Raw genomic sequence first — 51,953 nt, 5'->3', positions numbered from 1 at the left:
AAGATTAGAGCGAAATACTTACCGGTTTGAGAGAAATCTGGGATTTAGTGAGAAGAAGAGGCTGGTCGGTCAGAGCTTTTCCAAAAGTGGAAAGTTTGACAAGGACAGCCCTATTTATAGGCTTCCAAAAGAGGAAAGGGCCAGCTGATCGAACAGCATCCCTGATCGAGCAGCTGTCCGATCGAACAGCCTGTTCGATCGGCTAGCCTGTTCGATCAGGTTGCCCTGTTCGATCGGCTTGCCTGGTTTTGAGTGTTTCGCGACGATTTTTGATATTTCGACTTAGAACGATGATTTGAGAATGATAGAATTCCTAATCAAATTACTTTTAGTCTCAACTACTATATCTAACATACGAGCATCCTTACAACCATTTCGGGTTCGATTTCCATTGAGTTTGATTCACCTTTGAGTCTTGATTGATTTTGATTGATTCACCACACACTTTAACATAACATAAAAGTAAACATGCACAAGTAACACATAAGGCACACACACACGTATAAAAAGTACTAAAATCCCCACACTTGAGTTTGATGATGGATTTGACTAGCTTGATTATTGATTGACTAGCTTTATTGCATTGTTACTTCCTATCATTCACAGTCGGTCGTTGATTCACAGTTCGATTATCGGCCGATTAGTTTGATTGTACAACACTTACTCCAAATAATATGAAAATCAAAATGAAACTAAAATGAAATTAATCTTTATTAATCTTTAATTCCAATAACAGTCAACTCTTGACTTTGACTTTTGGAAAACACGGGGTGTTACATTAGTATAGCCCTTTCAGCAAAATAATTTTTATCTTTATATAGTTAAAGAAGTGAAAGGTATACAAAGTCGATCAAATCTAACATAGGATCCACAGAGCACTTAATCAAAAGATCTTCGGGAATATCTATAACCACCTCACAATCATCACTGTCACCAATCTTTCCCTCGCCCAACTAAAGTAGCCAGTTTGCAAAAGCTTTAGTCTGTTCGGTTTCAGATGTGTTGTTTCTTACAGTTAACCTCATGTTTTTCGTTAACGTAAGCACCTTGCATGTACTCCAAATATAGGACGAAGTGATTGAAGCATTAACAATTTCTCGTCTACTGTCACATCCTGACTTTTGTTGAAGCGTGTACGTGTGACTTGATCAATATCATTGCATTCAATTATAATAAACAGCTATATGACTAAAATATGATGTTCATTCATTCGTAAGTTTTGAAAATATTACAAACACAAGTTGCTAAGTTTCGACCAACAAACTTCATGTTAAGCTTACAAACCATTCAAAAAGGATTAAGTTCCACACATGGACTTTTTAACAAAAGACTAATAACCCAAGGTTTTGCTTCATATATCTTATCTAGGATAAGATATACAAATCAAACCCTTCCAAAATAGGATGACATCAAATCTTGAATTTTACAACTTGAAAACAACATCAGCGCCAAAGATCCATCTTGTTTCCTGAAATACATCTTGTGACTTCCCCCGGATGATCGATTGCTACATTTTGCACAATTACTTTGTTTCTGATTCTTATGAACTACTAGCTTTAACCACTTATGTTGATCTTTGTGAAACGTTTATTATATTTGAATTGTTTGTCATTTATCAAGCGTATTGGTGATTTTCTTGCATCATTAGCGGGTTGGTAAATTGGTGGGTAATTAGTATAATCAAACGGATTGTTAGGATGTTATAGTTTATTTAACAACTGTCTCTAATAATTAATCAAAGTCAATAATTCCAAGGCCATGTCTATGTGGTGTTTTGAATCACTAAACGGGGTTACATGGGTTACATTATGTTTCCTGTTTACAACAAATTTTGGGAGTCTTGTTACAAATTTGTTATAGTGGTTAACAGGAGATAAGTTACGTGTGATGTAAACAGAAATCTTCTTACTTTCCAATAGATAAACGATAAAGACGAACTGATGAAATTATCTACATGTAATGGATTGCATCAAACAGCTGACATATTCAAAGGGTCAAAGTCAACATAACTCACATATGTTATTTCTCTTCAAAAAGACAAGATGCATGTCTAAAATTACTTATACGCATGGAACAATTGTATATCAAGTGTTTCTAGTATCTGAAGAAAGAAGCCCCATTTGTTTAGTGAGCTGCTGCATTTGAGACCTCGAACACTCGGTTTCTGACGACTTCATTTCACTTCCCATTATGACGTCATCATCCACCGGCCCAGAGTCCATTTCATCGTTTGTGTTAGCCTCCGGACTCTGCTCAAGAAACTGCTCCCACGACGGGTCGTATGCGGTCAGATACTTCTCCATTTCCGTCAGCAAATTACTATCCCATTCTACATCCGCATCAGGAGAAAAACTCCCGATTTCCAACGCTAGCTTTTCATCAACCATATTCGGGTCAAGGGGGGGCGGATTCTGTACTTCGGGGTGTATGTAACTGTCAACGCTAGCATCCGACACCAATTCTTGCAACTGTGAGAGCTCAGGCACATCGGGAAAATCCTGACCGTCAACTATATCTGTTACTGCTGATGCAGTCACTTCAGAATTTGCTTCTAGAGGTGCAGAAAGTACACCTGTCACTGCCGGTAAATAAGATTGACCAGAAGCTGGTGGTGCGACCTCTTGAAGAGTAACTCCCGAGCTAAAACTATTCAAACGGGATGAAGAATTATCTAATTTCATGAGTTGTTTAAGCATTGCTTGAGCCGCATCATTCATCGCGGGTTGGTACCTAACAATCCGCCCATTAGACGAATGTTCGTTTGAATTTGAAACGACTCCGTCTTCTTTATACCTTCGTTTTTTATTCCCTTCGGTTATTAAACGGGTGCTCTCGTTTTGCTGTTGTACAAACTGAGCCAAAAACCCGGGGCTGTTGACCGCTTTTGCTAAAAACGACATCATTTGTTGTTGTCGTTGTTCCATCCCCTGAAGACGTTGCACCATAGACTGCATTTGATTATCGGTGCTTTGTTGTTGCTGTCGTAGCCTGACGAGCTCTTGCATTAGAATGTTTTTGTCTCTTTTTAGTCTCTCTACTTCTTCCTCTAGACCGAATTTTCCGACTTCGACACATGCACCCACTGAGGACGTCTGTTGATGAGGTTGTTGAGCTGGTTGGGTGTGTCCCGAAGTTGATTTTCGGCGAACGATATTTTTAAGCAAGTGTTTTTGACCTCTTAAAAATCCCTCGTTTGCGAATTCCCAACGATCTGGGTCAACTTTTCTAAATCCCTGTTTATCAACAACTCAACAAAAAAAAATGGAGGACCAAATTAGCACCTGTATTTATCCTGACGTCAGAAATAAAAGGGAAAAAAGTTATATAATATCATAGCTACTCAGAAAGACAAAAAAAAACAGAAGCGTGATCTGAACTCAATGCAACTAAGCCTAAGGCTATACTCTCAATCAGATTGCTTCCTTAACATGTCCAAAAAATATATTATGAAAAGGAATTAACTTATATGCTAATGATACGAGTATACTTAGGTCAGGTCGCCTCGTTTAAGTACCCCCTTTTCATAGTTGTCACCTGTGTTGCAAACAAAAAATATATTATGAAAAGGAATTAACTTATATTTCATACCAGCCTACGCAATGACTCAAATAATCACCATAAGTTGTCACTATATCCACCTCGTGTTTGAAATCAGGGTCTGCTGATTTTTTCCCAAATATGATTAACTACTACTTATCTCATAATCTTCTCTGCCAAACTTGTTCACGTTCTCCTGTTACAAACACAGGTCTGCAGCAAGTGACTGGTGTACTTCTTCTATACATAAAAATCCCATTTAAGGAAGAGTGTGAGAGCCTAACAAAATTATCTGTAAGATCTGGTTGTAGTGTTATAGAGGATCATCATCTCCTCCATCCCAAGAGCAATAAATGAAAAAAAGAGATAAAATCACATCTCGACATCTGTAGTGCTACAGAGCTGCTAAATGAATTACTCGATTGCTTCTTAACGATGTGATTCCAACTATAGATAAGGTTATGTAAAAGGATGGAATATAATGCAGAAATTGCAAACTATGGTGTGACGAGAAAAGACAGGGAAAGCCCTGTTCTACCGCAGATTAACAATCTCGGTTATTTTGCAATCCACATGTAAAGCAGCCGATAAGATCTACCAAAAAGCCACCATGGATACCAGATAAGCAGCAGTAAGACTCAAAAACATAATCTGCCAACAAGAAACACCAATTTGAATAAAGAACTGCGCTATCTTTCCTAGAACCTCATCGTTAAGAAGAGACAGTTCTCAGGCCATTCGCCAGGGGGATTCTGAAATTGCGGAGGCTTGGTTCGACCAAGCCGCTGAGTATTGGAAACAGGCTATAGCACTTACTCCTGGTTAGACTAAGTGTAATGGGCGTGAGCCCCTTGGCGCCCCACTCCACCTCATCGATTAACGCCCGTGAAACCATTTCCCATTTACACGTGAAGGGCGCGCGCCCCCTAACGCCTAAAGCCACTTTCTCATTTCCCATTTAACTGTCTTATCCAATCAAAAAATTACACCTCACTGCCAAAATGGGCAACTTTTTCACTTTTTATTTAAACCGCTACACGACGTCATAGTATAACATGTGTTTGCCTAACTATAGTGAAAATAAACTCCTTGACCTAAAACTCAAACTCTAAACTTAGTGATCATCAAAATACTTAACATATCACAAACTAAAAAACATTAGAAACACATAAAATCAATCACATACAAAACAATCAATCAACACAAGCTAAACATTCAAACAGGAAAGAGCAACATACATAGGTGTTGAGCTGGCGAACAAAGCTGGAGAAATTATTATGCTTAAAGTATTTCGGCAACAGATCTCTAGCAAACTCCGGTGGATCCCAAACAACGAAGCTGTTATTGGAAGAGGTCCAGGAAACAACTTTATCGGTAGCAGGATCATCCACCATATCGTAAGTTTTCACCAAGAACGGTGGCGGAGCATTGACGGTTGAAATCGGAAGCGGCGCAGGCGGTGGAACGGCGGCACCACCGCCACCGTCTGCGGTGGCATTAGTTTGACTGCGAGCTTCCATGGCGATGGCGATGGCGATGGAGGTTGTGGTGGATTTAGGGTGTCATGAATGGAGTTTATAAACCCTAGAAATGGAATGATGAAATGAAAGTTAAGTGGAAGTATGGAGAAAACTTTGGAAGAAGAAAATGGTGAATAGATGATGAAAGAGGGAGGCAGAGAGTTGGATTTTTTATTAATATCTTTTTGGTATAAATAGTAAATAAATGATGTTCATGCTTGAAATTGTGGCACCTAAGGAAATTAGCTGAATTTCATGAATGATAACATGTAAATAAATATAGAATAAACTGTCATTTTGGTCACTGTGGTTTGGTCAATTTTGGCATTTTAGTCCAAAACTCAAACTTTTTGCATCCGGGTCTTTGTGGTTTCAGTTTTATTGCCATTTTGGTCCAAAAATGAAATCAGGTCATATTTGTCTTATAAAATCTTGTTATTTTGTCATTTTCCGCAGGGGCAAAATGATCATTTCTTTTTTATAAATAAATACCATATTTTATAAGGCAAATATGACCTGATTTGCCTCTGAGAAAAATGACAAAATTGCAGGATTTTATAAGACAAGTATGACCTGATTTCATTTTTTGACCAAAATGGCAATAAAACTAAAACCACAGGGACCCAGATGCAAAAGGTTTGAGTTTTGAACTAAATTGGCAAAAGTAACCAAACTTCAGGGACCAAAATGACGGTTTACTCATAAATATATTAAAATCTTTCATCAATAAATGTGTGTAAGTTGTTGGTAAATGGTAAATCATATAACAATAAATTTGATTTTTCAAGCAAATTTAATGATAAGTAAAGCAAAGTAGATAAGTTGCAATATATCAAGACTTTCTATTTGGGCCGGACCTATAGCACAAGTAACCTAAGCTTCGGGTTAAGGCCTTCACTTAAAAGAAAATTAATATGCTAACTATAAAAATAGTGCAAACTTATGGTTTCAACTTATACAAGCAAACCACTTTATGTTATAGACTTATAGTTATGTTAGATTTTTACTTAGTTCCAAACACAGATGAGAGAGTATCATTTATAATAATCAAAGAAGGAAAAAAAAAGCTTTAAAATTTCATTTCGCCTTGGGCCTACAAAAAGATTGGAACGGCCTAGATGTCTATCATGTTAGAGACGTCTTAAGACGCCTTTAGCTGCCATGTTATCTACCACATTATATTCTTACAAATCCTTAGAAACTCTTTAGTTCATCGTCAACCTTACAATTATCTTTAGCATGCTTAATTTTCATCTCCTCACCTATTCACTACACACAAAATTTAAATAAAACTTTTCTTTTACTTTGAGTCCACCCCATCTAGAAAAACAACGCCCTTGTGATTGCTAGATGCATCTAACGACAAAATTTCACAATAGTAAGGACTAGCAAGGGGCTCCAAAGACATACCTCAAGAGACACATTGGAGGTGAGTGGTTGAGATAATAAAAACCTACTTCTCATATAACTATTGAAATGAAACATATGTATTTTATATAAAATTGGAAATTGAAAGAAAATGAAGTTAATTTTTTTAAAAATTTATATGATGTTTGGTTTGTAAATTTATTAGTGGTGTTTGGCTAGATGAATATATGAATATCCACTTACTAAATGGTCATAAAAAAATAAAACTAAACAAAAATAAATGATATAACTCTGTCGCGTTATGATACAACTTACAACTACTGGTGGCAGATCTAGAAGACAAATTGAGAGGTATCCTAAAAAGTTTTTATGGACCTAGAGGTATCTTAGTGTAACACCCGTAAATTTCCGTCCAATTGTGAGGCAACACGTGTCCCGAATTTCCAACTAAGGGAAAGGGAATTTATCGTTCCACTATGTGACGATACATATTTAATCCTTCGATTATTCCCAACTATGTGGAAGGAGGAAGAATTTATATATACGTTCATTGAAACGTGTTTTATATATCCCGACTGATCCCGATTCTAGGAAGAAGAGAAACTTTTATTGTGCGTTAACTAAAATGCGTCCCGGATCTCCGACTAATGTCAACTACGAGAAAGGAGGGGGACTAAAAGTGCAAAAGGGCCAAAGATGTAAAGTCCAAGGGCTTAAAGTGTAAAAATCTCAAAATTTGTTTTTGGAGGTCCCTTATGGACCATAAGGCTTAGCCCTTACGATCCACAAGGGGTTTAAGTCAAATTTGTGCGTTGAAGGTCCTTACGGATCGTAAGCGGTCAACCCTTACAGTCCGTAAGGGGTGGCTCTGGAAGCCCCCCAACTGAGTTCATACTCGTCTTGGATCACTAGTAATTGTTCCATTTCAGTCAATTTTATTTTATAGGCTAGTTATTATCCGAAAGTCAAACAATTTGACTTTCGGTTATGGCCATTATGGTCAAGCCAAAGTTCGATCCGAACGTGGCTACGTGATCATAATAATGAAGGTTATAATCCCATGGGATCATACCTTCTAAAGATCACGTTAAGTAGGCGAAATGGCGAGTCAATTTTTTATTAAATAAACGGTCAAAAACGTAAACTTTGCAAATTACGCTAATCAAGTTTTTACTATTAAAACTTGAAGTTTTGGCATTATATCAGTTTATAAAACATGTTAGGACATGTCTATGCATGTCCAACTCGTCATTTCTTGTTTAGAGCTTAATTCTATATCGAAAGTCAAGTAGTTTGACTTTTGCTTTGACTTTCGATTCTGACCCGTTTGGTCAATGTTTAGGCCTGTTTTAAATTAGTTATAGGACCATAATATTATTGAGTATAACTCAATGAAGTTATACTACATGGTCAGTCCGTTTGATGAGTTTTATGACAATTCGCAAATATATTATTAAATGACCACAATGCCCCTATGTGGTCACTAAATGAATGATTATAAATTAAAACGGGCTTATGATCTGACTTTAAGTCAGTAGATATTTCATCTAAAAATGTGTTTTGATACTAAGACTTGTCATAAGCCCATCCGACCTTAAAAACTCGTCTTTATGCGCATAACTAGTTATGCGAACCTAGTTTGCATAAACTAGGCGTAACGGGTCTAGGTATTTCAAAACCTCTCCAAATCAGAATGTTTGGTTAAATAACCTTTATCCAATGAGTCATTGCACTCGGATAGGTATGAACCACATTCTATTCGATATACACTTAATCTAGCGAACCTATTCTTAAGTAACGGGTCATATCCAAAGGGACTAACCTTTGACCCGTATACACTCTAACAGATAATAAATTTGTCCATTCCAGACTATAGTACCTCCCAGATAATCGGACTTGGGTCATTAATACTTAGATTTGCGGCTTTTTGCTAAATTATAATCATATTGATTGGAAGCTAGCAAAAGGTAAATACTCTTAACTTATTTTAGTTTTTAAACTTGGGATGTCGATTACGCCACTTGGAGCGGGTATTACATAAAGGGGTCGTCTATGTTGCGCATAAATGTAAGAATCCGGTTTATTCCGTTTTACTTGATAACTGAAACGATTGGGGGTTAATGGTATCGTGTCCGGACGTCCCAACTCATATACTGATATGTCCATACGGAATAACGTGCAAGGGTAGGTATACCGACTATAAGACACGTTTTATTCAACTTTTGTGAGTACCTTAATCATATTAAATAACTGCCTCTGATCTCTGGTTCCTGATTGTAAGGTAAGTATGTAAATCTGGTAACAAGAATAAATCTCAGTAAATATTTAAAATATCACCTACGGGTTTTCTCTATGTATAAAACTCTTTTTGGAAAACTGTTTTCAAAACGAGTCGGTTAATTGTATTTACCAGCTTAAGCTGACGTATTTTCAAAAGATTGAACCGCAGGCACCGAACCTTATTATAGGCTGGGAATCCGGGTCGACTAGAATGAAGTCTAAGGAATTTGCAACTCCTGAAGCTTAAGGCCTATGATGTCTAAAGCTCTGTTTATTAGATCCCGCCTGTGGGCTTGTACTGAACGCTTGTAATACGTTTGTATATATTCAAGCTTTATTGAATTTAATAATTTTACTCCAATACTTCTGTTGCATATTATTATATTGTGATAACTGTTATCCTACCGTCACGATTATACCCATCCAGGCCCACCGGGAATCGGGGTGTGACAGGTTGGTATCAGAGCTACAATTTGAGTGAGTTAGACACTAGCTTTTTGTGTCTAATCCCAAATATCACAAATGCAGATTCCTTAAGAAACTCCGAGTCTAGGCCCGAACATAAGACTACTCTTAATTATATATAGTAGTTATTGATTTTATGCTGCCAAGATGTCGCGGACAAGATGAAGAATCTATGATGGGTCACGGACTCGATAACCTCTACCACTGAGTAGCTTGAAGTTCCATATGGCAAACTACACTGTTTTGGAGATGATAACTCCATTATGAGGATGCTAAACCTCGTCACCAGATGTTATATCTTCTGATATTCCTGTGATAACCTAATATCATTTATCTGAAGTCTATCATATTCGATAGACGTTCCGGTGATATCTCACCCGCTGATTAAAGCGGGAACAACTATGGAAAGTTGCATCATGGCGAGGATATTTGTGCACTTTTGCACAAAATTCTATTCTTTAATTCAATATTCTCTCATTCTGGAGAATAAGCAAAAAAAGAAATCACTTTTTCTGGTTCTTGCTTAAAAGCATATAATCTCGAGTCTTGGAACTTGATTATTCAAACCCATCTTGGTATATTATATTATATAAATCCGGCAAATCTTGCCAGTAAGTTCTCCATCTGGAGTACGACACTGATTTTATTTCATTGATCTTTAACAACTATGAATGCTAAAATTAGTATAATAGAGGGGCCATATGATGATTGGCAGTATCTTAGTGTGTCCCATAGATTGCTTTCATGCCTGACCAGTATGAAGGTTTAATGCATGGAACCACTAAGATCTCCCAATGGTCATATTGTACTGATATCAGCTAATAGTAAGCATCTAATATATTTTGGCGATATTACTGCCATAAGAAAAATCATTGATTTTATGGAGCCCATTTTATTATTTTCCTTCAAATGATATGAAGGTCACATTTATTGCTCCTACCTTATCAAACAGATCTTTTAATTGCTCAATAGACGAAGGCTAAAAGCACATATTCGCACCAATGAGTGGTTGAGAAAGTGTAAACTTTCGTCCAACTATGAGACGTCATGTCCCAAATATCCAACTGAGGAGACGGACCTATATTTAAACGTCAACCGAGACATATCCCAAATCTCCAATTAAGGAGAGGGGCCTATATTTAAACGTCGACTGAGACGTATCCCAAATTTCCAACTGAGGAGAGGGATCTATATTTAAACGTCGAATGAGACGTATCCCAAATCTCCAACTGAGGTGAGGGACCTATATTTAAACGTCGACTGAGACGTATCCAAATCTCCAACTGAGGAGAGTGACTATTATTTAAACGTCGACTGAGACGTATCCCAAATCTCCAACTAAGAAGAGGGACTATTATTTAAACGTCGACTGAGACGTATCCCAAATCTCCAACTGAGGAGAGGGACTTATATTTAAACGTCGACTGAGACGTGTCCTGAAATCTCCAACTAATCCCAACTGTGTGGAAGGAGAAGGATTAAAAATGCCAAGTCTATAGGGTAAGACAAATTGGTCAGAAGCCCGTGATCAATCAAGCAAATATTTTCCTTTTAAATTTATTCGGTCTACTAGTTCTTACGTAATTAAGACTAGTAAATAGACCATGATAAAGGACTCTGTCCTAAGCGTATATTCCCACCAATGTTAGTGGTTGAAAAGGTGATAGTAGTGGAAAACTAATTTCCTCCCACCAACGTAATCTTAATAATCTATAAGTGATTCTCGTCCAACTATGTGATGGAACTTATATCAAATTTCCAACTAATTCCCGACTATGAGGAAATGAGATAAAATTTTCATTCAACTATGTGATGTTAATTATCCCAAATCTCCGACTGAAGAGAGTGATCAATATTTAAACGTCAACTAAGACGTATCCCAAATCTCCAACCGAGGAGAGGGAACTATATTTAAACGTCAACGGCGACGTATCCCAAATCTCCAACTGAGGAGAGGGATCTATATTTAAATGTCAACTGAGACGTGTCCCAAATCTCCAACTGAAGAGAGGGACTTATATTTAAACGTCAACTGAGATGTATCCCAAATCTCCAACTGAGGAGAGGGATCTATATTTAAACGCCAACTGAGACGTATCCCAAATCTTCAACTGAGGAGAGGGATCTGTATTTAAACGTCAACTGAGACGTATCCCAAATCTCCAACTGAGGAGAAGGATCTTGAAGAAACACGGAACTAATTATGGGACTAATCAGTTGGGTTTATGTCTCTGCCATAGAGGTTAATCTTCTAATGACTTTCTGAGCTTCGTCCTGATCGTCTAATCCTGTAAAACAGAACACCGTTACTCGTTAAGAGGGGAATATGGGGGTTTCCCTCTTAACCGGGCTCCGGCGTGAGAATAAGCGACTGCTTTGGGGAAGATAATTAAGTATTAAGAGTGAGAGTAGAGGGAGTGGAATCCTTTTACCTATGAAGGAAGTGCTCTATTTATAGCCGGAGTGGTGTAGAGGATGTGGGCTGATTGCCCTTGGGCCGTAAGACGACAACAGGGTGGATATGCCTTTTGTCTCACTGGTGTCGACCGTTAGTGTCTTCTAGACGTTTCTCGGTGTTGGTGCACCATGAGTGGAGCCATGTGTCGCTGTTGTCGGTCTCTGTCATCAGCCAGTTAGTGGAGATCGTGGGGCAGGTGTCTCTGCCCCATGATTGGTGCCATGTAGGCGTCCTTGAGTACTTTGTGTCTCCTGCATCTCAGGTGATCGTGGAGCACGATTGAGCAGAGCCCAGAGGATATGGATTGGCTCTTTTCATCTGGCACTTGTACCCTTTGTACTCTAAGATGTCTTTGCGCCGCATCTCTGCGCGACCCTTGTTGCACATGGGGTTAGCCTGCGCGAGGTATAGGTGATTGTAGGCTTGACTTCAAGATGCTAAGTGTTGAAGTCGGTTTCTTTCCCTTGCTTGGATCTCACGAGAAGTAATTGATTAAGGAGTATGGCCCTGCGCGCAACCCGGAGGGAGATTTGCGCAGCTTTTTGGGACCATACCCCTTCAAGTCCCCCCAGTCCAGTGCTGCACCATGCGCAAAGTAAATGGTTGGAGCTCTGGACTTAGGAAAAAGAAGTGCTCTGATGTCGCTTGCTTGATCTTGGTTAATGGCGCGACAACCGGGTTTGTTCCTTTGATGCACTGCCCTTGGTTTTTGAAGCGCGCAAGGTGTTTGACAAATTGTTGATGATGCGCGGCCTCGGTATCTTCTGCATGAAGTTTGTAATAATTGTAGGCGGGAAAATCCTCGAAATTTGAATTCTGACGAGTTGGTGCAAATGTCGTTGATGGTGACGTTTGAGTTGATCGCTGACACGGTTGTCATCAAGTTGTCTCTGACGGTTCGGCTTTCCGTCAGGCGAGTGAGGACGACGCGCGCGTGGTAACCGTCACTCCGATGATCCCGCCTTACGTGGCGTTTTGTGATTGGTCACGCGCGCAGCGATCTCGGCACGTTTACCTATCGCATTAAATGCGATTGGTATATATAGTTGAAGAGATTCAAGAGGGGAGCACTCTTTCCTTCAACTGCTTCCCTTTTTCTCTCATTTTTCTTTTTGGATCTTCAAATCTTCAAGTTACCATCAGCAGATCCTTGAAGAACTCTTCATCTCTTCAAAACTTTCTGAAGTTCCAAAGTTTGAAATCGTTATCCATGGCTGAAGAACATCATGAAGACCATCCTGGTGAAAAAGGCCCTGTTCCCGTTCTCCGGTGGGACCTAGGGTTGTTTGAGCAGATCGTACGGAGTTTCCGGTTTCCACCGGAATGGGATGCTAGATACCCTAGTTAGAACCAGACGGCTGCCGATGCGCCGCCGGGTTACATTACTTTGTTTGAAGATTTCTTCCACCAGGGCAATTTCCGGTTGCCGGCGACAAACTTTATGGCTCATATTTTGCAGTTTTATGGATTTCACATTTCCCGGATGAGCCCTCCTGGGATGGTTAGGGTTCGACACTTCGAGTTCCTGTGTCGAGCCCATGGTGTTGAACCTACTGTGGAGAGGTTCCGTGCTTTTTATCAGCTCATCAGGAATATGGGCTTCTTCTCCTTTGCTAGTCGGGGAGCTGCGAAGAAGATACTGCTGAATCATCCTAAGAGTTTCCATGATTGGAAACCAAAATTTTTCTATATTCGCGAGGAGGTGATCCCGATCGCCATGACCTTCTGCGCCTGGTCTGAGCCGATACTGAAAGAAGATCTGCCGATTTCGAAGCATGAGAATCGGTATCAACAGCTTACTCCCACTCCAAACCGAGTGTTTGGGGAAAATGTTCTGGTAGCGGCGGGCATGAGTGATCAATGGGCGCCGGATAGCAAGGATGTTCCGATTTTGAAGCTTGATGACCAAGGTTAGTCACTTTATCCCTTTGATTTTAGCTTCTTCGTGGCCTGTTTTTAATCCTGTACCTGCGCGTGCAGAAGTGCAATTGTACCAGGCTGCCTTCGCAACTTTTGGAGGTGTTATAGGCTTGCGCCCACTTAGAGCGGGGGAGCAATATTGGTACGACCAGATCAAGGGTTACTTCATGTACCCAGTTGCTGACACTTTCGCTGATCCACCCACCTCTACTGAAGGTGCGCATATTCCTAGACCTCGTCCTCTGCGCGCTTTGACTTTTGCTGGGAAAGAGATTGTTTATCTCTCCAGCGAGGAGTCTGTCGGATCCTCCAACGGTGAGTTAAGTCCTTGGTCTACCATCTTTGCAGGTGTGCTACGGGACTTGGGTATTGACCGGAGGAGAAGAAAAAGAAACCGAAGAAGAAGAAGGTTATCAACTTGGATGCTGATGTTACCAGCAAGAAGGGCGGTAGTAGCCGCACAACCTCTGGAGTTGCTGATAAAGGTACCTTCCGCCTTCGACAAAGTAGCTTAGAGGGTTATGTTATTATAAGTGACTCACTTGAGGGTTTGTCGCGCATAGGCGAGTAGAAAGCTGGAGCTGCAGGTTCGAAGAGCTCTGGGAGCGCGGGTTCTCGCAACCCGGATGCTGGGGCCACCCCGTCTTCTGCTGCGCATGAAGAAGGGGATGAAGAAGAAGAGGTGGAGGAAGAGCCTGTGGTGAAGCTGATAAGGAAGAGGAGCAGGGAGGCTGCGCTTGGGGCCTCCGTGTTGTCGAAGCCTGGTGGTGCTCCTTTGATTGGAAAGAGGAGCAACTTGCGCTCTCTTTACAAATTCTCTCCTGGTTAGTATTTTGCTTTCTTGCACTCTTTTTGTTCTCCTTTCTAACATTCTACCTCTGTAGAGGCTGAAAAGAAGACCCCTGAGAAGAAGGGTGTCACTATCACAGAGCCCTCAGAGCCGACGCTGAAAAGGCCCAGGGTTACCAAGGTTACCATCAAACCTTTCACGGCTCCTCAATCTGAGAAGGAGAAACAGAAGGCTGCTGAGAAGCCTGTTAAGGAAAAAGAGGTTGAGAGAAAGAAGGCTGCTGAGAAGCCTCCTACTGGGCCCAAGGAGCCTGAGATTGCCGCCACCATCCCTGTTGAGAAGGCGCAGGGTACGGGGCCAACTCGTATTACTGGGCTTGACCAGCCCATCCTTGAGAAGGGGAAAGGCCTGGAGGTGGAAAAACCTGTTGAGCCCTCGCCGACCGACGCCCCCGTTCAAACTGCGTAGGTAACTTCTGCTGGGGAAACTGGTCCAGCGACTAAGGAACAGACTGCTGCTGCTGGTGGTGCAAGCGCTGGTTTTGCTGCTGGCCAAGTTGGCGCGGGAAAGCAAGGTGCAATGCCTCACTCTCCTATAGGTCCTATGGATACTTTAGGAGATGTTTATTACAAGTCTTATACTGAGGAGAGTCGGGGAGACGCGCTGCACCAACCGCCATGGGGTTTGAAACAGAAGGATACTTTCCTGGAGTTCGCGCCCTGCCGTGATTGGCTTCTTAATTCCATTCCTCCTGGTGAGGTTAACCGTCAAAGGGAGCGAACCCACAGCGCGCTCTATCATGCTTATGTTGTTGGTGAAGCCAACACTCGGGCTGTTAACCATCAGATCGTCCACGAGTGGCGGACCATGGTTAGGGAAAGGGAAGAGTGGGAGAAATATCGTGAGCGGTTGCTGAGGCATGTGAAGAATTTCGAGAAATCGAAGGCCGCCTTTGACGAGGAGAAGGCGAAGTTTGAAACAGACAACAAGGCTGAGGAGTGGGGCCGTGAAGGCCTTAAAGGCAAACTCCGCGCCGCTGAAGAACTCCTTTCAAAGGAGCGTGCCGACTGGAAGGCCATTTGCGCGAAGGATAACGAGCGCATGTATGCGGCTTGCGCTAAGATCACCGAACTTGAGGGTCAAGTTACAAATTTGAAGAAGAAGGTGGGAGATGCGCAAGCTGCGAAGGAGCAGGCTGAGGTATGTTACTGTCCCTTCTTGCTCATGTTTTAGTTTGTAAAAAATTTTCTAACTCTTTTGCCTTTTATAGGCTGAGCTTAAAGCGCAAATTTTTGGCAAGGATAGAGATCTAGCTGCCAAGGACGTTGAAATCGTTGAATTGAAGCGTCGCCTGCAAGAGCAGGTTGAGAAAAGTGAGTCCTTGGAGATTGATCTTGAAGCTGAGAAGTCCAAAGCCGCTACTGCCGAGGAAGCCAAGCGGAAGGCCGAGGAGGCCCGCTCCATTAGCTCTTCCGCCCTTAACGTGGCTCAAAACAATTATGCTGAGGTCTAGGGCATCGTTGATACCCTGGCTTTAGAGGCGGAATGGCTGCGTGCCAGGGGATTAGTGTTGGTACTTTTCTCATTGACTTGTGTTTTATTTACTAGAAAACAGTTTCTGATTCTCTTCCCCCTTTCTTGTTGTAGGTGGCCAACTCCATCTTGAATGCAGGGGAGCTAGATGGAACAGTTGCTGCTCTCATAGATGCCTCGCGCGCGGTTGTCACTGTGGAGGTTATCTTGAGTGTGCGCAGCATGCTGAAGAGATTTTTGGTCAAGAGTTTGACACGAGTCATTGCTCGGTGGCTGATGAGGCGAATGCGGCGTTGACTCGTGCTGAACATGCATATGATCATCTAGCTTTGCCTGTGATGGATTTGATCACGAAGGCTCTGGAGCATGCTGACTGGTGTGCTCGCCTTAAGGCTATCCTGGACCCACCAGAGATGGTTGAGGTATCTGATGAGGAGGAGCCGACGGGCGATGATGGTGAAGGTGGTGATGACGGCGGAGATGGTGATCAACCCGAATAGATGGTGCTGAAGGCTTTGTGCCTTGTAATTTTGTTTAGTTTTTGAATATGTCATGTCGCGCGGTCGCGCTTCACTTAGATCAAATGAATGAAAGGCTTTATGTAACCGTTGCGCGTTTGCGCTTATTTGAATATGATTTTTATGTTTATTCTGTCTTGTTACAATTATTGCACTGTTGTTAGAAACTTTGGTTAAGTTAGCGCGAATAAATGTAAGTGTAGCTCTTGTGTGAGTGTAACTGCTCGGTCTCGCGCTATGTTCGCGGAGGACCTTGTATGCATAAACTCAAGAGCTTGTAATTCACTGAAGTGTTTTCGTGCTAATCAAAAGTTTAACATGCATTTGTAACTCAAGAAGCAATATGATAGAAAACATGTCGTATGTTTTCATTAATTGGGAAACAGGCGCTTAGGCCAATCATATATTGCGGATAAATAACATAAAGGGCGTTTAGTCAACATAGGAAATTAAGTAGGCGCGGGGCCAACATGAGAGAAATGGCGCATGGCCTAGAGTAGTTACATATAGCACTTACGCAATTGTTGCGCATTCCATGTGCGCGTGATGATGTGTCCATCCAATGTTCGCAATTTGTATGCCCCCTTTCCTAGCACTTCGTGAACCAAGTATGGGCCTTCCCATTTGGGTGCTAGTTTTCCTGGGCGTTCGGCGTTCGAAGCTTCGTTGTCTCGGAAAATGTATTCTCCTGGAGTGAAGGTACAAATGCGGACTCTCGCATTGTAGTACCTTTCCAGTTGTGTTTTGTATTTCGCTTCTTTAATACGCGCAATCTCGCGTCTTTCTTCCAGGAGATCCAAATCGAGACGGCGCTCTGCTTCATTATCAACCGTGTTGACTGCTGTCAAGCGCGGTGAGGGGAGTCCAACTTCCGCCGGGATAACTGCCTCCGAGCCGTGTACTAGGCTGAAAGGAGTTTCGCCGGTGCTTGTCTTCGGCATGGTTCGATGAGCCCACAGGATGCTTGGGAGCTCATCTACCCAGCCTCTTCTCTTTGTGCCCAGTCGGGCTTTTATCCCCTCGACGATACTTTTGTTGACGCTTTCCACTTGACCGTTGCCTTGAGGATGCGCAATGGACGAGAAGGTATGCTCGATCTTCATTTCCTTCATCCAATTTTGAAGATCCTCAGAAGCAAAATTGGTACCGTTGTCTGTGACGATTTTGAGTAGAAGACCAAATCTGCAGATGATGTGCTCCCAGATAAACTTGCGCACCATCATTGCAGTGGTTGAAGCGAGAGCCTTGGCCTCCACCCACTTGGTGAAATAGTCAACGGCCACGATTATAAACTTTACGGCTCCCGGAGCGTCTGGGAAAGGTCCCACCATATCAATCCCTCACTGTTGAAAAGGCGAAGCAGTGGACACTGGGATGAGATCATTTTTTGTGCGCAGGGTCTTTGGAGAATGCCGCTGACAAGAGTCGCATTTGCGCAGCTCCTTCAGGGCATCGACATGCATCCCTGGCCAATAATATCCAGCGTTCATAATCTTCGCGACAACCATGCGCGGTCCTGCATGGATGCCACAGATCCCTTCATGGATCTCTCTGATCAAGTAGTTCGCGTCTTGGGGGTCCACGCAGCGCAATAAGGGCCCCAAGAAGGACTTTCGGTATAGAATACCACCATTCATCTCATAATGCAGGGCCTTGTTTTGAATCTTTCTTGCCTCTGCTTTGTTCTCCGGGAGTATCCCTTCCTGCAGATACTGGATTATAGGGGTCATCCAGGATGGCTGCCCTATTTCGATCACATTTACCTGGCGCAGCAGGACTGATGGGTTTTTGAGTACTTCAATCCTTACCTCTTTTGCGAGATATTGAAAGGAAGTTGAAGCAAGCTTGCTTAAGGCGTCTGCTGGTTTGTTTTCGGACCGATTGATGTGTACTACCTTGTATGACTTGAATTTCTGAAGCAGTTCTTTTGCCTGATCCAAATATAAGGCCATAACGTCGCCTCTTGCATCATAGATTCCGTTGACTTGACTGGCGATCAAAAGTGAATCAACGTGCGCTTGCAGATTTTTAGCTCCCATTTTTATGGCGAGGCGTAAGCCTGCCAGAAATGCCTCGTACTCTGCTTCGTTGTTGGTATTCTTAAAATCCAACCTGATGGCGTACGTAAATTCATGTTTTTCAGGGCTCACAAGGCGCAATCCGGCTCCTGCGCCGTCCTCGTTTGAGGCCCCATCTGTGTATAGCAACCATAACTCATCAGATGTATCTTTCATGGGAATTTCGACAATATCGCAATCTTTGATTTTTTCCGCTGGGACTTCTGTGATAAAGTCTGCAAGGACTTGACCCTTAATGGCTGGGCGCGGCCTATACAAATTGTTGTGGCCCCCCAGCTCGATCGCCCACTTTGCTAATCGCCAAGATGTCTCCGGTTTCTGCAATATCGTCCCAATGTGGAAATTGGTGAGTACGGTGATGACGTGGCTTGTGAAGTATCGGCGCAGCCTTCTGGAGGCATGTAGCAGTGCCAGTACCAGCTTCTCCATCGTTGAATATCTCGTTTCTGGATCTGTGAGCATTCTACTGACATAATAGATTGGAGTCTGAACTCCATTTCTTTCTACAAGCAATACCGAACCCACTGCCTTGTCTGATGATGACAAGTACAAGATGAGCGGCTCCTTTTCGAACGATGCAGTCAGGGTTGGGAGTTCGATCAAACACTCCTTCATTTGCTGAAAAGCACTCTTTGCTTCAGGCGTCCACCTGAACTCTTGTTTTTTCACACAGTTGCGCAGAGTGCTGATGAAAGGGTATGACTTCGCGGCGTGATTTGACATGAAGCAGTTAAGCGCGGCTAAGCGGTCGGCCAACCTTTGCATCTCTTTGATTGTTCTTGGTGATGGCATTCATTCTATTGCTTGGACCTTTTCTGGATTCACCTTAAATCCGCCATTTGTGACTATGAAGCCCAGGAATTTTCCTTCCACCATACCAAAAGAACATTTGGTCGGATTCAATTTCATATTCACGCTTCTCAATGAGTTGAACATTTTCTCGATGTCCTTCAACATTTGGTCCTCTTCAGGACTTTTTACCATAAGATCGTCGATGTAAATTTCGATGTGCTTCCCAATGTCACCGGCGAAGGTCTTGTCCATTAGGCGCTGATACGTGGCGCCAACGTTTTTGAGAATGAATGGCATCTTTGTATAACAGAAGATCTCGAGATCGGTCCGGAAAGCTGTCTTGTCTTCGTCTTCAAGTTTCATTTGAACCTGATGGTATCCCTTGTAGCAATCTAAGAAGCATTTCCATCTGTATGGTGCGAGGGAGTCTATCTTCTTGTCGATCTCAGGCAAAGAGTAGCAATCTTTAGGGCATGCCTTGTTGAGATCAGTATAATCAACGCACATTCGCCATCCTCCACTAGACTTCTCCACCATTACTGGGTTCGCGACCCAACTTTGATAACGTACTTCTCGCAGGATTCCAGCTTTGAGCAGTTCGTATACTTGCTCATTCATTGCTTTGGTTTTGTCTGCCCCTAAGCTGCGCCTTCTTTGGACCTTCGGTTCAACAGAGGGGTAGGTGTTTAAACAATGCTCGGTAATGTCGCGCGGGACACCGGTCATGTCTGTCGGGGTCCAGGCGAAGATATCCATATTCTTGAATAGGAGTTGCTTTAGATGCGTTCTGATATCTGGTGAGATTGCGTGGCCTATCGTCACCGTTTGCTCTGGGTACTTGCGGTTTAACACCCATTTCTCTGGCTCGGTTGTTGAAACGTTCGCCGCTTTTGTTGGGCGCATCTCTTCTGTTGACATCACTTCTTTCTTGGCATAAATAATCGCCACCCCCGTCTTGGTTGGAAACCCTATCGCTGAGTGGGGTGTGGAAGTTACCATGTTTAGCTCGCCTTGGGTTTCTCTCCCAATCAACACATCATGCCTTGATTTGACAGGCATCACCATGAAGTTTACATTTGTTGTTCTTGAATGCTTCCCGTCAGAGAGCGTGACGGGGAAGCTAATTTGGCCTAGCGGGAAGACCATTTCGTTGCAAAATCCAGACAGTGGGTAATCAACTGGCTCAAGTCTCGCTTTATCATCCTCATCAAACTGATTAAAACATTGCTCATAGATGATATCAGTTGTACTTCCTGGGTCAATGAAGACATACTCCGTTTCATAATGGCCGATAATACCGGTAATGACGACGGGTCGAGGGGTGTAACATTTGTGCTTGTAATCATTGTGAACAGTTCAGTTATCAATAAAACAATGTTATTTTATCCCAATGTTTGTTTGGTTGTGTTTTACATTTTTCATGTTTTGACTTTTGTTCAATTTCAAACTCTACATCGCTTTCTGGAGAATTATACGCAAACTGGTGCGTAAACGTACTCAGTTTAATGCGACAAATACTCCGGAACATCGACATATACTCAACATACCTTAAATAACCTTTACATAACTTAGAAATAAGTTTTGAAGGCTTTGGTATGGCAAAAACAAGTTAATTCGCCTACAGGGACTAAACTTGACAAACTGCGAAAGTATGCCAATTTGAACTGCAACAAACATTCCGGAACATGTCCATAAGTTAAACATACCATAAATATCCTTTACATAGCTTAGAAATAGGCTTTGAGGGGTTTGGTATGCTAAAACAAACTTTTGGATCATTCAGGGGCTAAAAGTGTCAAAAAGTGCACAAGTTTGCACTTTCGCGCATAACTTACGTTCTGAATACATCCAGACATCCAAAAATTTATTTAAGCATCCTTATATTATTCCTTGGTGTTTGGCATGAGAAAAATCCATTCGTCGCGTCATTTGGATCGTTTTTCGCGCTTATGCGCATCCCGTCGTAATTAACCGAACATCGCGATCGTACGGCCAAACGAACCAACATCCGACATATTTTTGAGCATGTTTTGTGTCCACAATGTTTAGGCATCATTTTAGGGCCTTAAAGTTGGCTTTACGGGCCTTAGAAGTGTCGGAAATGGCTTAAATATGCAACAGGGACCAAAACTGTCATTTCTGAAAGTTGGTTTCAGATCAGAAGTCCCAGGCGGGGCGCGTAAGACTATGTCCAAGTCTTACGCGGGCCGCGTCAGCCCTGCAGATGCAGAAACTTGTTTTTGGCTGAAGATTGGCCTTTCAAACACCCCAAAGGGCAATGCCCTTTCACAATCAGTAGAGTTAAGGTCATTATAAGCCACCACAACATCTTGACAAGTGTACGCATGAGATCGTGGCATGATATTCAAGAAACAATCCTAACGGTTTTGCTTTTCCTATAAATACCCCCCCCATTTGTGTAAAAACCCACAAAACTGATCAAAGAGCTCTAAGCTGTTGCTATTGCTTCATACCTGAGCTCCTGGATCAAGTTTAGCTTTCGGGGACCCTTCGTAAGTGTTCTTTCGTTCTTTTATTAGTCATGTATTGTAGAACTTGCATCTTTTGATACGTTTGAGACCATAGACCGAATACAAGCATGAGAATGATTAAGGCATTAGGTAAACCTTTTCTTTGTTTGAGTGGACCATTAGTCATGTATTGTAGAACTTGCATCTTTTGATACGTTTGAGACCATAGACCGAATACAAGCATGAGAATGATTAAGGCATTAGGTAAACCTTTTCTTTTAAAACCATTTATCCATCCTTACCCAAATAAATCCCCTAGTCGCCCACTTTGAGCCTAAACCTTTCGTTTGACAACCCTTTAGCCCATAACCTTAACCCTTTTTCTTTTAAACCCGTGTGATGAAAATTCGATTGTAGGTCTATTTATTTGTATAGTTGTGCTTTACATTTTGCAAAAAAAAAAAAAAAAAATTGTGTTTGTATAGTGTGGTTTGCAAAAAAAAAAATGCAGAAAAGTTGTGAAAAAGACAAAAAAAAAATCGTTAAGAAAAATACAAAAATATGAAGTTAGTAGTTGTTGAATAAAAGGCTAAAATTATTGCCTTGTAGTTGATGTTTATAGTTTAGTTTTGTTTAGATTAGTTGTTTATAATAAAAAAATCGAATTTTTGTCACCTTAGCCACTTTCAAACATCCTATTCCACACCTTTAGCCTAGCCCCGTTACAACCCTTCAAAGCCCTTTTGACTTGTGCTTAGTATTCGTGTTCGGTGGTGGAGAATGATTGAGTTGCAAGCATATGCGGGTACATGTTCTAATCGGTTTTGAGTGATTACTTAAAAAGTGCTAGTTCATTATCTAATTAGCAAATTTTAAACCGAGTGGAAAGAACATTGTGAGGGATGTGCATGATTTATTGGTTTCAAGGGCAGGTTAATCTTGGATAACCATTTTATATGTGATTATTCACTTTACCGTTAGATATTTCGTAAATTGTAAAAAGTTTGAACCAGGTATTACTTTAGACCTTAACTTACGTCTCAAGAATGGGAAGTGTGTTTCTTGTTCGACCCACGTGAAAGTGAAAAACATATTTGCTTGAGGGCAAGCAAACGACAAGTGTGGGGATGTGATGTAGAGAGTGAAAACTGAGCGTTAAAGTGTTTAACTTGTGTGTTTTATTCGGTTCTAAGTAATTATACGTGTCGAATAAAATAACTACAAGAAATTGTGATTGTGCACGTTAATTTGCTTAATTCGGGAAAGTTAATTGGGTTAGAGATGAAGCTGAACGTGCGAGATGGATAAGTGAGGTTGATTGCATGTTTGCAACTGTGAAGGATTAAAAGTGAAGGGATTGTGAATGGGGCATGTTTGGCGGCCGGTTGGTCAACAACATAATCATCATCATTATTACTTTCTTGTGAACAACTTTCTTTGGGAGTATCACAATCCATATACACACGTGACAAGGAATCATTACATCAAATAAAAGGAACTTGGCAGCTGTGTTGTTGACTTCTTGGATGGCAACAATTAAAAGGAGGTTATCATTGTTTGAACAAAACATTGAATCATCATCACAAGTGGGCTCGTAGACTTTTGCACTTCATTTCCCTTGGATTGGGCCGCCACACACAAAGAAGTGGACATCATCATGTTGGACGGTTATTGGGGGTAGCCGACAAAAACAGGAAAGTCACATGGACTTGGGCTGATAACACATGTGATGATTGTTACTTTTCAACATCCAAAAATTGATTCTTAATTTTTTCAATTAGGCTCGTGGATTTTAGAAAAAAGCATATGAGAAACATGATAAGGAGGGGACTTTTTTGATTGGGGAGAGAGACATTTTTGGTGGGACGGTTACGTGAAACGCAACGAACAACTTCAGGGCAGGGAGGTCGCACGAGGAGTTACAGTTTTGACTATTTTGCAGGCAAATCAAGAAAAAGAGTATGGGGTGTTGATGACTTTGAACGCGATGAACGGCTAGCCTCTTCGGATTCACCCCGGTGTAGATTATTGTAAGATTTCTAGGGTTTATACATTTGTATTTTAATTTGGTTTTGTGACAAATTGTTTAGTATTTGAAACTTATGATAATTGTCGTGCATTTGAATTGTATTCGTAAATTGTCGAACGATGTTAAAAGTTATGACTTTGCGAAATGAATTTGTGCACTTATGCCTTATCGTAGGTTAGGATTTACATGTCCGAGGCAACGAAGTGCATTACGGTCCGTTGTCTATGACGTTGATAGCAATTGGCACCTAAGCTTCGTGATAGTAATCCGTTAATCACTATATGCAATTGAATCAAGTTAAAACATGTAGGAACCCTAGGTCTTGCAATTATCGAACCGGGTGTGATCCGTATTCTCATTTCTTGTTTCAACTTTCTAGTTAGTATTTTAGTTGCAATTTTAGTTAATCAAAAGTGTTTTAGATAATACCCATTGTTGGTTCACTCCGATTTATTTTCAAATCAATTGAGCAAATAAAATTAGCAAACTTCATAATCACGTTGTACATTGTTTGTAAATAGTCTAACTAGTCGAACGGGTCGTGCGATACTGACCATAAGCTCTTCGTGGATACGATACCCGACTTACCCTAGCTACCTAGGTTTAATTGGGTTTTTGACTGATCGGGACGACACGGTCTTTCAAGCTCGACATGGTGTTCCTTTGAACATCATTTCTGACAGAGATGCTCGTTTCACTTCTCATTTTTGGAGAACCATGCAATCTGCTATGGGGTCCCAACTCAATCTGAGCACAGCTTATCATCCGCAAACGGATGGTCAATCTGAAAGAACAATCCAGACACTGGAGGATATGCTTAGAGCTTGTGTGATCGATTTTGGTGGTAGTTGGGATTCACATCTTCCGTTGATTGAATTCTCCTACAACAACAGTTATCACTCCAGCATCAACATGGCTCCTTTCGAGGCTCTCTATGGTCGAAAATGTCGTTCACCAGTCTGCTGGAATGAGATCGGCGAGGCTCAGCTTACTGGACCTGCCCTCATTTTAGAGACAACAGATAAGGTTAAGAAAGTTCGTGATAACCTTCAGACAGCTAGAAGCCGTCAAAAGAGTTACGCGGACCTAAAACGCAAGCCCTTGGATTTTCAAGTCGGTGATCGTGTATTACTTAAGGTCTCACCTTGGAAAGGTGTGATCAGATTTGGAAAGAAAGGAAAACTTGCACCTAGATACGTTGGACCATTCAAGATCGTTGAAAGAATCGGTAAGGTAGCCTACAGACTTGAGTTACCTCCTGAACTTGGAAATGTTCATCCAACCTTTCACGTGTCCAATCTCAAGAGGTGTTTAGCTGATGAGAACCTCCACATACCGCTTGACGAAATTTGTGTTGATAAAACACTGAAATTTGTTGAGAAACCGGTAGAAATCATGGAACGTGAAGTCAAGTGGCTAAAACGCAAGCGCATTCCTTTGGTCAAGGTTCGCTGGGAATCTAAACGTGGACCCGAGTTTACATGGGAACGCGAAGATCAAATGAAGGCAAAATATCCGCATCTTTTTCCACGAGTTTCCTCTAAATAAATTTCGGGACGAAATTTCCACAAGTAGGGGAGACTGTAACATTTGTGCTTGAAATCATTGTGAACAGTTCAGTTATCAATAAAACAATGTTATTTTATCCCAATGTTTGTTTGGTTGTGTTTTACATTTTTCATGTTTTGACTTTTGTTCAATTTCAAACTCTACATCGCTTTCTAGAGAATTATACGCGAACTGGCGCGTAAACGTACTCAGTTTAATGTGACAAATACTCCGAAACATCGACATATACTCAACATACCTTAAATAACCTTTACATAACTTAGAAATAAGTTTTGAAGGCTTTGGTATGGCAAAAACAAGTTAATTCGCCTACAGGGACTAAACTTGACAAACTGCGAAAGTATGCCAATTTGAACTGTAACAAACATTCCAGAACATGTCCATAAGTTAAACATACCATAAATATCCTTTACATAGCTTAGAAATAGGCTTTGAGGGGTTTGGTATGCTAAAACAAACTTTTGGATCATTCAGGGGCTAAAAGTGTCAAAAAGTGCACAAGTTTGCATTTTCTCGCATAACTTACGTTATGAATACATCCGGACATCCAAAAATTTATGTAAGCATCCTCATATTATGCCTTGGTGTTTGGCATGAGAAAAATCCATTCGTCGCGTCATTTGGATCGTTTTTCGCGCTTATGCGCATTCCGTCGTAATTAACCGAACATCGCGATCGTACGGCCAAACGAACCAACATCCGACATATTTTTGAGCATGTTTCATGTCCACAATGTTTAGGCATCATTTTAGGGCCTTAAAGTTGGCTTTACGGGCCTTAGAAGTGTCGGAAATGGCTTAAATATGCAACAGGGACCAAAACTGTCATTTCTGAAAGTTGGTTTCAGATCAGAAGTCCCAGGCGGGGCGCGTAAGATATGTCCAAGTCTTACGCGGGCCGCGTCAGCCCTACAGATGCAGAAACTTGTTTTTGGCTGAAGATTGGCCTTTCAAACACCCCAAAGGGCAATGCCCTTTCACAATTAGTAGAGTTAAGGTCATTATAAGCCACCACAACATCTTGACAAGTGTACGCATGAGATCGTGGCACGATATTCAAGAAACGATCCTAACGGTTTTGCTTTTCCTATAAATACCCCCCCCCCACCATTTGTGTTAAAACCCACAAAACTGATCAAAGAGCTCTAAGTTGTTGCTATTGCTTCATACCTGAGCTCCTGGATCAAGTTTAGCTTTCGGGGACCCTTCGTAAGTGTTCTTTCGTTCTTTTATTCGCTTTTTGAGTCCGAAAGTCAACGTTTTGTTTGACTTTCTGCATGACAGCCTATGGTCAACACGAAGTTCATTGGAACTTCATAACGTGAGCATGATCACGATGGTTATAGTCCATGGCGACTATACCTACTGATTACCACGTTATCTAGGCTCAGTGACGAGTCGTAGTTTCGGCCAAAATGCGCATTCTTGCGTATTTTGTAACCAAACTACTCGTGAGCATCAAAGCCGTTTGTTTTGATGCTAAACCTGTTTTCTAAACTTAGTTAAGCATGTTCTAACATGCTTAGCTCGTCACTTTTAGTATAGTGCTTATATAGGGTCGTAAGGTAAGCGATCTAAACCATCGCTTATACTTTCGAACCCGACCCATTTAGTCAATCATTAGGATCCGACCAAACACATTAGGTGACCATAGCTGTAACCTTCCGAGGTTATACCTTGTGGTCACGATGTTAGGCGTCCCAAACGCGTTCTACGCGAACGACGCGTAAAGATAGCATAAGCTACCTAAACGGGTCGTAATGGGTCGCAAGCACTTAGGTTAGGTTTCATTTTAGTATGTAGGCTTTGTTAAACCATATTACACGAGTCTCCATACTCATTTGGTTTACGAACCCGCATACTATCCGATCCTTCCGATTTTGGTCCGGTATATTAATATAGCTACCTATTAGGTGCCGTTTGATATCCGTGATCTCTAGCATCATCTGGTTATTATACAAGAACTTCAAAGCAATCTCAGGTGAGTACACTGAACCCCACATTTACTGTTTTCCAAACTGTTTTGGGGTGAAACACATGTGCCTACTTGTTACTTTCATGCTTTCCATGTCTCCACATCATATATCTGCTATGTTCGTTAGTACATTATAGTACATGATTTCATTACATTCCATGCTATGTATGCCCATTGTGTGCGTACTTAGTACATTGTTTTACATTACATTTCTGCTATGTATGTTGACTGAGCATGCTAGTACATTGATTTACATGACTTTTATGCTATGTATACCCATCGTGTGCGTACTTAGTACATCATTTTACACTACATTTTATGCTATGTATGCCCATTGTGTGCGTACTTAGTACAATTATTCATCACATGCCTACGTTTTGGTATGACATTTGGTTTGTTTAACATGGAACAATACATTCATTAACATTGATCACGCCATTCGTTAGTAGGTAGTGGTACCATAGGAATTGACAACTCCCGTTCCTGAAATCCTGGGTTTGTTTGGATTGGAAGGAATGACCGAATTCGAGATACATAACTTAGATAAACCTTTAATTTGTTTAAGGGTTTATCGCCACAGTCTCAAGGCTTGGATGTATGCATTTTCACAATACCGCATAAATGTTTGTATCAGTATAGCATGCATTTGTTCCACAAAACATAACGTTGATTTAAACCATGTTTTACTTCAATACCTTGTTTTTGTGCATTTTACATATGGTTTAGTTGATACATTTCGCTTACCATACATGATACATTTTGGGTACACATTACATGATCTACATTAAACATAAACATTTTGACATTGATATACACATTTGGTGGTTTACATTGAACATAGACATTTCGTTATGGTTTACACAATAACACTTGACAACTGATTTATACATGAACAATTTACAAGGTGGTTGGTTTGGGTAAATGGTTTGAGTAACATGGCGTATGTGTAACAACTGCCACTAAAATCAATAATTAGGACGATAATTAGTCAATAAGAAAACCCTAATTGAGACACCCAATTAATTCTGCACTAGCCCTAAAATTTTCAGAACAGTTGGAATTAGGATCAGGACCCCTAAAACTCAAGGGGGGCAAACCCTAGTTGACAATTATCTAAAATAAAACATAGCTATGTTCTGATTGGCTGGATTTTTGAGTCACCTAAGCTATACCCGAGCTAGGCAGCCTATGAATTAGACTGCTTAGCTTACGGACCGTAAGGGGGTTAGGCATACGGTCCGTAAGCGAGTCTCAAAAATCACTATAAATAGCCAACATTGGCACTTAGCTTCTGTTGTTCAAACGTCGCACAGATTCCGTCTGTACGTCGAGTTATTGCTGTTACACTACAATTAAACACACACGGTCACGAGGTGCTGCGGCAATCAGGGTAATAACTCGATCGCTATTACGATTCAACATCCGATCGATTATAACTATCCAACGATTGTCCGAGTGCTGCTCAAATTGAGCTTGTACTTTGTTATTCATTGTGATTTCGACTTGAATGTTTGAGTGCTGTTCAAATTCGGACTATGCTCTGTCATTCGTTGTGAATCCATTGAATTGTTAAGTATCGCACTTGATAATAGTTGCGAGGGTTTAATCTCGTGAATTGACGTAACTGCTGAATTAGTTACTAATCCCGTTTGTGTGTGCATTGTTATTTAAATTAGGTTAGAAGGCTAATCAGTAAAGCTTATACTCTGCTCGTAAATCTGCAATGTGAGTCATTCTCTTTTTATCAACTGTTTTACAAAACTCCAAGTTATTTTTAAAGTTATAATTACAGTGATTAAGTCTATGTAATCACCAAGTTACAGCCGGTATGTGGGGTTTTGTATACATTACTTATTTCCCATCACACTTGGACAACGAGTTAGCCAAGGGGTGATCTGACCACAGTCACAGACACCATTTGGACAACGAGATAGCCAATGGGTAGTCGGGTGACAAATACTGTGGGTAGTTGGTTTGATATCAGAAACAATGTAATTCCCTTTAATACTGTAGATTATAACAAATGTGTCATTTTCAGTAAAATGAATGATTCACTCAGTATTTCCCCGCTGACAAAACCTTTTTCAAACATGTTTCAGGTGATCTGGTATGAGCAAAGAAAAGTGCCGTGGAGCACTCCCAGCTTAGAAAAGTGGCTTGACGGGTGGTCCGTAGGACAACCCTTAAGTGCCTTAAAAAGATTAAAATCCCATGCTTTACACGTTTAATTGTTTAAACTTGGTAACTACTAGTTGTTTGGACGTGCAGGTGCAAATGGAACTTAAAATGGAAGGAACACGGAAAATAAATGAAAAAATCAATTTTTGGAATTGAAGAATTAAGAGGATAGCATGATAGAGGACGAAATTACGAGAACGTAGGCGAAAACGGTGAAGAAAACGGAGTTGAAACGAAAAAGTTATGCTGAAAACAAGTTTTCAGGCTGAAGCCTGCCGTAAGCTACGGCCATTGGCGTAGCTTACGGCGCTCACTGGCACTTTTTGTCACCGTATGACAGTTTAAAGCCACCGTAAGCCATTCCAAGCCACCGTAAGCTACGGTGGCCACCGTAGCTTACGGCGCTGACCTACCTAAATGTGTAACTTCCACCTTTTAATGCGGATTTATGATGCCCTTTCAAATCCAATCATTCCCAACCGTTTTGGAGCACTTCTTGGGCGATTTTGGCTTGTTTTTCTTGGTTCAAAAACAATCCTAATCATTAGTTTGGTGTGCTTTGATCCATATGAACATTGAAACTCTTGTTAAGATGTTGTTTGAAGCTATGAGTTGCTAGGTTCTTTATGGTCATCCTAGGTTGAAGGTTTGTATGAGACAATTGTGTTTTGATTCCATATTTCTAGAATGGTAAACTCTATCTATGTTTTGTTTATCATGGTGTGTGATTGCTTATTTGTAAATTGTTGATTCTTATGACATTTTAGTTTGAAACCATACGTTCTTGGTGCCGTTGGCAATCGAGATATCATGGGTAGAAGTAGGATTGGGTAAGGGTTGATTGGTCATCGGGTAACAACCTGACGTTCTAGGAATCTGAGTACTTAGTTCCCTTTTATCATAATAAGTAATTACACGCGAACTATGTCTATGTAGTTTTTTCTAGTGGATGATAGCACAATTGTTGAAGCAAACTGGAAACCTAGGGTGGTCATTCGTCTCCAAATTGTTACAAACTCAACTTTCATTTCGCAAATTAATTAGCATTCTTAGTTTTAAAAACCAATCCAATCAAACCCACTCTTGAATTTATTTTTCTTTCAATTTAGTTTGCTTTAGTGAAGTTAGACATACATCGAGATAGCACATATTCCACAAACTCCCTGTATTCGATACCCACTTACCGCTATCTATTTAGTTGTTATTGGGATTAAATTTGATTGTGACCACGACATCAAGTCAAATTTTGGCGCCGTTGCCGGGGAGTAGTGCGCAACGTGTGTTATCTTGTGTATTAGTTTGAAAAAAAAAACCAAAAAGATTTCTTTTATGTTCATGATTTACACTTGGTAGTTGAGTTGTGTTGTGCAGGATGACAGGGCATTACACAAATTTCAGCTTATTTACGTGTAGATTGTGCGGGGGTCCACGACATCCATGTATTGGTTGCCACGAGGCTCACTACAGGAGGGCACATGGAAAGCCGGTGTCTTATGTTTCACAGCTTCCACCTCCATCATACGTTGACGATTATGAATCGGAAATGGAGGATGACTATTATTCATATGGATACGATCGAGATGAGGAAGTTTATTATGAGGCAAGGATGGATGGTCTATGTTTTTGTTGCGGTCGCGATCACACTTATGATTATGATGTGTGCCCGGTGTATTCGGAAAACCCGAAGTATTGGGATAAAAAAATGATGGATACGCGCATTTATAGACCGTATCAGGGATATCGACAATATCATCCCGAAGAATATTCTGAGCCCGAGGGTGTTTATATTTATGAGACTGAGGAGGAGAAAGAGCTTGCTGTATTGGAAGTAACTTTGTCCAAACCCGAGCAATATTTAGCAACACCCAACCTGTCCGATGAAGACCGAATCAGCTGCTTAGTTTCTAAGTGTCATACTTTAAAATTGAAGATAGAGATAGAAGAACGCCTTTCACCATTACCTGACAATATTAGAGATTATTCTCACATGAAGGAGGAGGTTGTGGAGGATAATACCACACCAATGAGTCCTTTATCTGATGAAGAGTCACTTATAGATCAGATGATGTGTGCAGATTATGAGGTAGAGCAGGCTGATGGGATGGATATGTGTACCGAACCTCTTCCCATATCAATGATTCAAATTAACAAGTGTGGGGAAGAGGGTTCGAGGAATAAGATGAGAAGGGTGAAACTACCAGACATTAAGGTATATGTCATGAAGTGGACTAGCAAAGCTCGTAGGAGCAGCTTTAACATGCCAAATATACTGACAAATCTATGGAGATGGCATGTAAATTTCCGGGCATTTGTTGGAAATGCTGCGGGTAAGTGTGCATTAAGACCACCATAACGAATATCAGGTATGGTCTGGCTGAAGACCTTTAAACTTAGCGCTCTCGGGAGGCAGCCCGAGGATGTAGAGTATTGTATTTGTGTTTTGTTTTGCTTTGTTTGGTGTTGTTTTGGTGTTGTGTTTGTGTTTTGGCAGGTTATTACGTTTCAACCCTCGCAGATGCAATAATTCAAGTGTGGGGATGTTTGGCAACATCCCCGTTGAGATATCGGCGAATCCAAGAGATGTTCATGAACCGGTCTGATTACCGCAGATGCATCACTACCAACACTGCTGATTTACTAATCAGGTCGTGTCTTGTTCTCATTTTGTGCACCTTTGTATATATTCATGTTTAAGTTTTTGGTGTTTTGATGTGTTTGTTTGTTTGGTGGGATGTGTTAGTTGGTGGTGTGTTTTAAAAAAAATAATAAAAAAATACAAAAAGAAATTTGGGATTTGAGAGTATTAGCGAAAGCTAATGTTCTTGGTTAAAAGCGATCATCCCTTCAAAACTATACATTGGGACAATGTATCCCAAGTGTGGGGTTGGGGGGAAATTTTTGAGAATTTTAAAATTTATGAACCAAGCGAAAAATTGTCGGAATTTGAGCACTTGATATTGTTTCACTTGACACACCGACACCCCTTTCTAGTCATTTCTTGGTGAGTGTTTGAGCCACACATGATTAGTAAAGATGACGCTTTCATTGTTTTGAGTGGCGGTGTGTGTATCGTGTTAATAGAACTTGTGTACGAATTCTTGTTGAAGCCTAGGATTAGCATGCTTGTGAAAATGATAGAGGACTTTTAGGTAGCCTCGTCTAGATGTGTGAGAGTGTGGGAATTGGGGGTTGGACCTCATACGTTACATATATGAGCTTAGTATTGTGAGGGGTGGGGGTTTGGTCTTTAGAAAGCCATGTTTGAGCCTTATACTATTCGGTTGTGACCCAAACCTACTTCTTACAAAAAAAAAAAAAAAAAAAAAAAAACTTTACCTATTGAAACGACCCGGTTTAGGAATTTAGTTTGTGATTGTTGATGTTCTTGTATATATTGTTGAGTTTTATGTGTTATGAAAAAAATGAAAAAAAAAGAAAGAAAAAAAAAAGAAAGAGAAAAATACAAAAAAAGAAGTATTTAGTTGCAATAGTAGTTGAGAATGTTGAGAAGTTGTGTATATAGTTGATGTTTGCTTTGTTTAGTAGTAGAAATAAAAACCGGGTCAAATCAATTAGCTCTTGCATATATATCCCACCATTTTCCTACCTTTACACATAGCCCCGTTATAACCCGTAAGTCCTTTTGATTCATAAGCATACTAGGTATTTGATATGAGGAAACTTGATTTGTATACAAGCTCATTGTCGCACAATCACACATTTGCATTGAGCGTGTTAGCATAATGTTGCTAATATTACTTGTCACCGAGAGTTGTTGTGAGGGGTGTGTCTTGTGGTATGATAAAAAGTTAGTAAAAGGACGGTACATTTTAGCTTGGTTTGCATGTTGATTGCTTGTGGTTTTGAAATGGTTAGTGAATGAGTTGCTTGGGACAAGCAATGGGTAAGTGTGGGGATGTGACGGGTGGTCCGTAGGACAACCCTTAAGTGCCTTAAAAAGATTAAAATCCCATGCTTTACACGTTTAATTGTTTGAACTTGGTAACTACTAGTTGTTTGGACGTACAGGTGCAAATGGAACTTAAAATGGAAGGAACACGGAAAATAAATGAAAAAATCAATTTTTGGAATTGAAGAATTAAGAGGATAGCATGATAGAGGACGAAATTACGAGAACGTAGGCGAAAACGGTGAAGAAAACGGAGTTGAAACGAAAAAGTTATGCTGAAAACAAGTTTTCAGGCTGAAGCCTGCCGTAAGCTACGGCCATTGGCGTAGGTTACGGCGCTCACTGGCACTTTTTGTCACCGTATGACAGTTTAAAGCCATCGTAAGCCATTCCAAGCCACCGTAAGCTACGGTGGCCACCGTAGCTTACGGCGCCGACCTACGTAAATGTGTAACTTCCACCTTTTAATGCGGATTTATGATGCCCTTTCAAATCCAATCATTCCCAACCGTTTTGGAGCACTTCTTGGGCGATTTTGGCTTGTTTTTCTTGGTTTAAAAACAATCCTAATCATTAGTTTGGTGTGCTTTGATCCATATGAACATTGAAACTCTTGTTAAGATGTTGTTTGAAGCTATGAGTGGCTAGGTTCTTTATGGTCATCCTAGGTTGAAGGTTTGTATGAGACAATTGTGTTTTGATTCCATATTTCTAGAATGGTAAACTCTATCTATGTTTTGTTTATCATGGTGTGTGATTGCTTATTTGTAAATTGTTGATTCTTATGACATTCTAGTTTGAAACCATACGTTCTTGGTGCCGTTGGCAATCGAGATATCATGGGTAGAAGTAGGATTGGGTAAGGGTTGATTGGTCATCGGGTAACAACCTGACGTTCTAGGAATCTGAGTACTTAGTTCCCTTTTATCACAATAAGTAATTACACGCGAACTATGTCTATGTAGTTCTTTCTAGTGGATGATAGCACAATTGTTGAAGCAAACTGGAAACCTAGGGTGGTCATTCGTCTCCAAATTGTTACAAACTCAACTTTCATTTCGCAAATTAATTAGCATTCTTAGTTTTAAAAACCAATCCAATCAAACCCACTCTTGAATTTATTTTTCTTTCAATTTAGTTTGCTTTAGTGAAGTTAGACATACATCGAGATAACACATATTCCACAAACTCCCTGTGTTCGATACCCACTTACCGCTATCTATTTAGTTGTTATTGGGATTGAATTTGATTGTGACCACGACATCAAGTCATGGCTCAATGTAAATAAATAAACGAACATGTTTTGAAAATAAAGATTTCCCGGAGAAATCACATTATTGTAAATTATGGGATTTTATCCCTCAGTTATAAAACGGGCAGTTTAAATTATTGAAAGATCCTGTTTTTAAAAGACTTCTGCTGTCGCTTAAATTAAATACCACGGGATTCCTGTCCCGCGGCTCCTGAAACGGGTCAAACCGGGTCGTGGGCCGTGACAGGAAAAGGTGGTATCAGAGCCACTGTTTTAAGCTTACTGATTAAGCTCACTATTTTAATTTAAGTACATAGGAAAATTTAAATTGTCATTCTGTGAATATGTGTGCATTAACTGACTAATTGTTAAAATTACAATATGGGTAAACAAAAGATTTCTGCTATCTACCGCAAATTAGATAGTACACCTAAAGAACAAGGAACCTCTTCCTCCAAATCTCCCGTCAAGTTAGAGGAAGGAATCTTTGTCCGTAAGGCAAATTATGAAAACCCACTTACACCGGAGAAAAGGAATTTGATTATTAGGAAGGGTCAAGAGAAAAAGAAACCCCAAACCAAGAGAGTGAGGTTTAACCCGGAAATTCAGGAAATTAGTAATAATCCACCAGGGGAAAATAACTTAGAAGAAAAATGGGCAAATCTGTATCTGCTCGCTACTCTAGCAGAAAATGCAAATCTATAAACTCTAAATCTAGAAATAAGTACTTCCCAGTAAATAAATAAATAGATCTGAGTATGTTCTGTTTGCTGTTATGTTGTACAAATTGGTGTGCAATAAAAAATGTTTATTTGTTAAACTTTGTTCCAAAGTTTTAACTTGACATTTTGTGCATTTTGCATATATGCTACACAGCATGAGTGAGCTATCCGAGGCATTTCAGAACCTCAACCTCTATCCTGTGCCAATTGAAGTCTCCCACAACTTCATTGGTTACATTGCTGACATAGAGGAACCTCTGGAATTCCAAGCTCCACCGCTGGAAAAAGCAAAACCTAAAAAGAGGAGAAGATATGTAGGGTGGCGAAAAGTGCGCAGAAGGAAACCTAGGAGACTCCCTAAAATAGAAAATCCTGTGAGTGTGAGCAAGGGAAAAGAAATAGAAACCGGAGAAAGTTCCAAACCAGCAGAAATAAGGATAGACCTAAAGCAAAAGGGCATAGAAATCGGAGAAAGCTCTAAACAGCCTGAAGAAATCACATTCCAGGACGAAATAGACCGCCTATTGGATAATTGTGATATACTAGAGCCTATCAACGATAATCTCTTCTCTTATCCTGCTACAGCCCAACTCCCAATAAACCTAGGACCAGCTATTCCAGACTCACTAGTTCACACCCGACCATTAGGCCAAATGGAGGAATGGTGGACCAATGACTGGCAATTCCAAAATATAGTCAATAGTCCTTATAGTTTTCTCCCACAGTTCGATCCAGAACCTATCCCTAATCCGCCAATGAGCTATGAAAATTTAGCTGAACTGCATCAGTTTGGTGAAGAACTGATAGGCACCGGGAATAGGATCCGGGAAATGGGGGAGCAGATCTCTTGGAAGTACGACGAGAGGGAGCGTCGTTACTGAAACTGCCAGTGAACCAAAAGATAGGAGGGGTTTAGAAAAGTTTGTTTGTATTATAACTAATATAGTAAAACTAACTCTATAAAATGGGCAATAAAACAATGTAAGATAACCAGTGTGTATTGAAGCAGGTATAATATATAAAACAAAACAGAAGTCGAGGCATCGACAATTTTGGCCATGCTTGCATGTTATACTGATCTATGTGTTTATCTGTGATTTTGATATCAATAATTAGACACTAATAAATCCTATTAATGCTAATTAGCAGATGGAAAACGCTAATAGTGAACCAATTAATGAAGTAAATCAGTCCGAGCAAAATCAGGAAGATCAATATATAACTAGACAAGATATTGAGCACTTTATTGCTCAAGGGATAGCCAATGCTATTCCAGAAATTGTGGCTGCTGTTCAGAAACCTGCCGAACCACAATTAATTCCTAGTAAACGTACTCCGGAAGATAACGGCAGTAACAGCATAAATGGAGGTGGCAATCATGACGATCATGATCCGCAACAGGCCCCACTCCCTAAGAGAATGAAAGCTGCAACACCTGGTTGCACTTACAAAGAATTTCTTGCCTGTAAACCCGCAGAATTTGCAGGTAATGAAGGGGCAAATGCAACACTGCGTTGGTTAGAGAAAACCGAGGCAGTAATTGTAATAAGTAAATGTGCTGAGGAAGATCAAGTGATGTATGCGTCAAACTTGTTCAAAGAAGGGGCGCTAGAATGGTGGAACACGGTGCTACAAGCAAAAGGAAGAAGGGTGGCCTATGCGATGAATTGGGAAGAATTTAAGAGTCTTGTCGAAAGAAAATTTTGTCCCGAATACGAGAAGGAACAAATGGCAAACAAGTTCATGAGCCATCGTATGATAGGTGTAGACTGTCGAGGTTATACTTCGACATTCTTCGAATATGCGAGAGTGGTACCTTCCCTGGCTTCGCCAGAACCGGTACTCATTTCCCGTTATATTTGGGGATTAATCGGAGAAATCCGTAACATCGTTAAAGCTGCGAGACCACGCACAATTGACGATGCTGTGGAATTAGCTAATACCTTAACCGATGAACTAGTCCGCACCAGAGAAGAAGATCGCAAGAAGGAATTGGCTCAGAAGATTACCCAAGGATTTCGTGTGGGTAATAATAGCAATAAATTCAAGAAAAGAGGAACCGGGCAATACTCGTCACCTCCTTTCTGCAGAAATTGCAAAAAGAAACACTATGGACAGTGCAATATATTTTGCAACTTCTGCAAGGCAAAAGGACATCGGGAAGAAGACTACCGAAGGAAAACAAGAATCTGTTATAACTGCGGAGAAACAGGGCATATCAAACCTGAATGTCCTAAGTTAGCCTAACCAGCAGACAATAAAACTAAAACGGCCGACGGAGTAACTAAGAAAAATGCGCGTGCATTCCAGCTGACCACTCAAGAAGCCGAACTCATTCCAGACGTGATAGCGGGTACGTTCTTAGTGCATAACGTCTATGCAAAACTATTATTTGACTCTGGTGCAAACCAAAGTTTTATTAATACTTCATTCTGCCAAGCTCTTAACCTACCTCTAACTACCCTTAGGCAGATCTTTACTGTTGAAACGGCAGATGGAAATTCTGTCAATATAGACAAGGTTTTGCAAGAAGGAAAGATAGAATTGTTAGGTCAAAAGTTTTCTGCAAACCTATTACCTATGAATTTAGCCGGATTCGATGTGGTATTAGGAATGGATTGGTTAGTCACCAACCATGCTCGAATCCTGTGTGATAAGAATTCCGTAGAAATCCGTACCCCCACAGGAGAAGTAATATCAATTTCAGGAGATAGACCTCGGAAGCCACTGAAATTCATTTCAGTAATGAAATTGGCTAATTATTCAAGGAAACAAGAAATGGTGTATATGATTGATCGGAGTGTCGCGCTCCGGTCAAAGATAATATTTATAAGCCCAAATTACCCTTAACAATGTGTTAGTGGTAGTAAGGGGTCGATCCACGAAGAGTATGTGGTTTGTGTATGGATTCGAATGAATTATAAACAATTGTCACAATTATGAAGCTTGCTAAAGTGTTTTTGTATTTTTTGTTTAATGGAGAGATATGATTTTTAACTAATTGAATTGATGCAAATGATTAACAACTACTAATTAACGATTGCAAGAAAAATGATTACTAGAACGATAATAATAAAAAGGAATCACACCCGGTTTCGGTAATTATTAACCTAGGATTTCTACAAGTTCTAGTTTCAACTCAAATGCATTTGATTAACGGATTTAGTGTACCGTGACTTAGGTGCTACTAACTATTAACGCCCCGAAGAACGGACAAAAAGACACTTTGTAATCAACACAAGTAAATCCTAACAATGACAATGTACAATTACATATCACCATTTCGCGAAGTCATAACTTTTAACATCGCTCGACAATTCACGAATTTGTAACAAATGTAATACTATTGTCAAGAGTTTCAAAAACCAAATACAAATTGTCACTAAGTTAAAACAAGAACAATTCAAAACCCTAGAATTAACAACTACCTACACCGGGGTGAAACCGAGATGATTAGCCGCTCATGGTTGCAGAAGCTTGATCACCGGATGTTTGGAACGCGGAAGAATTCATCTTTGAAGCTTGCTTGGATGGAGAATTGATGGATGATTGGGGTTTGTGAGTGAAAATGGTGAGTGTGAATGAAGGATGGAGAACTAGGGTTTAGGATGGTGAATTGGTAATTTTTTGGTGATTCGGTTGTTGGAAGATGATGATGATGGAATGGTTGGTGGGTGTTAGAGGTGGATTAGCTGAAGGTTGAATGATCCCCCATGGTGTTTTTATCGATCACCACTCGTAACCCCCGAAAAATGGCTCCTCAAACCGTTACAACTCGTCCAAACTCGACAAAACTTGAAATTCACGATACAAGAAACGGAAAGCCGTCGGCGACGGCCTGTTGACCCGTCGGCGACGCCCTCTACAATTGCTAGTTTCTGCCAAAACTGTTTTCTTCATAACTTTTTCGTTATAGCTCCGTTTTACTCACCGTTTTCGCCCACGTACTCGTAATTCAGCCCTCTATCATGCCATATTCCAATATATTCATTTTAAATCCATTAACATCCATCCAATCTTCGTGATTAACCCGGTTTTGTTCATTTCACATCCCCGGTTGATCCCGTTCGCTCCCAGTGCTCCGTAAAGCTCCCAAATAGCTCCTTAAACTCCGTAAGACCTGCAAAACACAAATCCCATTAAAAGTAGGCTATTCGAGATTAAAAGTTAAGCAAATACATGAACTTAAACATTAACGAACACCGGTTTTCGACCACGTATCAATGATTTCTGTAATCATTAACACTAAAAGTAAGGAACTCCAGGACATCCCTATAGTTTCAGAATACCCAGATGTTTTTCCCGAAGAATTACCTGGTTTACCACCTGATAGGGAAGTAGAGTTTAGAATCCATTTAATTCCAGGTACTACACCAATAGCTAAGACACCTTATCGATTAGCACCTACCGAAATGCTAGAATTGAAAAAGCAATTAGATGAATTACTAAGCAAAGGATTCATACAACCTAGTTCATCCCCTTGGGGTGCACCAGTGTTGTTTGTGTAAAAGAAAGATGGATCAATGAGAATGTGTATCGATTATAGGGAATTGAATAAAGTTACAATTAAGAACCGATACCCATTACCTAGGATTGATGATCTTTTTGATCAATTGCAAGGAGCTAGGTATTTCTCTAAGATAGACTTAAGATCAGGATATCACCAGTTGAAAGTGCAAGAAGAGGACATACCTAAAACTGCTTTCAGAACCAGGTATGGTCATTATGAGTTTACAGTCATGCCCTTCGGATTAACCAATGCTCCAGCCGCATTTATGGACATGATGAATAGGATCTGTAAACCCTACTTGGATAAATTTGTGATCGTTTTCATTAACGATATACTTATTTATTCCAAAAGTCAAGAGGAACATTGTGAGCACTTGCATGCACTCTTAACCTTGTTAAGAAAGGAAAAGCTTTATGCCAAATTCTCGAAGTGTGAATTCTGGCTACAAGAAGTGCAATTTTTAGGTCATATGTTGAATCGCGAAGGAATTCACGTAGATCCTGCTAAAATAGAAGCAATCACAAATTGGAAAGCTCCACGAACAGCTATGGAAATTAGAAGTTTTCTAGGCTTAGCTGGATACTATAGACGATTTATTAAGGATTTCTCTAAGATAGCCGTACCTTTGACTAAGCTAACCTGTAAGGCAGTTAAGTTCGAATGGGGAACTAGACAAGAAGAAGCCTTTAGGATTCTAAAGCACAAATTGACAAATGCTCCAATTTTAGCTTTACCCGAAGGAACCGAGGATTTTGAAGTATACTGTGATGCTTCAAAATTAGGATATGGATGTGTGTTGATGTAACGCAAAAAGGTAATTGCGTATGCCTCTAGGCAATTGAAAAAGCACGAAGAGAATTACACAACTCATGACCTAGAGTTAGGAGCCATAATTTTTGCCCTTAAAATTTGGAGACATTATCTGTATGGAAGTAAGTTTACTATCTATACGGACCATAAGAGTTTAAGGTATATATTTGGGCAAAAAGAGTTAAACATGAGGCAAAGAAGGTGGGTGGAAATCCTAAGTGATTACGATTGTGATATTCAATATCACGAAGGAAAAGCAAACGTAGTCGCAGACGCCTTAAGTCGTAAGTATCATGAAAAGCAAAAGCGAGTCCGTGCTCTTAGGTTAAATCTACAATTAGATTTAATGGAACAATTGAAGAAAATTCAGGGAACGGCAATCAAGGACGATGCCGAAGGAATGAAAGGTTACCTAAAGGAATTAGAACAAGTAAAAGATGGAATTTGGAGATTCCACAAGAAACGAATTTGGGTACCTAAGCAAGGAGAATTAAGAAATAAGATTTTAGAAGAATCTCATAAATCTAGGTATACTGTACATCCAGGAAATAATAAGATGTACCAAGATTTAAGAAATAATTTCTGGTGGATAGGAATGAAAAAGGATATAGCCGAATACGTATCTAAGTGTCTAACCTGTTCACAAGTTAAAGCCGAACATCAGAAATCTTCAGGACTACTACAACAGTTAGAAATGCCTGTATGGAAATGGGAACTCATAACAATGGATTTTGTTACTAAGTTACCCAAAACCAGAAAAGGTAATGATGCTATTTGGGTAATTGTGGATCGATTAACCAAATCAGCTCATTTTCTATCAATGAAGGAAACCTTTAGCATGGAAAGGTTAGCCAAGTTGTATGTAGATGAAGTAGTATCCTTACATGGAGTCCCACTATCCATTGTATCGGATAGAGATAGTTGTTTCACTTCCCGTTTCTGGACAAGTTTCCAAGAGGCAATGGGAACTCGACTTAACTTAAGTACCGCATATCATCCTCAAACTGTAACGCCCCAAAAACTTGAATGTTTATATTCGCTATATGTCCTTATATGATATATCGTGAAATAAATAACTAGGCTATTTAACCTAGTTAATTGTATGTGTAACGCCCCAAAACTTGAATGTTTACATTTGCCATATGTTTTAAATGATAAAACTTAAAATAAGATGACTAGGCTACCTAACCTAGTTACATAGTTAGTCAAAACAAATAAGGAATGAAATTGGGACAATTATGAGCAAATAACAAACAAGAGGGGCTGAAATTAAAGATTTGAGATGAAGTTTTGGTTAAGTGCAAAAGTCAGTAGTTGTATGTGTTTGGTGTGTGTGTGTGTCGACACCAACAAGAGAGAAGAAGGGGAGAATGCTCAAAAGATGCAATTTCATCAAATTGAAAAGGGAATTCAGCCCAAATCTAATGCATGTACATGAATTCTTGATCATCTAGCCCTATAAATCACTTGGTAAGTTGTAGATTCTTATTTGATAATCTTTTTGGAAATGGGTTATGATCAAATCCATGAATTCATATGAAACTAAGCATGATTAGGTATTAGAAGCATCAACTAGAACTTATTTTGTATGTAATTTCAAGTAAGTTGATGTTTAAGATGAAAACCCACTAGTTGGGTGATGAAGATGACATGGGTGTTTCACCCATGTCCAAGTCTTGTTCAAATCATGATGTAGTATGAGGCATTAGATAAATTCTTGTTAGATGAATTGTGTATATTATAGAGTATGTATGATATTTGGTTGAATTTGATGAATGAAGATAAGAACTTGGAAGATTATGCATGAGTTAGTTGTACATTGTGCATTGAATGGTGTACGCACACCAAGTGTTTGATGAAATGACTAGGTGAAGATAGGAAGGGAAATTGTATGCAAGAATTGAGTAACTTGGCATAGGATGTGATAATGTAGTATTGATAGTTAAGATTAGCATGAGATACGTGTTTTGAATGAGATACATATGGGTAGTAGTTAATGATGTGATTTAGTAAAAGTATGCTTTAGGAACTAGTACTCAAAGCTTGAAAGGTGGTGCACACCTTGAGGCGGATTAGTGGCATAATGGTAATGTAGAATGAACGTGTACTAAATGTGGGAGTTGTGGACTACTAGTTAAATATGATGTTACGATTACATGAAAATGATTTTGTGAACATAGGGTATGAAATTAAGTGATCATGTAGTTGTATGTACCACATGGCGTGAAGTGAAATGTGTATGTTGTGATTACAATAATCTATCATATCAAGATAAATGTGTGTGTATGTTCATAAGTTGGAAATAAGTAAGCATGACCATTGACTTTTCGGAAAGGTCAACGAATATGCGAGTCACATGATTAAACGTATGAATGTGTTTATGAGATTTTAAAGAATTATGTATATGTGTTAGGACAATTATGCATGGGTATGCATGATGATAAATTTGATTAAGAGAATGTAAACAATGTGGTTGTCGGTTTATGTCGTATGCATGTTAATGTTTGACTAATGAAAGTCTATATAATTAAGAGTTAGAAATGGATGTGATATGAACAAACGTGCATACTAACTATGATGTGGACATAATGACTTGAAAGTATAGGGATCATGTGGAAATGGACTCAAGCAAGAAAGGCAAACGGGTCAAAAGGAGGCAAGGGAACGGACGCAAAAAGGTAAGTGATTTCCGTAATCGCTTCTTAGTTGTTTATGTAAAGTTATGTGCTAGTTAGTTAAGTAAGTTAATTGAGGACCAATACGGATGTGTGGTATGAAACCAATGATTTCTGTTAAGTAGATGTAACGGGTCAAAATGCAGTCTTGATGTTAAAACGAAAGTGTTGATTGATGAAAACATGAACGGGTCGAATAAACCGTGAATGAATAATAAGCCGATAGCGCATAAGTTAAGAATTTCCTTAACCCGGATGTGGGATTTTGAGTCCATAGGGTAGGGAACCAATTTACAAGCATGTAGGAAGAAACGGGAGGTTAAACGGATAAACGGGTTGAAAGTTATGCAAGTTTTAGTGCGCGCGAACGACGAAACAACACAGCAGGAAAAACCAACTTTTGAGAGGCCGTCGCCGACGCCCACATGGGCCGTCGTCGACGCCCTCTGGAAATGTCAGTTTTGCTGACGGGTTATCTTGCTGTCTACGGAGGTTTGGGCTACGGGCAAATGCAAGGGCCGTCGCCGACGCCCTTCCCATGTCCAAAAAGCTGAAAATTAGTTATTTATGTTATATATGCATCGTAGGCTTCGGTATATTATCCGTGGTTTATGGCAAGCCTTTTAAACATGATTTCGAGTGTTCCCTCGACACTTATAAGTTGCAAACTCAAGTCTAAGCACCATGTAATTCATGTATGGATATATATGAGGTATGTAAGATCTTGGACATGTACATATTAGTGTATGTACATATGTAGATGTGTATTTAAGTATATATGAAGGTACGTATGAGTGTATGCAAGTAAGTAGAGGTATAGTAAAGCATGTATGTACGTAGATGTGTATTTTATGTATATATGAAGATACGTATGTGTATATGAACGTATGTAGAGACGTAGTAATGTATGTGTGTATGTAGATATGTAATTGGTATATATGAAGGTATGTATGAGTATATGCATGTATGTAGAGATGTAGGAAGGTAAGTGCGTATGTAGATGTGTATGTATATATGTAAAAATGTATGTGTGCATGATTTAGATACGTTGGGTAATATGTTATTAATAGTGTGCCTTGTGAATGATAAGTAATGCAGGTACATTATTGAAGCCTCACCAGAATATGGATACGCAGTTGAAATGCTTAAAAATAGAATGATAACGCAATAGGAAGTGTACGAGATGGAATCTTGTTTATGTATTGTGTACTAATGTGATGAATGTATGTGGTGAGTGCAGGTTGTACGGGGTTGTCTAAGGATGTAATTTGTTATACATAAGTTATGATTTATTCTATAATTCAGTCAGTTTGATGTATTCAATATAAAAGAGTTATTTTAAAAGTGAACTTTCAAGTAAGACATAAGGTTTATAATGAAAGAAATTTTATGGCATGAACTTCCGCTGCGACTTTTGTTAATTACGTGTTAGGGTCTTACAAGTTGGTATCAGAGCCCGGTTTGAGGGAAATCAAGTATGAGGAGACAAATACTTGAACTCAAACCTGTGTGCTCTTATGATAAGGAACCCGTACAATCCAAGACTCGATCAAGATCTAAGGGTAGAAGCCAAGGTAAGTATGTGCTTAAGTATGTATTGGAAGATAACTAACAATATGTTATGTGAAGGGTAAGCATGGATGCTTGGAAAGAATGATCTGCGAATGCGGTCTAGCACCGGCACCAAGGTATGTAATACGACATATCGACCCAGGTACATATATTTAATATATGTAAGTACATGTAATGGCAAAACCTATCAATAAAAGGAGAATTTTGAATGAAAAATAATGATAAGAACGGTAATGAAGTTTTGGAAATGTTACACATGCCGAAACCTAATTCTTCGGACATAAGGTGACAATTGCACGAAGACACGAAACTAGTATGTGGATTGTGTACCTGGCCAGTACACAAGAAACATATGACGATCGTGAGCCCGTGATAATCGTTACAGGCGTGTCCGTTAGAATTAGGTAGTAGGTGGGCGTGAGGATAAAAGGGGAAAGTAAGACTTTCAGGATTTCGAAAGTACCAAATATACAAGAGAAGCATGAATGATATGTTAGAATCCGCGAGACGGATTCGAAACATGAAAGGAAGGAAAGTATGAATGATATGTTAGAATCCGCGAGACGGATTCGAAGCATGGAAGTAATGAAGTATGAATGACCTGTTTGAATCCGTGAGACGGATTCAACATATGTAAGGAATGAAAGGTGTGAATGCTATGTTTGAATCCATTAGATGGATTCAAATCATAGGATGAAAAAGTTTGAACTCGTAAGTAAGTATGAATCAAATAGGTAAGAATTAACGGCTTGACTTCGAAAAGTCAAACTGCAAAAGTTGACGAATGAGTCATGCGGGTTAAATGGTAACTGCCATTTAAACTCAATATATTTAATGTTTTGATTTGTAAGTTTTATACTTGTAGGCGAGCATAATGTTTGGCACGCAAACTTAAATTTTGACGAAGGAAATAAGTTTTGAACATATTATGTGTTAGATGCGTTAGTAATCAATCCTTAGGAATCGTAATGGATGACGGGCTACGACCCGGACAATGATTTAAGTATGAACGAGAAGGATAAGTTTTGTTAAGAATGCCTAAATAACGTAATGAATGTTTTTGCAAGTAAGCATGAATGGAAAGCAGTACGAACGTGTACCCCAATACATATACGATAATTAAGAAATGTCGGTTAGCCTTGAAAAGTCAAACTATGAAGGTTGATGAAATAAGTAACTAGAATGAAAGAGTTTCGTGTGAGAAATAAAATGTACTAACCATTAAATTGTTGATGAAAATGTTAGAACCCTTGATGTGATGAAACCAATCAAAGTGGTGGAATGAAGCGTACGAGTGGAGGCACATCACATGGATGAATGAAATCTAGCCTTGTACGGCTAGCACTCGCGAAGAACGTGGACAGATCTAAATTACGGATCGCTGTAGTACGGAATGAAATCGAGGTAAGTAAAGTGTTTTAATTTATGACAGGTAAGTATGAATTAGTAAATTGAAAACGCCCTGCAAATTGAATGGTGGAAGGAGTATGGTTTAGTATGGAATGTTTGATCCCTTATAGTTGACATATGAAGAGAACTATGTCAGTAAGAATTAGATTTTATAAGTTTTGAACGAAGATTTCGGGTATTGGTTAAACTCTCTTAAGAAGAACCTGCATGATGCGCTTGCTTCGGCAACTTAAGTGATGCCTGAATTGAGAAGAATAGTAATGTAGGATAACAGAGGTGAGTTGAAGGTAACGTAAGGGTACGTATAGTACAAATAACTATAGGAAAACGTAGAATGACGCTAACTTTGGAGTTAAGCGTATATATGTGACTATGAAATAGTAGTTTTGTTGTGGTAACAAAACAATAGTTAAATATTATACAGTGTATGTAGAGAATGTAATTTTAAGAAATGAGATGAAGGTATTAGATCCGACATGAACGGATCATATGAATGTATGTATGACTACAGGTTGAAGAAGCATGTATATTGACCCATTATCAACAGGTCAAGGAAATGAGGATGTTATGTAAAGGTATGGTATGGAAAGTATAGACTGTTAGAAAGGAGTCACAAGCGTTTTTGTGTTGTAGAAAACTTCTCGGATGGATTGATTTAAAAGTAAAACTAGAATGGGTCTAGTAAGAATAAGAAAGGTTTCGGGGACGAAACCTCCTTTAAGGGGGGTAGACTTGTAACGCCCCAAAAACTTGAATGTTTATATTCGCTATATGTCCTTATATGATATATCGTGAAATAAATAACTAGGCTATTTAACCTAGTTAATTGTATGTGTAACGCCCCAAAACTTGAATGTTTACATTTGCCATATGTTTTAAATGATAAAACTTAAAATAAGATGACTAGGCTACCTAACCTAGTTACATAGTTAGTCAAAACAAATAAGGAATGAAATTGGGACAATTATGAGCAAATAACAAACAAGAGGGGCTGAAATTAAAGATTTGAGATGAAGTTTTGGTTAAGTGCAAAAGTCAGTAGTTGTATGTGTTTGGTGTGTGTGTGTGTCGACACCAACAAGAGAGAAGAAGGGGAGAATGCTCAAAAGATGCAATTTCATCAAATTGAAAAGGGAATTCAGCCCAAATCTAATGCATGTACATGAATTCTTGATCATCTAGCCCTATAAATCACTTGGTAAGTTGTAGATTCTTATTTGATAATCTTTTTGGAAATGGGTTATGATCAAATCCATGAATTCGTATGAAACTAAGCATGATTAGGTATTAGAAGCATCAACTAGAACTTATTTTGTATGTAATTTCAAGTAAGTTGATGTTTAAGATGAAAACCCACTAGTTGGGTGATGAAGATGACATGGGTGTTTCACCCATGTCCAAGTCTTGTTCAAATCATGATGTAATGTGAGGCATTAGATAAATTCTTGTTAGATGAATTGTGTATATTATAGAGTATGTATGATATTTGGTTGAATTTGATGAATGAAGATAAGAACTTGGAAGATTATGCATGAGTTAGTTGTACATTGTGCATTGAATGGTGTACGCACACCAAGTGTTTGATGAAATGACTAGGTGAAGATAGGAAGGGAAATTGTATGCAAGAATTGAGTAACTTGGCATAGGATGTGATAATGTAGTATTGATAGTTAAGATTAGCATGAGATACGTGTTTTGAATGAGATACATATGGGTAGTAGTTAATGATGTGATTTAGTAAAAGTATGCTTTAGGAACTAGTACTCAAAGCTTGAAAGGTGGTGCACACCTTGAGGCGGATTAGTGGCATAATGGTAATGTAGAATGAACGTGTACTAAATGTGGGAGTTGTGGACTACTAGTTAAATATGATGTTACGATTACATGAAAATGATTTTGTGAACATAGGGTATGAAATTAAGTGATCATGTAGTTGTATGTACCACATGGCGTGAAGTGAAATGTGTATGTTGTGATTACAATAATCTATCATATCAAGATAAATGTGTGTGTATGTTCATAAGTTGGAAATAAGTAAGCATGACCATTGACTTTTCGGAAAGGTCAACGAATATGCGAGTCACATGATTAAACGTATGAATGTGTTTATGAGATTTTAAAGAATTATGTATATGTGTTAGGACAATTATGCATGGGTATGCATGATGATAAATTTGATTAAGAGAATGTAAACAATGTGGTTGTCGGTTTATGTCGTATGCATGTTAATGTTTGACTAATGAAAGTCTATATAATTAAGAGTTAGAAATGGATGTGATATGAACAAACGTGCATACTAACTATGATGTGGACATAATGACTTGAAAGTATAGGGATCATGTGGAAATGGACTCAAGCAAGAAAGGCAAACGGGTCAAAAGGAGGCAAGGGAACGGACGCAAAAAGGTAAGTGATTTCCGTAATCGCTTCTTAGTTGTTTATGTAAAGTTATGTGCTAGTTAGTTAAGTAAGTTAATTGAGGACCAATACGGATGTGTGGTATGAAACCAATGATTTCTGTTAAGTAGATGTAACGGGTCAAAATGCAGTCTTGATGTTAAAACGAAAGTGTTGATTGATGAAAACATGAACGGGTCGAATAAACCGTGAATGAATAATAAGCCGATAGCGCATAAGTTAAGAATTTCCTTAACCCGGATGTGGGATTTTGAGTCCATAGGGTAGGGAACCAATTTACAAGCATGTAGGAAGAAACGGGAGGTTAAACGGATAAACGGGTTGAAAGTTATGCAAGTTTTAGTGCGCGCGAACGACGAAACAACACAGCAGGAAAAACCAACTTTTGAGAGGCCGTCGCCGACGCCCACATGGGCCGTCGTCGACGCCCTCTGGAAATGTCAGTTTTGCTGACGGGTTATCTTGCTGTCTACGGAGGTTTGGGCTACGGGCAAATGCAAGGGCCGTCGCCGACGCCCCCTAGGGCCGTCGCCGACGCCCTTCCCATGTCCAAAAAGCTGAAAATTAGTTATTTATGTTATATATGCATCGTAGGCTTCGGTATATTATCCGTGGTTTATGGCAAGCCTTTTAAACATGATTTCGAGTGTTCCCTCGACACTTATAAGTTGCAAACTCAAGTCTAAGCACCATGTAATTCATGTATGGATATATATGAGGTATGTAAGATCTTGGACATGTACATATTAGTGTATGTACATATGTAGATGTGTATTTAAGTATATATGAAGGTACGTATGAGTGTATGCAAGTAAGTAGAGGTATAGTAAAGCATGTATGTACGTAGATGTGTATTTTATGTATATATGAAGATACGTATGTGTATATGAACGTATGTAGAGACGTAGTAATGTATGTGTGTATGTAGATATGTAATTGGTATATATGAAGGTATGTATGAGTATATGCATGTATGTAGAGATGTAGGAAGGTAAGTGCGTATGTAGATGTGTATGTATATATGTAAAAATGTATGTGTGCATGATTTAGATACGTTGGGTAATATGTTATTAATAGTGTGCCTTGTGAATGATAAGTAATGCAGGTACATTATTGAAGCCTCACCAGAATATGGATACGCAGTTGAAATGCTTAAAAATAGAATGATAACGCAATAGGAAGTGTACGAGATGGAATCTTGTTTATGTATTGTGTACTAATGTGATGAATGTATGTGGTGAGTGCAGGTTGTACGGGGTTGTCTAAGGATGTAATTTGTTATACATAAGTTATGATTTATTCTATAATTCAGTCAGTTTGATGTATTCAATATAAAAGAGTTATTTTAAAAGTGAACTTTCAAGTAAGACATAAGGTTTATAATGAAAGAAATTTTATGGCATGAACTTCCGCTGCGACTTTTGTTAATTACGTGTTAGGGTCTTACACAAACGGACGGACAAAGTGAAAGGACGATACAAACCCTGGAAGACATGCTCCGAGCATGTGTAATTGACTTTGGTGGTAATTGGGATAACCATTTACCATTAATTGAATTCTCCTATAACAATAGTTATCATTCGAGCATCGAAGCTGCTCCATTCGAAGCACTGTATGGACGCAAATGCAGAACTCCCGTTTGTTGGGCGGAAATAGGAGAAAGTCAATTATCAGGTCCAGAGATTGTGCAAGAAACTACTGACAAGATATCGCAAATCAAGGAAAGACTGAAAACTGCTAGAGATCGTCAGAAGAGCTATGCAGATAATCGTCGCAAGCCGTTAGAATTCCAAGTCGGGGACAAAGTACTATTAAAAGTATCTCCTTGGAAAGGAGTAATATGATTTGGTAAGAAAGGAAAACTGAGTCCCAAATATGTTGGACCATTCCCAGTGATCCAACGAATCGGACCAGTAGCTTATCGGTTACAACTACCAGAAGAATTAGCTGGAGTACATGATGTGTTTCATGTATCCAATCTCAAGAAATGTCTATCAGACAAATCCCTGGTAGTACCTCTTCAAGATATAGAGGTAAATGAAAAGCTGAAATTCGTAGAGAAACCCTTACAAATAGAAGACCGGAAGATCAAGTTTCTCAAACACAAACGACTAGTGCTAGTAAAAGTCAAATGGGAATCCAGGAGAGGACCAGAGTACACCTGGGAACTGGAATCAGAGATGAAGCGAAAGTACCCTCATCTATTTCAGTAAATCTCGAGGACGAGATTTTTCTCAAGGTGGGGAGGATGTAACAACTGCCACTGAAATCAATAATTAGGACGATAATTAGTCAATAAGAAAACCCTAATTGAGACACCCAATTAATTCTGCACTAGCCCTAAAATTTTCAGAACAGTTGGAATTAGGATCAGGACCCCTAAAACTCGAGGGGGGCAAACCCTAGTTGACAATTATCTAAAATAAAACGTAGCTATGTTCTGATTGGCTGGATTTTTGAGTCACCTAAGCTATACCCGAGCTAGGCAGCCTATGAATTAGACTGCTTAGCTTACGGACCGTAAGGGGGTTAGGCATACGGTCCGTAAGCGAGTCTCAAAAATCACTATAAATAGCCAACATTGGCACTTAGCTTCTGTTGTTCAAACGTCGCACAGATTTCGTCTGTACGTCGAGTTATTGCTGTTACACTACAATTAAACACACACGGTCACGAGGTGCTGCCGCAATCAGGGTAATAACTCGATCGCTATTACGATTCAACATCCGATCGATTATAACTATCCAACGATTGTCCGAGTGCTGCTCAAATTGAGCTTGTACTTAGTTATTCATTGTGATTTCGACTTGAATGTTTGAGTGCTGTTCGAATTCGGACTATGCTCTGTCATTCGTTGTGAATCCATTGAATTGTTAAGTATCGCACTTGATAATAGTTGCGAGGGTTTAATCTCGTGAATTGACGTAACTGCTGAATTAGTTACTAATCCCGTTTGTGTGTGCATTGTTATTTAAATTAGGTTAGAAGGCTAATCAGTAAAGCTTATACTCTGCTCGTAAATCTGCAATGTGAGTCATTCTCTTTTTATCAACTGTTTTACAAAACTCCAAGTTATTTTTAAAGTTATAATTACAGTGATTAAGTCTATGTAATCACCAAGTTACAGCCGGTATGTGGGGTTTTGTATACATTACTTATTTCCCGTCACACTTGGACAACGAGTTAGCCAAGGG

At 39.7% G+C, this 51,953-nt stretch overlaps 2 protein-coding genes across 2 annotated transcripts; both read right to left on the bottom strand.

Moving 5' to 3' along the window:
* Positions 1-1,938: 1,938 nt before the first annotated feature.
* Positions 1,939-5,244, bottom strand: LOC110864970 (heat shock factor protein HSF8). Its single transcript, XM_022114142.2, has 2 exons — positions 4,776-5,244; positions 1,939-3,233 (listed from the first exon to the last, which is right to left on the bottom strand). Exons 1-2 carry the CDS (start codon positions 5,055-5,057, stop codon positions 2,085-2,087), a joined length of 1,431 nt encoding a protein of 476 aa, XP_021969834.1. The 5' UTR covers positions 5,058-5,244; the 3' UTR covers positions 1,939-2,084.
* Positions 5,245-17,729: 12,485 nt separating this feature from the next.
* LOC110944520 lies at positions 17,730-19,259 on the bottom strand. Its single transcript, XM_022186180.1, has one exon. It carries the CDS (start codon positions 19,257-19,259, stop codon positions 17,730-17,732), a length of 1,530 nt encoding a protein of 509 aa, XP_022041872.1.
* Between the last annotated feature and the right edge of the window lie 32,694 nt (positions 19,260-51,953).

The sequence above is a fragment of the Helianthus annuus genome, chromosome 6, assembly GCF_002127325.2.
Source record: "Helianthus annuus cultivar XRQ/B chromosome 6, HanXRQr2.0-SUNRISE, whole genome shotgun sequence".
Taxonomy (NCBI): Eukaryota; Viridiplantae; Streptophyta; class Magnoliopsida; order Asterales; family Asteraceae; genus Helianthus; species Helianthus annuus.
The sequence above is the reverse complement of the archived record's forward strand: the minus strand, read 5'-3'. Positions and strand labels throughout refer to the sequence as shown.

What these genes read in the sequence shown, in the direction of transcription:
- LOC110864970 (XM_022114142.2), bottom strand. Translation starts at nt 5,057, where the DNA reads ATGGAAGCTCGCAGTCAAACTAATGCCACCGCAGACGGTGGCGGTGGT. An exon ending in TTCGCCAGCTCAACACCTAT is followed by an intron (nt 3,234 to 4,775) that starts GTATGTTGCTCT and finishes GTTGATAAACAG; the next exon opens with GGATTTAGAAAAGTTGACCC.
- LOC110944520 (XM_022186180.1), bottom strand. Translation starts at nt 19,259, where the DNA reads ATGCCATCACCAAGAACAATCAAAGAGATGCAAAGGTTGGCCGACCGC.